At 42.0% G+C, this 60,948-nt stretch overlaps 1 protein-coding gene across 4 annotated transcripts; it reads right to left on the bottom strand.

The window, feature by feature from the left end:
• Positions 1–17,347: 17,347 nt before the first annotated feature.
• On the bottom strand, positions 17,348–49,388 carry LOC138623047 (tenascin-like). Of its 4 annotated transcripts, XM_069702314.1 has the most exons (29): positions 49,109–49,388; positions 42,527–43,083; positions 40,702–42,015; positions 40,145–40,408; positions 39,954–40,069; positions 39,183–39,336; positions 37,617–37,886; positions 36,785–36,970; positions 36,604–36,693; positions 36,038–36,301; positions 35,236–35,634; positions 33,630–34,058; positions 32,508–32,786; positions 30,927–31,199; positions 29,741–30,016; positions 29,377–29,649; positions 27,795–28,103; positions 26,591–26,863; positions 26,141–26,263; positions 24,853–24,996; positions 24,629–24,748; positions 24,329–24,472; positions 23,509–23,639; positions 22,420–22,552; positions 21,891–22,042; positions 21,642–21,738; positions 21,397–21,558; positions 20,064–20,227; positions 17,348–19,054 (listed from the first exon to the last, which is right to left on the bottom strand). In XM_069702314.1, the coding sequence occupies exons 2-29, from the start codon at positions 43,002–43,004 to the stop codon at positions 18,944–18,946; spliced, it is 7,128 nt and encodes a 2,375-aa protein (XP_069558415.1). In that variant the 5' UTR covers positions 43,005–43,083; positions 49,109–49,388; the 3' UTR covers positions 17,348–18,943. The 4 variants fall into 4 exon arrangements, with proteins under 4 accessions (XP_069558415.1, XP_069558424.1, XP_069558433.1 ...); XM_069702323.1 differs by lacking the exons at positions 27,795–28,103; positions 29,377–29,649; positions 29,741–30,016; positions 30,927–31,199 and having other exon boundaries at positions 49,109–49,386; XM_069702332.1 differs by lacking the exons at positions 27,795–28,103; positions 29,377–29,649; positions 29,741–30,016; ... (2 more) ...; positions 33,630–34,058; positions 35,236–35,634 and having other exon boundaries at positions 49,109–49,383.
• Positions 49,389–60,948: the final 11,560 nt, after the last annotated feature.

The following is a 60,948-nucleotide window of genomic DNA, read 5'->3' as shown; positions in this document are numbered from 1 at the left end:
ACACTAGCCAAGTTGAGGCCACTGGAAAGCATATTTTTATATTGTCCTCCAATATTATTAAAGTATTATCACACAAACATTTGTGAAGTAAGGTCAGGAAGGGGAGCTGATTTCATCATCCATTTTTTAGGCAGTACTCAAGTTTATGGAGGAAATTAGAAAAAAAAATATAAACTGGTTGTCACATGCATGCACAAACAATGCTGGGAATGGTTTGGAGACAGCTTTTACATTGTCCTTTTGGAAGCGAGAAAAAAATATAAGATAGTAAAGAGAGTATCTAACTGTCCCATTAAACTGCCAAAAAAAGTTGTCTTCAATCTTTTCAATTTCAGGTTAGGGCTTTGTTAAAGTGTTAAATGGCAGAAACACCTCTTCCAGACCTTCATGACATTATAGTTGGATTTTGCCTTCATTTTTCTGCCTTTTGCCCGACTGCCTGCGTCTAGAGGTTTTGTCAGACACTCCTCCATGAGCTCACCGTCCACAGGACTGCGAGTCTGCCTGCGTACGTCTGTGAAAGCATTTCCAAATGAAGAAAGGAACTGAAACCAACAAAAAAGAAAAGAAAGAAAAACACATGGAAAAGGTATATTAGGATTTATTTTAGGAGATCTGAGTGGAATAAGCTTCAGCTGACTGGCTGCTCTGTGGCTTTTTACAAAATGCCAGACCCCAGTTAATTTTTTCCCCCCTTTCTTTTGTGTTTGTCAGAGATAAAGAAAGACATTCTTACACAAAATGGAAGCAAATTGGCATGAATATGTTACAATACAAATATATTCAATTGTAACAGTATTGTTATAAAAACAATGAATAAGTTTACGTTGCTTATTGAATTATCCATTCACATTCCAGCTGTATGCTCATTTCCTACGGTGCCAGCCAGGAAAGCAGAGCAGCAAATTCCAAGCTTTCTGAGTATCCACACAACTAAAATTTCCACCCTGCTATTGAATGCCTCCATTAACCCCTCAAAGTGCAGTTTACATCCATGTCTGTCCAGACTTGTATAATATATGTATACTGAAGACTTATTTGGGCAACAAAGCAGATTTTGATAGAACAAAGTTGTTGCCATGTGTGGGAAATTTTGTCAGAGTATTCCAATCACATCACAGGAGCAGAAGGGACGTATTGTCTCAGTGACCTTTTACCACCAAAGTCTAACCAGTTCATCCTTGAGTTCATGTGAACATTTGTGCCAAATTTGGGAAAAAAAAATTCTGAAGACATTCTTGAGATATCACATTGACAAGAATGGGACAGACAGACAATCCGAGAACGCTGGTGTGGTCGGAGGCAAAAAAAACCTTCTTCTGAATCATGACACGAACAAAAGAGAACGACCTCTTTTTATCAATTTATTGCACATCATATTGGTATGAACAAATCCGATCACAGGACTCAATCTGTAACGGCTGTAGAATCAGCTGCACAGTGACTTTCCAGAGGTCACACATGTCCATGATATAAAACTCAAACAGTTACTCTGTAACTGATGTCTGTAATACTTGCTCCCTGACAGTTTTATTATTCATGTCTCTGATCTTTAACTTTATGACTTATTTCCATATTGATCATTTTTGATGGTCAAGATCATGAGAATGATTTACATTTGGTTATGCATTTTGAAATAATCCTATAAATAGCATTTAGTGGATGAGTCTAAAACACTAAAACGTGTATCAGTATTGTATAAACCTAAATTGTGTTAATGATTATTTGCTTTCTTTCCAAGAATGAAATAAGCTAGATACTACTACCAGGTCTGTACAGCAAAGCAATGGAAAGTAAGGGTTCATGGGGTGCTGCAGCACCTCCTGGCAGAAGGTAAAGGACCTGCACATTCACAACTATGAAATAAAAAAAATACATTTAAAAAGGGATTTCATAATAGTGGACCTTGAGTTAAAAATGTTCAGTCTGGCTAGAAATTATCTTTAAGGTCAGACAGACAGGTCAAAGGTCTCACCTGAGGGGACCACAAACTAAATTATGATGTTTCTGATTTCTCTCTGAAGCCACCAAAAATTGTCAGATCATAAGCAACTGACAAACACCTAGAGAACGCCATGTTTGACATACTCTTAGCCTGTAAGAGAGCACATAGCTAATGTTAATAAAAGGCTGTCGGGATGGCGGCTAAATAACTTGACAGTGTTGATCCTCATCTCAAATTAATCTTCAGGTTCCCAACTTTCAGATATTACACAACATCTATATGGCATGCAATTTTGACCTTAAAAGGCGCAGCTGTTAGTCAATTAAAATTGCATTTTAAAAACGGAAAAAAACCAAGACAGACTAAAACTGCATTCAATTTTGATTAAATTAATTTTTTATTAGCACCAAATCACAAATAATTCTCAGGGCACTTCTCATAGTAAAGTCCTTAAAAGAGAACTTTACTACATTAAAGAGAAACCCAACAATTCCCACGAGCAATAGCGGAAAGGAAAAACTACTAACGGGAAGAAACCTCGAGCAGAACCGGACTCAGAGGTGAGCAGCCATCTGCCACGACTTGTTGGGGAGAGAACAGTATACAACAAAAACAAGGTAGTTCAAAGTGCTTTACAGAGGCATAGAAACCACCAAATTTGGGTGGTGATGATCTTGACAGCCACAAAAATACAGTCAAAGAGGTCAATAGTTTAACAAAGCACAACTGTTGCTTTGGAGAAGTACTAAACGGTACTATGATGGCCTGGTATCCTGTTTACCAGTCTCTACTCAAATAAAATGACACATAGCTATGAAATATTACAATTAGTATAATAAGGTAGTCTTTAAGCCAGTGTCCACGCCCGTGCATAATGGATGTGCACATGTGAATATGTGGTTAGGTGGGTGTTGTTCCCAGAAAAGATTTATTTTCAGTCTTCAGTTGCAGCTATAAGCTGCTGCTGATGATATCATGATGAAATTAGGCAGACCAACCTCTCCTGAGTTGATTCTCAGCATGTTCTTCAGTGGATTGTCAGAGGGATGGGTGGCAAGTCTTCAGGGGTCCTCATGCTGGGTCAAAACAAAACATCCTCATCAAGCTCTGTATTTGGCAAACTAATATCTGCAACACCTTACTGACAGATTGCGGACAAACAAAAAAACAGACCTTGTTTTAGCCTCTTTTTACCGTTCCTTCGTTTTAACTGTATAATGCCAGTCACTAAATGTTAGTTATGCTTAGCTACTTTTTCAACAAGGCCTATTTAGCTGTATTGTTGAGAGAGTATTTACAATTACAGCCCTGTTTTTACAATATTGCTTAGTCTTAGTAATTTGACATTTTAATATAACAAACAGCCGACAGTGGTGGGAGTAAACTTAAAGCCATTTTGGATAATTGAATGTTTTTCCCCAAGCCAATTGGCTACCTACCCAAAATGCAAACCTGTTTTTTAACATGAGCTGACAGTAGAAAACAAAACACTACAATCACAACTATTAACTAATTCTGACATTGTTGCGATATAACTCAAGGGCAATGCTGGCAGTAAGCCAACAACCGATAGAGATATTTGTCTGAGCAAATTTATATCGGTAACAGCAAGTTAGTTGACATGATCACCTACTCTAGCCAATCACTAATGAAAACAGACATGTACTGTTGTGTACACAATGTTACTTACACATTAAGGAGGAGAAGCTGGTTCCTTTAGCAGCTCTTGATGCTCTCCATCTCAAATTCAGCGGCGGATATTCTGGAAGGTCATTTTCACAATGTGTTGTTGGTGGTCACCGTCTTGTCTCTAGAAACTTGGGGAGGGCCAGTAGTATCACAGGGAGGGACTCCTACATTCATGCACAACTGGACCGTCTATCAAAACAAAGAACAGGAACGCTTAGATTAAAACAGTTTGACTTCATCCTCTGCTAAGGATGTCATTATTTCTCTATACAAAGAAAATTGTACACAACCTTTAGGACATCACTGGGTCACCGATATGGTTATCAATGAGGGCATGGCCCAGCTTGGCCTCCTCTTCGTACGGGAAACGGCTGAAGCAACTGCAGACGCCATATTGATCCATGAGCTCACTCGAGACAAAGTCCTCTGACAATAACATGGATTGCATCCTGTAATGATTAAACTAAAAAGAACAACAACTACAAATATCAAAAACATTAAGCATTTACTATTGAAGGGGCTTCTCTGATTATACTTGAATGCTGATGCATTAAGGACTGCAATTCTGATTCAGCCCATAGTTGCAATTTTGAGAATGTCAATATAAATAAGTAGCAAGTTGTTTAATGGTTTCAACCCACTATCAATTACAATTCATTGTCACTGTTGTCATCCTCATCACCACTAGAAGGAAAATTGAGAACACACCCAAAACCGGATATCAAAATTTCTTCATTATTTAAGCCTTAAGTTGTCACTCTGCCAGGCTTACTCCCTACTAAGAACCACCCTCAGCCCCCTACCCTTCCCCAAACCATCCCATGTGGTAAGAAAATGGGCAAAACATTGTGACTAAATGTTGTCAGTAATTGACAACTGTATCCTAACGACAACGCTTTTCAGGGGCAAGATTAAATACCCCTGCTGGGAGGCCTCCCAACATGCTGGGCAAAATTCTTAAAGTGAAATGAAGAATTTGGATGCAATAGGCCTACTTTTGGAATTAAACTTGGCAAAGCGAGACCAGACAGCATTTACCACAATAAAGGAATGAATGCTGAGGCACAATATTAAAAAATTTGAGTGGTGATGATCTTGACAGCAGTACAAATACACTCATTGAGCACGCATGCTCAAAATGGCAGAATGAACCAGGCTTATTACCAAAGGAAATCCGCAATGATACATCATCCATGGGCTGAAAAACTACATGAAAGAGGCTAATTCAAATACAGTAACAACCAATTGATCTAATTTATCAAATCAAGATTAATGTTCTTTTGAAAAAAATTCATAAGGAAATGAAACCCTTTGCAAATGACAGTTCAAGTCAAAGTAAAAGAATCTGAAATTGCTGTCAGACAGACAATTTTTCTCAGCCTTGGTCAAAGAAGCCCCTTGACTAATATTTAAAATTGTTTGGGCCAACTAAAAAAGGTTATTGCACCAATAGTAACTGAAGCTGATTGGATGGAGACAAAGTCATAGCATGGTGGCCACATTGGATAGACAGAGGTATGTAGCATGCCATGCAAAAAGAGTAAAGAATGAATGAAATAAATAAAGAGTATTGGAAAAGCAGAAGCCATGATGTTTGAAAGTCAAGATTGATTAGCTATAGGGACAGAAATACTGACAATAGACTGGTAATAGATAGTGACAAAGGAAAAACACAAAATTAAAGAAAAGTGAGACTTACAGGTTTGTAGATCTACTTCAGTCCAACTGGGATGAGTCATCACAATGTCAGCATCAACTAGGTTAGTGAGCTGACATGGTACACTATTGAAGTGAGTGGGTGGTGTTTTGGCTGCTACCAGGGCCAAAATGTAGCTGTACCCTTAAGTCATGATCTACATTTTGAGTTCTTTAATTTTGTGCAGATATATTTTGCCGATTGTAGTAAAATGACAGCGCTTTAATTTACTTAAGGATAAGTTAAGGTGTCTGCGCTTTTCTGACAGCTGTGGAGGATGAAGCTGGCAGGGTTTGAACAGTAATGTGCTCAATTGCCAATGTGCATAGGAACAGATAAGAAAAGCTAGCGCTTAAAATGTATTATTGCAGCGCCAAGCTGCTTGGTGAAAAACATTCATCTAAATTAAGTTAGGCACATTGGTTCACCGTAGACACCGATATGTCAATTTGGGTGGGTGAATGAAGGACGGTGAAGTTTGTAGAGGCCGAGGGAAATAAATATAGGCACGGCGGCCGACAGTCATGGCACAGCGGCCATGTGGAGACCCAGCATTAAAGAATAAAATCGACACGTAACTTTTTGTAGATCATGCCTACAGTTTCAAAGTTGATGGATGACAAAAATAGACAATGGAGTTTGTGGAGGCTAAGGGAGAGAAATATCGGCACAGCAGCCGACAGTCATGGCACACGGGCCAAGCAAAAACCCAGTGTTAAATTAATAAAATTGACATGTACCTTTTGAAGACACTTCTTGCTTCAAACTTCATGGACAATGGTGTATATACACACACATGGTCAAAGTGGCCATGTTGAACAGAGACAGGGCAAGAGATCGGCATGGTGGTTGACACAAGGCAAAGTCATGGCACACAAAGAAAGAGAAAAAAAATAGAAAAAAAAGTTATTTTTGTAGATATTCCTGGTGAAAAAAAAAAGTTAGTGCACTAAAACTGATTCAAACGGTAGACATGACACCATAGCACAGTGATCAAAACCTATTAGATGCAAACACAAAAGCCTTATTGGATAAGCTTTGACAATCTCCCATCTGAATAATGACAGATTGGGGAGAAAGAAGAAAAACAAGTGAAAAGACAAAGCAAAAGATTGTAGGATAAGTTCAGGCCCCAATGGCCAAATCAAAGCACAACAGACAAGGTAATTAATCACGTGATGAGATAGAATGCAAAGTCATAGCATTGGCAAAGATAGACTGGCATCAAGGCATCAAAAAATAAATAGGAGACTTACAGTTCGAAGCGCTTACTGCTGCTGCCTAAGGGTGAAGAAAACAAGAGTGAGTGAAGCTTCCAGCCTATAAAGTTGCCAACTTAATGGGCCCTATTTTTGTGGTGGTGCAATGACAGCTTGGTAACTTCCTGACCAAATTTACCTTGTGCATTTGGGGAAATTTGATGAGCTGGTGGGAGGACTGATGCACACAGGTGAGGTGTTCTTTTAAAATACAGCAGTGCAAATTATATTTAACTCGTAAATGACTGGGATCAAAACCAAATCCGTTTCTGGAGCTGCTGCACCTTTTGTCAATTCAAACTAAATGCTTACAAATGAACACTAATACTCAGAAAAGTTTGTCTAAATGTAAATAAGCCATTTATTAAACAGTGAAACTCAGTGTTGTGCCAAAGCAGAGTTCACAACTATCTAATGTAAACAACATTAAATCATGTGTAAATGGCACTACAGCAGCTGCAGAAGAACCTCAACTTTGCATCAGACTGGTGCCTCATGAACATTTTTTGCAGGATATGTCAGATTATAGTGGCTCATTAGTAGTGCGTCATAGTTTCCTTTCCAAACACAATGGCCACATTTTACAGCGTTGCAGTCATTTATAAAAGATGCAGAGGAATTAAAACTGAAATGGTATTTGATTGAAACGGCAGGTTAACATAATTATGCCACCAACCTTTCACAGTTCAATATGGAAACTTAAAATCAGAAGTGGGGTTGTACCATGAACAGCCATTTAAAATAAATAAATAAATAAAAAATAGAAATATGTTAAAGCCACAAGTCAACACACCCAAAAGGATTTAGGCAGTATGAATACTGTTCCAGACACAGTTAATTGTAGACCATTAATGACCTTTGAGGGAGTTTATGAAGACGGACTGGTCCAGTCGACTTTCTCTACCTCCTTCCTGTTGTGCTCAAAGACTGTATGTGAAAATGCACCTGGTCTCTGTGTCTGAACAGTGCTGAGGGCCACTAGGATTTGGCTCCATTAGGCTCTCAAAGAGGGTCAACAAGTTCTTTCCACAAGAAGTTTGCTCTATTCACTCCTGATCAGTGGTGTGGTGGTCCTTGTGCCAGACTTGAGGCTTTGAACTGGCTGTTCACAAGCCAATGGATGTTCGCATGGTGGGTTGCCACATGGTCTTGCCGCACACACCTGTAATCAATGAAGCACATTGTGATGAGTTGAAGGATCAGAAAAGGTGAAAATAGCAAACATTTGTTTCTATAAAAACCTTTCAAAGCTGGCTGTAGCTCAATATTGATGCATAAAACCTCTCCAAATTAACTACAGGGAAACTTAAGTGACATTAAGCAACAGTTTAAAAAAAAAAAAAAAAAAGGAATATGTTAAAACTTTTTTTTTTTTTTTAAACGGTTGTAGTTTTATCCTGGCACATATCACAAATGCAACATTTTAGGCCTACAGTATAAAAACACAACTTCAAAAGTAAATCAACAGGCAAATATTGTGGAGAAACACCGTACAACAGACCCTGAGATAACCGTGGAGCCCAGAGGAGCTGGAGCACTAATGAACCTTCTGTCCAGCCGCTTATCAACATCTCAGCGCGGCTGGAATCAGCCACACCTGCGTTCAATTTAGTCAAATCAGCTAATCAGCAAGTCCATCCTAAATTACGTCACTGATTACGGCTCTCCCGCCCCTCACAGCCTGTAAAGTTAAGCAGAATTACGCCGATTGCTATGACTTTCTGTACAGATTTCAAATGAAAACCTCTTTATAGTCTGCCAAGACATGGCTGTCTCTCAATTCTAACTCGCATACTCACATTTGCTATTTTGCATGCATAAATACATGCATGCTGACAAGTTTAGTGACATGCAGTGGACTATAAGTACCAGAATAGTGCATTCAAAACTGTCAAAAAATATTTAGTTTGAAATTCTGGACACTTCCGTCCCTCAACAATCGTAAACTACTGGAAGAGGAGGGGCCACAGACATATGTTATTGTGTGCATAAAACAGAGGCAAACACCTTTATTTTTGACAAAAAATAAGTAACTGAAAGATCTTTTGGCTGATGCATTCAAATGATGTTTTAATTCTCAGTAAGTGTGAGATTTGAGACAACACTACCATGTGAGATAGAATGATTACTCTATTTAAGAGAAGAACAGTGTTCCAGCAGTAGTTCTCCTAAATGATAAAATGCATATATCAAGAATTTATCTAAAGAATGACACACACTTGGATTCAGCCTTTACAAGCCATGTAAAATGTATTCAGCCTTCTTTATTGTTTATATTGCTGCTGTCACACAGGCTGCTTCAACATTAAGAAAAAAGTGATTGGAGGTACCAAACAATTGTCAATAAAATATGAAAACGATGTGCTTCCAATAATAATAGTGTTGCAAAATGAAACAAACAAAAAAAACCCGCCATGACCATTTTTATTGAAAATAAAACCTTTCCTTATTATTAGTTATTTGATGATCAGCCCTTTTATTTCTGGTTATTACCCCTGTACCCTAACCCTAACTCTAAAGTCACTTCTGACACAATTCAAACAACAATCAGCCACCAATTTCTGCAATTTAAGGTCACCACGGGACCACTTCAAATAAACTAAATCAGAGTCATGCAACTCTAATTTAAAGGTCATCACAGGACCACCTCAAACCCAAACGGGGACCAAATAACTCCAATTTAAAGGTCCTCACAGGACCCCGTTTAAAGCCCTATTCAGGGACTACAAAAACTACAATTTAAGGTCACCATATGACCCCTTTAAAAACCTAACCTGGATTAAAGTTGCCACCTGACTCTTTCAAAATAAAAGCAACATTTCTTCAAAGTAACCTGGAGTCTGCAGTCATTATTAGACCTTTTTACAATCTAACCCGGACCAAGGACCCGCTTGTGATGATGTCACCACCAAGAAGACCTCATCCTAACACCTCAGAGTTGACAAACAAGTTAGGAGAGCTTGACTGGCATGGGGTGGCCTGTGCATTTACCTTTGACTCTCTTTACCAAACTGCTGGACTCAATGAGAGGCCACCAGGGGGAGTCATTGTGATTCAAAAAATACAAAAAAATCTAACCAGCCCGTGCCTCAGATAAGCGGCTCTCCCCTAAACTACAGGTGAATATACTCTGAGGTCCTTACTCAAAGAATCTTCCTCGTCAACCTCCTCCACTTCACTCCTTCTCTGCTTCTGGCCCTTGGGCCCCCTGTGGCTCTCTGGAGCTCTCAGAGGGCCCCTAGGGTACGAGTACGAGATGTTCCCACCTAGACGGGTGGGACCCTTCTGTGACTCATTTCTCCTTCCACCTCCTCTCTGCTTCTTCAAACCTTCTCATCCTCTCCCTCCTCCCCACCTTCCATCTCATCCTCTCCCTCCTCCCCACCCTCCATCTCATTCTCTCCCTCCTCCCCTATTTAAATACTGCGCCCCTCCTCTCTGGCTTCGATTGAGGCCTTTCAGATACATCTGTTGGGTTTAGCTGTTCATTCCAGTGTGGTGTGGAGAAGGGCAAAGCAGAACCAGCACCATTTGGGGGACTCTCTGGGGAGGGATACTGTGGGTGGGTTTGGGGTCCAGTGACAGAAATTTAAAAAAAAAAAAAAAAAGAAAGAAAGAAAGAAAAGGAAAGGAAAAAGCAGACTGTCATTCCAGTTCATGCAATATAAAGATTATGAACAAAACACACACAAAGGAAAAACACAAGATATATTAGTAGTATTTTAGTTTTATTTCCTCTGCATCTTTTATACTGCAACACACTGTAAAATATGGCTATTGTGTTTGGAAAGGAAGCCATGACACACACTACTAATGAGCCACTGTAATCTGACATATCCCACAAAAAAATATGTCATGAGGCACCAGTCTGAGGCAAAGATGAAGTTATTCTGTAGCTGCTGCAGTGCCACCTACACGATTTAATATTGTTCACAGTAGATAGTCGTGAACTCTTTGCTTTGGCACAAAATGAACAAAAAATGTAAAACAGATTATTATATTAGATTGAATTATATTATTACATTAGGGGCCACAATCCCAAAAATATGAAACTAATACTCTTTGTTAGAAAAAAAAAAGATCAAATTATCTTATTAAAAAAATTAATGAAATTTCGACCTAATAGTTATTATATTTGTCTGAATTTAAACAATTTATGATTTCTAAACACCTAAATTTCATGGTACACTCTGTGGCCTATCAATGTAAAGTTAATTACAACATTTTGCCACTAGATGGAGCCAAACACATCGCGTCTCTCCTCAATGGCGGACACGGATCAGTTGACCAGAGTAAATCAGGAAGTCAGTTTGTCGTGCTGTAAAGTTTAAAGGTCTGTGGACTTCTGCTCCCGTGCCAGACCTTTAGATTTGCACGTTGCTATAGTTCTCTGGACAGCATATTTTCTTTGTTAAGCATTTTGATTAGAACTGTTCTGTTGACACTTTTGTTCATTTTTGCTTAAATAAACACATTATTTTAGTTTAATCCTCCCTTGTGCCATTTGTTATGATCACTGAGAGCAGGGCCATAACACTTCAAACCACGTGTTCATCATATTTTTAACAATTGGATTTGTAGATTTTGTTTCTCCAAATTTGATATTGTATCTGAATATAAGTATAAGGGCAGAGTATAAGCATTCTGATTGCATTTCTTTGCACTGTTGCAAAATAGAACTTAATAGATCCAAGTTGTGCCGCCCAATAGTGCCAGACTATGAGAGGCACTTCAAACCTGCTCTGCTGTAAAGACAGATGGATTCTAGCACCTTTATCTTTCCAAATAAATTCAATGAATAGTTTTCTCACTTTTTGAAAAAGATCATCATTTCTGCATCGATTTCTGCATGTGCCCATACAGCTATTGCAAATGATTCAGTTGCTAAAGTAAATAATAGCGGGGATACGGCACAACCTTGATGGCATTCCTCTTTTAACTGCAGTCGGTTTTGATATAATTCTCTTTGTTAATATTTCTGCCATAGAATTTAAATCCAATAACTGAACCCGTTTTAGAAAAGTGTTACCACATCCAAATCGTTCCAGAGTATTAAGAAGATGAGGCCGTTCCACCTTATTGAAAGTCTTTTCAGCTTCTGAAAAGAGGAAGATTTTATCTGAGGTATATTCTAAGCTTTGAAAATGTTAAGGAGCCTTCTCACATTATGGAATCCTAATAATAAAACCGTTTTGATCTAATATGTACAACACTGACATTTAGTCAGGTCGACTACCGAAAACATTTGTAATGGTGGTTTCAGTGAATTTTATTTCCATTTTTTGGGAAAAAAAATCTATTGTTAGCCCATCTGGTCCTGCCATTTTACCAGATTTCTTGCCATCAACAGCTCTACCTATTTCCTCCTGTTTAATATCGGCCTGTGTTTTTTGAATTCCAACTGTAAAGCTGTTGTGGCCTTAATTCTGAAAGAAAATAAACAGCAGGGATGAATTAAGAGATTGTTTTTAATTCAAATTCACAGGTGACATGTCACATGTGGCATGTCACGTGACATTCCATGTAACTACCCATGTGACATCCCTTGTGATGTGATGTCACAAGGAATCAAAGGATTCTAGAAGACCACTCCCACTTGCCACACCCACTTTCCATGTACATTCAGTTGGAGAATTTCAGACCGTCAGAACACACCGATCGTCAGCACACACACACACACACACATCAGAGAGCATTTGAGACTCAAGAACAGTGGAAAGTGACTTCAACACGTAGCGAACAACCAATCAGGAGAGAACTGATTGTATTGGAAGCAGAAATGGAACAAAACCAGAATCAGATCCAAAGTAAATCAATTGTAACTGAGGAGCAGCTTCGCCTACACTTTGACCAGGTAATCGAGGCTATGACAAAGAAGCTGAGGGACCTTACAGATGCTATTCCTGAGGGCAGCAACAAAACCAATGAGATGGACACAGAGCCCTCCACTGGAGATCAAGGCGAGGTCCAGCCCCAGAACTCTACTGCTCCCGTTTCTGTTCAGCTAACTCTGCCTCCAAGCATTTCTGAGGTGGACTATCTGAAACAGAAGGTGGGGAACCATAAAAGAGTCCTGGAGAGGACCAATGACCGTCTACAGGAGGAGCACAGGATGAAAAAAATGTCAGAAAGCAAACGACACTACAACCGGAAAAGGCTCTGCATGGTGGAGAAACCACTGCAGGAGGAGCAACACCTGAGACTCCGCAGTGAGCAGGAGCTGAGGAGGCACAAAGACATCGTTGAAGGTTTGACTCGCTCCTCCAAAGCTGACAGTCCGGCTGAGTCCAGTGTCACAAGGAGAAGCAAAGAGGAGCTCGTGTGTGCACTTCAGATGGAAAAGGTTAGAGCTGACGTCCTCGAGAGGGAGATTAAGAGCGTCAAACGTCAGCAGGAGGAGGTCAGCAGGGAGAACGAGACACTGCATGAGCTGAAGATCCTGAAAAAGCAGTTGGACAACAAGACCAACTCCTGCCTTCAACTGTCCACCAAACTTAAAGCACAGGAGGTGGACAAGCAGTCTCTGGAGGAGAAGTGTTACCAGCTGACAGCCATCCTCCATGAAGCCAGCAGCAACAAGGACGAGGAACCCTCCACCCAGCCAGGAGAGGCGAGGGCCGTCCAGGGAGACGTCCAGCCCAAGCACCCTGCTACTTCTGTTCAGACAAGACCGCCACAAAACGATCCTAAACAGGTGGAGTATCTGAAACAGAAGGTGGACAATCATAAAAGGTCCCTGCAGAAGGTCAAACGCCATCTTCTAGAGGAGCAAAAGAGGAGACACAGGGCCGACAACAACAGGTACTGTGACTGGAAAAGAATTTGTGTGATGGAGAAGCAAATGCAAAAGGAACAGCACACAAGACTCTGCTATGAAAAGGAGGTGAGATGGTACAAAGATGTCATCGAATACTTGAGCCGGTTCTCCAGACATGAGCATCTGGTTGAGTCCAGTGACATGAAGAAAAGCAAAGGGGAGCTTGTGTCTGCGATCCTGAAGGAAGAGCAGAGGGCTGAACGACTCCGGACACAACTGGAGAACATCAGACTCCAGCAGGAAAAGGCCAGCAGGGAGAACGTCACTCATGACAAGCTGAAGGAGCTGATAAACCAACTGGAGGACAAGAACAACTTCCACATTGAACTGTCCACCACGCATAAAGCCCAGATGGTGGACAATCAGAATCTGACAAGGAAGGTGGAGGAGCTAACGAAGCAGCTGAAGTACCCCGTCAACCACCAACCCGAGGTCATCTCACAAGGGTCCACGTCAGAGGACAACGTAACAACGGTCTCTACACCTGGAAAGACCTCCACGCTAGAAACCATGTCAGAGGACTCTGAACCGGAGGAGGACAGCAACCGCAATTCTGTCCTCGTCCTACAGGAGTCTACACCTGAGGACAACTTTACAACGGTTTCTACTCTGGAAAAGATCTCGAAACCACAAGAGGGCTCACCTCCAGAAGAGATCTCAACTCCAAAAGAGATCTCAACTCCAGAAGAGATTTCAACTCCAGAAGAGATTTCAACTCCAAAAGAGATCTTAACTCCAGAAGAGATTTCAACACCACCAGAAGTTTCTGAAATAGTCAAAGTCTCTCTTTGGAGACGGTTTAAGAAATCCGTGACACCAGCACATCACCGCAAGTACAAACATCTTAAGCAAAGTATTTAGTATTTAGTTAGTATTTACTTAGTGTTTAGTCAGTGTTTAGTTAGTGTTTACTTAGTGTTTAGTCAGTGTTTAGTTAGTGTTTACTTAGTATTTAGTTGGTGTTTACTTAGTATTTAGTTAGTGTTTACTTTGTGTTTAGTTAGTATTTAGTTAGTGTTGAATTAGTGTTGAGTTAATGTTTAGTTAGTGTTTAGTTAGTATTTAGTTAGTGTTTAGTTAGTATTTAGTTAGTGTTTACTTCGTGTTTAGTTAGTATTTAGTTAGTGTTTAGTTAGTTTACTTAGTCTTTAGTCAGTGTTTACTTAGTGTTTAGTTAGTATTTACTTAGTGTTGAGTTAATGTTTAGTTAGTGTTTAGTTAGTATTTAGTTAGTGTTTACTTAGTATTTAGTTAGTTTTTAGTTAGTATTTAGTTAGTGTTTACTTAGTATTTAGTTCGTTTTTAGTTAGTGTTTACTTAGGGGTTAGAGGTCAGGGGTCAGGGTTTAGGGTTAGGGCGTTTTCATGGGTTTTCTCCAGGTGCTCCGGTTTCCCCAAATGGACGCTGAATAACCTATAACAACTTAAATAAATTCTGTAGTCCTCCATAAGTGGTGTAGTTGTGTCTCTGTAGAGAAGTATGTATTCTTCCTAGTCAAGTGTGTCGGTGGCTCAGTGGTTACAGTGCAGGTCGACCAACTATAACGTCTCTCTGTTACAGCCACAACACTGTTACATGTAACAGTTGCTCTGTCACCGAATGTTTCTTTTCTGTACAGGTCCTGTTCACACCAGCAGAGAATATGCTGCTGTGTATTTGAGGGGAAAAAAGTTCCTCTAAAGTCCCATGAAACAATAACAGAGCCACTTTAAATAAATCATGAATCTTCAGCTCAAATCGGCTGTCTGTCTGACTAATTACATCTTTTCATTGGGTTATTTATGATTTTCTAAGCACTGACAATTCTGTCCTTGTGCATGATAATTTAACGAACCACAACAACTCACGGTAGCCCACCAAAATGGTGGTTGAACGGCGAGATGCTCCTCAGGAGAAAGTGAGAACCTTCTCATATATTATTTTATTTTATTAATAGGGTTTTCTTCTGGTAATTTGGGTGAAGCGACCCTTTAATACATCTCAATGAAGCGCTTTGAAGTCTCAGAGAAGAAGAATACAATCAGTATAGTTTGAATTTTTTTCCATAATTTGGACGACATGCTATAGTATGACACAGTGGTGCAGTGGTTAGAGCAGTTGCCTCAGATAGATGTAACTGGGTTCAATCCCCACCTGTGGCATGCATGTCAGTTCAGAAAAAGTCATACTGCTTCATAATCCTATCATAAAATCACAATGCCACTTAAAAAAGTTAGATTAGAGTTAGTTAGATAAACCAGTTACTGCTAATACTTTTTTTTTTTTATCATGGAAACAGTAATGGGGAGGTTGCGTGGCTGACGTGGAGAGATTTTACAGTAGGACTAAAGGATACCGTGTAATAATTTAATTTAATAATTTTTTTATTTAATCTCGTCCATACTCCAGAGCAGAAGGTGGCGGTAATGCACCAATAAACTGGATGCCAAACGCTGTCAACAGGAAGAAGAAGCAGCAGCAGCAGAAGAAATGACATCATATTATCTGTGTTGGGTAAATACAGGTCCTGAATGTTTTTTTTCTAATCCTTTCAGCGCCCATACTCTAAATACAGTTGGCACCTGCACAGTGCGCGCTCACTCACTCTATCCTCGTGCCTCATTGGTTCCCACGGTCATGTGACACGGAGCAACAACTTTTAGCATAAATATGACAAACTTATAAAAAATAGAAACATTTGGAAGTGATGCAGCCATCCACATTTTGTATTTATCGATATTTAAAAAAAAAAAATTCAATACCAAATGAGTAGCTTGTAAGTATCGAAGTATCGATCCCGCAGAATGGATGCGCCCACCCCTAGTTTAAACGTCGCTACCACGACCCTATCTGTGGTAAAACTAAAACCAACTCTACATTAACAGCAACCTAGCCCGACGCGCTAACCATAACCAAATCACTGAACCGCGCTTAATTTAACATCCTAACCAGCTGGTTTCTATCCAACCTTAACCGTTTCCCACTCTGATGCCCAAACCTAACCCAAATCTTAACCGTCTCCCCCTCCGACATCTAAACCTAAACCTAACCTCTGCGTATAAACCCAGGCTCAGGGTCACTGCAGGGCCCCTCTCAGCCAAATCACAAGCAAATAACTCTAAAGTCACTTCTGACACAATTCAAATAACAATCAGCCTCCAATTTCTGTGATTTAAGGTCACCACGGGATCACCTCAAACAAACTAAATCAGAGTGAAACAATTCTAATTTAAAGGTCCTCACAGGACCCCCTCTAAAGCCCTATTCAGGGACTACAAAAACTACAATTTAAGGTCACCATATGACCCATTTAAAAACCTAACCTGGATTAAAGTCGCCACCTGACTCTTTCAAAATAAAAGCAGTATTTCTTCTAAATAATCTGGAGTCTGCAGTCATTATTAGATTACTGAAGAAGATCCACTGTCGGTCGAAACGTTGCGATTTGGGACAGAATATCGTTGCTAAGAATTTTAACAATCTGATCATGAGCTCTGCTTATAACCAGGATTCGAACTGGACGGTGGTACGATCCAGGAGAAAACGGGACCGTTTTCCAAGCCGCACCAAAGAAACTACCAAAACCCAACTGACTTCAACACAACAATATCTCTTTATAACCAGACTGGAGGCCTGACCCACCTGGACTAACAGGCGGAAGAGGAGGAGGAGGAAGAGGAGAAGGTGGAAGGAGGAGGGAGGAAGGAGAGACTCTGGATTGAGGCTGAACACATACACCCTTTAATGAGAGCTAGAAAGACTCTCATGGTTCATTAAAAAGCACAAAAACACAGAAACCTATTGGAGGGAGTGTGACTCTATGGTGGGTTAGATGGGAATTAGTTTGGTTTATATAGGTTGCAATTTATAGGTTCACATCTTTTTTGTATTTAACTATATTTTTGGTAATAAGTATTACATATTCAGCAATAGGACTCAAAATGCATGACCAGAAACATAAGTACGGAAAGAAAACTGTTTTAATGATATCGGGCAAAACAAAAGCAAAATCCAAGAAAGGGAAAATTCAAAAGCTCAGTCAAACACAGGGTCCAAAAGCCAGGAAAGTTAGCGCTCACGCAGTGGTACAAAAGGGAAAAGGCAAAAACAGAGTCCACAAGACAAATCGGGGGAAAACACCAAAACGTACCGATAACTGATTGAAAAAGCGTCTGGATGAGTTTGAGACAGCGGTGACAGGATGACGATGATCTGACAGAGGAATGGAGCGGTTGGAGTTACTACACAGGAGGGCAGGGAGATCATTAGACACAGGTGGAAACAATCAGGGCTGGGAACACACAGGAAGTAAATACAACAAGGTGAGTTACCAAAATAAAACAGGTAATGAACATGAAAACATTAAAGGAAAGAGAATCTCAGACTTCTCAGCACTTAACCCTCAGACCAGCAGGCCTCCTGTAACATATTTTATTAATATTATCCTCTGAGCAACGTTTTCTGATGTCAAACATGTAATAACCTAAAATTAAGATCTTATAAACACTACACAAAATGTATATTTCAACCTTTTTTTTATGTCTACAGAAGTTACCAAATATCAGAAACCCAATAGAGGCAGAAAGACCGACACATTTATTAAGAACATGAATTAAAGTACATTTACTTGACATTAATCCAACTATAGCCAAAGAATTGATGGAACCTGGAGCCTGACAGGGTGAACAATTTTAAATAAAACGGACACTTGCTCATTAATAGCCAGCAAGTTTCCTGGCTACGTTAGCTGATGGTAAATTAAAGCTATTCGAGCTTTTTAACCCTTTAAGACCTCCATATAACCTGAATAACTAATATGTTTTAGGCTGCTGTGTAAAACTCCAGTAAATAGCAGTCAGTCCAAATACACGCTGCCATCTCCTGGAGACGGTGTGGAAATGGTTCAGTTGTGGACTTACAAGCGCGCACGCACACACGCACGCACACACGCACACACGCACGCACACACACACACACACACACACACACACACACACACACACACACACACACACATCTATTAAAGTCACATTTTTATTTGTGTTGGAGTTTATGAAGCATCACATGTTTTTTCTATCAAAATAATAGAAATCCTACCAAAAATTCTATCGTGTTTTCAATAGCGGCTGGTAAACACATGACAACACTTAATTTATTTTCATTTTATGAATCTATCCTTGTCAATAACTGGATTAAAGATGGATGAAGTTTCCCTCGTGACTATGTGCCCTTGACATGTTGCCGATTCAGTGAATCCTTTTCCAAATTTTTTACAGATCAAAACAGATGTTTGGTCCCAATAACACACAAATGTTCACTCACACAAATCACTGCTTTTTTTGTGAACACAGAAACACAATCACACACACAACAGCGACACAAAAGAAAGCGTTTAATTTTCCACTGATTCTTTGATGTCATGTCACCGGGTTGATCTCCCATCCAGAACCGGGGCCTGGTTTTGTGTGTATCACTTTAAAAGACGAGGGGACTGGAGGTGAGGTGCTGAAGAGGAAGAGGAGGAGGAGGAGGAGGAGGAGGAAGAGGCGCTCACGAGTCTACGATCGCTTTTTTCGGCTCTCAAAGTTTCTGAAGTTGGCCGGCCTGATCTTCATCTCTGCAAACTGGATTGAGTGTTCATGGCCCTTCCAGTGGAACCAGTTGATCCCCTGCGGAAAGAACCAGAGCAAGACATTGGAAATAATTAGTCCGCGTTCTCCAGATCCGAGTCATTTCATGTGAAGTATGTGCCATGTCAAATTTGCATCGGATACTTTAAAACAACGTTATCTCCCACAAATCCATCCAAGTGTGCGTCCTGGTAGCCAAGTCGTTGTGGTGCTGACCACATAGCACACATCAGAGACATCTAAGCAGGAAGCTGTCGGTTTGAGTCCTGGCCAGAAAGACCTTGTGCAGCACATCATTCCCTCCATTTCCTGTCTCAACATCAAAGTATTTATCCAATAAAGATTTCCACTTTTCCTCCAAATGTACATCTGTTCTCCGTCTCTTTGATGACCTATAATCACTATTGTACGAGTCGACCCTCAGTTTTTATTTCTTGCATGAATTAATCAGTAGAACCAGCAACTCATGAAATACTCGTACTGCAGGCATTAAAAGTGTGCGTTAAACTCTTTTCATTTTAATTTGGAAAATATGTCCACTCTGCAGACGTTTTATCTATGAACAAAGTCACCCGACCGACGAGCTCTGCGTCCGGCCACAACAAAACTATTTGGTTCAATTCAGCTAAATTCAGTACAATAGTGATCCGTTACAAAACGGCTACCACTGAACGGGGAGCGAGCCAACTGTTCCTAATAAAGCGCTCGTCAGTGTGTTGCATGATGATTGATCTGTCATTTCTGTTAAGGGAAGGAACAGATGTCTTTTTGAATACTGTTAACAGAGCTGAGGAGAAAAAAAACAAACAAAGGCTGACAATGTCTGAGCAAAAATGGGCAAATTTTAAGAGAACAAAACGCGGTAATGTGGAAGAAAAACAACAAAAATAGAACAGAACTGCCAATGAAGCCTTCAGCAGGATTGTGTTAATATGAATGAACATTATGTCGCCTTTGGTTCGTTTCATTTTTCTGATGAAGATTCCAGCTGAAAAAAATTATTTGTAATAATTTGGGTTTTTCTGAACATTGTGCGAACGTTACATACCTTACTGTGACTGATGTCGCCATATTTCCCCATGAGGTTGACACGATGACAGTTTTTATACCAGAAGGCACCTTTGTAGGACAGAGCGCAGTTGGTCACAGCGATGTCGTTGTCGTTGTCGTAGGTGGAGAACGGTCGACCCTGGTGGTACGTCATGGAGTCGCCTGGAGAACATGTTAAAGGGCAGAAAGCTTCACAAACATGCAGGCTTCATCAGTCTGCTTAGTTTAACTCATGGGGGCTTTTCTTAAAGGAACAGTTCAACATTTTGGGAAATATGTTTATGAATTCTCTTGACCAGGGTTGGAAGATGAAATTACATCTTTTCTCAAAACCTAGGAGATCTTTCCACTGTTCACAATGATAAATGGAAAACCAAAGACTTCAGGCCATAAAACTACTTTTCAACTATTTATAAAGTCTTCATAAACTTCAAAAACTGTTTTACATACGGGAGGACTTTTTATTGAAAGTCAAATAAACAAAAGAGAAAATCTTCACAAATGTTTGTTTTTAACACAACACAGATCTGAAACAAGAGTCTGAACAACCTCGTGTTTTCAAGAAGGAGGACAATTAGCTTAGCTTAGCATAAAGACTGGAAACCGCCAGAAATACATGTTGATGTTAGGTGAAAGTACATTTCATGGAAATATATTTTATAGGAAATTACCATTGTTAATCTAAAAAATTTCATTTGAGAACAATTGAAAATCTACTCTGTAATCTACAGGTTTGAAATTGTATTATTCTGCAGAAATTAGTCAGAAACAGTCGTCTTTTTTTCTAAATGTTGTGTTGTCAGTGTGCTGCTGCCTCCATCTCTCATGTTGATTGGCAGGATAAAGTCAGTGATGAAGGACACCATCATTCAAAGTAGATACGATTTAGTAAAAGGGAATCTAATAGGTGAGTTTACGTACTTTTTAGCTGGAATAAATTTTCAATTCGTTGTCATTAGGGTTGAGATTTTATTGTCGTTAAGGAGAAGAAGAAGGAGAAGAAGGAGAAGAAGGAGAAGAAGAAGAAGAAGAAGAAGAAGAAGAAGAAGAAGAAGAAGAAGAAGAAGAAGAAGAAGAAGAAGAAGAAGAAGAAGAAGAACGATCTTGTCAAATGCTGTGGTGGGCCAAAACAAAGAAGGTGCTGGCCAAACTTGGCCCACACGCCCAAAATTGGGCTCCTCTGGGATAGGGATCAAATGGTCATTTTTACACTTTGGTTTTGGTAGAGATATAAGGTGTTATTTAGTGAGCTTTAGACAGAGACCGGTTTGATTTTCTGTCTTTAGGCTTCCTGGATCAAATGTCAGACATTCCTTCAGAGTCACACCCACCTGCCGTTCCACTGTACGCTCCGATGTAGATTTTATATCGCGTTCTTGGCTCTGCTATTGTGAACTTGTCGTACTGAGCGTAGGCCGACTCCCCGTTGTCCCTCAAGTCCACTCGCAGCTCATAATGGCCCAAAGACGTGATTTTATGGAGGTTGGAAAGACCTGTAACCCAGGTTTGTTTATTATGACAGAGTCCAGAGGAGACTCAGCGAGGGAAGGAAAGTTAGAAAGTTGTGAAGTCTTACCGAGCCAGAACTCATCGTTCATGTTCCCGAAGCCAGCGGTGTAGTTCTTCCAGTTCCTGAAGAATTCCAGCTTTCCATTCTGCCGTCTGAGGAAAACCTGAGGAGGACTGACTTTGGTGAGCGTCACAACAGCTTCACAAACAACCACAAGCAGCACGGCTCCGGGGTTCTGTTCTGCTGTATGTCATCTATCAGCAGCATGCCAGCTGAATTATGATGTGAAAGATTCCAACAGGTTGATCTCCTCACCATCCATCCTCCGCCATCTGTGCTCATGTCGCAGTAGACCTGGACGGGCTGGCTCTCATCCCCTCCGATGTAGATGGTGTACAGACCAGAGGTCGTCTCTCCGTTCAATAAAATCTGAGCACAGTCCCTGGGGCGCCGGTACAACTGGCCAACTGAAAAGCACATTAAAAAGACATCATCTGGGAGAGCTCGGAGGACGCAGCTGCTTCATCTTCATCCCTGGGACATAAAAAAAATGCACCCGACGGCACACAGAACTGTTTGAGAGAGAGAGGACCTTGGAAAGGAAAAGGACTGAAAGAGGAAAAATGGAAGGTTTTTCCATCGTGAGCATCGGAGGCAGACTGAAACATAAGCGCAGGTGATCCGGCTGGAATATCGGATTCCATGAAAAGAATGTGCGTTAGAAGGAGTAATATCTTTCTGACGTTCATCTGGAGCGATTCCCGGACCCTTCAGGTCCTCTGTAGCTCTGCCACTTTTCAGTCATACATCAAAATGAGGTGGAGGTTTGCATTTTCATCCTTACTGGTGGTGAAGACGGTGGTTACGTGGCGACTCCTCTGGGCTCCAATGATGGCCTGTAGTCTGATGTTGTACTCCGTGGAGCCGCTCAGCTGAGACATGCTGTAAGAGGACGCTGTCGGGCTGAGCACCACCTCCTGCATCCACGCACACATGGAAACGTTAATTATTTACAATAGTCATACTGGAATGAATTCAACACTGTTTTTTAGACATTTCACTGCCGCACAACAAAACAAACAATCCATCACAGTCAAAATATTGCTGCTTGTATTTTGCCATTTAGAAATAACGAGTAAGATATGCAGTTGCTGGAAGTTATTTTGCATTTTAAAGTTTCAAAAGCAGATTTTTGAATTTAACTTTTTTAATTTTTCCAAACTTTTCCGAAACTCAAAGTAGTGGCTGCCAATGGATTGGGAAATCAATCCAGAACTTTATGGCAGGACAATTCAACTTCAAGAGCAAGTGTGCCAAAAAGGAAAATGACTGAGGGCTAACGTGCCACACAGAATACAAATAACTCTAACAGGATAATATTAATAGATATAATACAGCATGGAATAATCAATAACAGGCAATATAAATAGTCATGCGCATTTTATTCCCTTTAATGGAATCATTATGATCAATTCCAGACACTGCTGATTGTTCACTATGCTGTTGTCAAGGTTACCCACAGTGATCGTCTGTGACTCTCTCCTACTTGCTTACATCCTCGTCTTCAATTCACTTATTTTTATAGAGCGCCAAATCCCAACAAGTTATTCCAAGGCACTTCACATAGGACAGGCCTTACAACAGAACTGTACAACATAGAAAGGAACCAAACAATTCCAAAGTGAGCACCAGCTGAGGAAAAAAACTCTCCTTTTACAGGAAGAGAAACTTCTGACAGAACCAGGCTGAGACAGCAGCCAGTGCACTGCTGATTGTTCCTCGACAACATCTATAGTTCATCCTGATTTGGAAGCAGCTTCTTATGTGCCATAGAAAAAAACTTAAAAGGGCTGTATCTGGCCCGCAGGCCACGAGTTGAATACACCTGTCGCCTCTGGTGTCAGTGAGTGAAGTGATGTGGTCGTGTACGTACCCTGATTATACCGTCAGGAGAGGAGAAGGTGAGTGTGTAACCAGTGACGGCTGCCTGAGGAGGTTTCCACGTCAGAGTGGCACTGTCAGTTTGAATGTTAATAGCCGTCAGATCGCGAGGAGGGTCCACATCTGCAAATACAGCGTCACACTGAGGATTTACCATCCAGTCACGTAACAAAGTCTACGTATGTGTAGCTTCAAGGTCATTCCCATGTGGACAGATCTACTCTCTGCACCGACTGTCGCTGGAAAACATTAAGAAGTCTAAAGGTTCCTCGAAATGTAGTTTTCTCAACATTCAGTAAATTTAATTGTCTGCACTCTTGTTCATTACTAAATAATCAAATCATCATAGACACACCAAAACTGTCAGACTTGAGGCCAGGATTTTTATTTAATTGCTTATCAAAGGTCTGTGGAGAGTGCACCAGAGTCTCAGAGGAGCTTTAACACCCAGCTGACCCGTCGCTGACTCCTCCTGTTTCTGGACTCAGTTTTTGTTTCAACACTGCAAATTTTCTACCGTTAGCTGCAGACCTTCTTTATAACTGATTCTGGTCTTGAAAACCTTGCACCCGCTTGGATCTGCATCATCTCACAGCTAGCACATTCTGAGCCGCCAATGTTTCTGGACTTCCCTTGAAGTGGAGATCAAAAGACACATTAAATACTTAGAGTTCCTAATTAAGGGATAATGATGACTCTCTGACCCACCTTTGTTTTCTGGAACGTATCTGACGTATTAAAAACAAATGACTCTTTGGAACCTAAAAGATTCTCTGTCTCAGTATTGGGATTATTCATTAACACAACAGTACCTGTGGTGAATTCAGTCACTGAAGAAGCACTCTTCTGAGCCTCTTTCACAGCATGAACTCCGGCTGTGTAGTGGGTTCCTGGAACCAATGAGCTCATCTCAAACTCCACTATGTTCCCAGAAACATGCTTCACCACCGGGGACACTGCAAGGCAGGAATCAAACCATCCAATCAGACCAAAGCAACCTTATGTCGCTGATTCACGCTGCACTACCGAACCTGCTGATTTTATTAGGCGATGATGAAGATAAAACTCATGACTGTTGACAGACAAAGTAAAAAGTAAGAACAGAAACGCACCGGATTCAGCGCTGTAGGTGATGACGTAGCCTTCGACAGTGGCTACAGATGGTTGCCATAACAACAGGGCTGAAGTGTCAGTGACATTCACTGCAGTGAGGCCCTGCGGTTTGTCCAAAGCTGGAGAACACAAACAGGAATACAGAAAAAAGGTTTGAAATAAGAGTCCTTCGATCTGACTCGTCTGGAGTGTCGGTGTTTTTAAAGGACAGGAGGAAGCCCACCTGTGGTTATTGTGTCCGTGTTGGGGTCACTTTCCTCCAGACCCTTCACAGCACTGACTGTTACTTGGTACAATTTTCCAGGAACCATGTTGGGCAGCACCGCCTCGAACACGCCGCCGTCCACAGTCAGGGTCATTGGGCTTCCTGTGGAGGACAGAGAACAAAACGAACGGTGTACTTAGGAACACGAGTTCGGTCCAGTGGTGAAACAATTTATCCGGCAGTGCAGCTCCTCGCCTACTGCGGTGGTAAAAAATTAAAAGCGATCACGGCTAAGAACAGCGCAGTGAAGCTGCCCTACACACTAGATATAAAAATGGATGTCGCCTCCTGCCTTTTTTCTGAAAAGTGAAGCCAATTCTGAAGTGCCTTAAAGTGTAATACAACTGAGGACCACTAGGGGCTGGCTCCAAAACAAGTCACCCATTTGTGAATTTGGAATTTTGGCCGTCGTCATCTTGCTTTTTTGGAGCCAGAGGTGACCATATTTGGACAAGCTAGGGACAAAACGAGCAGAAACCTCACTTCACCACAGCCCTGTCAATCAAACATGCGTCTTTTTGAGCATAATATCTAACTGATGATAAATGTATTTTCAATGGAATGCCAGAAAAACTGATAAGGAGTGACATTAGTGAAAGACACCGTAGTGACTTGTGAAAAACATTTATTGACTTTATATTTGATGAGAGAAATTGAATGGGCGTATATGGAGCCGGAGGCTTTTTGGAGCCAACCTGTAGTGGCCCTCGGTGGTATTGCAGCTCAAGGCACTTCTGTATCGGCCTCATTTTTCAGACCCCAAAGCTTCGAACACTTTTGTGTACAGTCAATGGCTTAAAACCACAATGCTGACGGTGGGTTAGCATGCTCACATCTGTACAGCTGAGGGAGAGGGGACTGACATTAGTTTAAGCTGATGATGATGCTGAATGTAAAGTCTGAGGATTACCAAAGTCATAACAATCTAATCTTGAGGTGAACATGGATGTCTGCACTAAATGTCATTGATATCCGTCCAGAAGTTGTCAAGACATTTGACTGACAATCCAAATTGTCAGCATCATGTTAACGCCCCAAGAAAATTCAGAGAAATCACCACAGCCGTTGCAAATGTATTGTCTGAAGATCATAAAGGTCTGCACTGAATTTCACTGCAATCCATTGAATAGTTGGAGATATTTCATTCTGAACCAAAGTGGTGGAGAACCTTTAGAGAACAAAACTACACACGTTCAAATGTAAATTTAACCTGCAAATACAATTCAAACCCTGACTGATCTCTTACCTCCTTCAAAAGGCAAATAGGTGATGCGGTAGTTATCCACCGGAGAGCGAGGCGTGGACCAGTGAACTATGGCTGAAGAATCTGTCACCTCAGAAAAGTGAAGTCCTCTTGGAGTGCTCAGGCCTAGCAAAGTGCAAATGGATATACGCAGACAGGAAATCAATATAAAGAGGTTAATTACAGTGAAGGAAATGTCAAATAACACTGTAAAAACAGAACAAAAAAAAAAGAAACCTTCAGCTCAGGGAATCCAAATAAAACTCAAGACATAGCATTTCCCAAAAGACAGTTTTACAATAGAGACAGAGATAGAGTTTAGCCCAAACCAGAGGAGTAAAGAAGATTAGTGGGACTCTGGGTTCAGTTCTCTGAAAAGTGATGTCACACCAGAAGCTCAGAAAGTTTAGTAATTAGTACGAAACTGCACACTCGGCAGCGTTTTTCATATACCTGTCTGAGCAACCCCTGTAATAGGTTGGGAGCGTCGGTCCAGTGTGACACCATAAAGCTCGATATCATACTCAGTGCCACTCATGAGTCCTGTTAGAACCTTGGTCCGCTCATCGCCACGGACGCTGTACTCCTGAGGGTGGGCTAACTTTTTGCTGTCTCTTATTTTGATCACAAATCTGTCAAACAAGTCTTCATCAGCCGTCCACGACAGACGGAAACTGTCCGCCGTGACGTCCGAGAAAAAGAGGTGCTCCACTTCCGGCTCGGCCTCTGGTTAGACAAGAAGACATTAACGTTGCAGAAGGAGTTTTCCCAGCTAACGTCATCAACCTCAAGAGACGAAGGAAGAGGTCAGCAACCAGGCAAGAAGGTTTCCGAGAGGCGGACAGGGATTAGATTCCAGCCTGGAGACCTTTAGTCCACCACCACTGATCTGCCATGCTCGGGCATCCGTTAGTGTAAATAAGTCATACGTTTGGGAGAATTCAAAGATAGGATGCACTTTGTAGATGTTTGTGTCAGTTAATGAATCCGTTGGAAGGATTTCAGTAGACACTAGTTGCGTCCTGAAGGCCAGCCTCGACGCATTCAGTGCATTCAAAGGTAAAGAAATAAGATCAGAAGTTAAATCAGCAGACATTTCATGCTCAGAATCTGTTGATTTATCAGTGTTTTCCTGCGTACAATTTTTTTTTAATAATTTTAAGTTTTAATCAGTGGCTCGTGTCCATTCACTGGAGTTTTAACTTTCTTCCAGAGTTATCTGTGTATCACAAATCAAAAAAGTGGAGGAAAACACATTTAAATATGAAAACAAACAAATATGCTTGCTCATATTTTGGAGGTGAGAGGAAACAATCCTCCCGATGACGCAGCTGCATTCCAAGAAACTGCTTTACATATTCTGGAAAAAATTGTGTTATGAACAGCAATTAGGGTTAGATTAGAGTACGGAGCTGAAGTCTCACCATCAAAACACGGCCTTAACCAACATGTATCAATACTTAATGCCAAATAACATAACTAATCCTAATGTTTACTAGAAATAATGCATGAACATGAAGGAACTGAGCCAGTTGCGACAGTGAAACTTCAGAACTGTATTGACAAGTTTATATATATACACACACAGCAGATGCAAAAAAATAAGGAATTGGACTTCTTAGTAAGACGAGGGGCCTTGCAGTGCACTGAGTGGTACCTGTCACAGCCACTGTAGTCAGAGGCCGAGAGAGGAGCCCTGACAGGGACACCCCAGTCAGCCGGACCTCATAGCCTATGCCGGTGATGAGGCCCCACATGTCCAGGTGGGTCTGGTTTCCTGGCACAGTGAACTCCTGCGGCTCCAGCAGCCAGCCAGAGTCTGTCACCACTATGTGAAAATGGCTGAAACCGCCACTAGAGGGGGATATTTCCTCCTGCTGCTGCGGCCGCTTCACCTCCCACGACACGTGGAAACCGTAGGGGGTTATGTTGGAAATGGTCAAGTTTTCCACTTTAGGCAATGGAGCTGGGAGGGGGGTAAGGGATTGGGGGGGATTGCGTTAGGAGGATAATGTGTGCAATGGTTGCAAAAGACAGAACCAGTTCTTCCAGTGCGCTATTATTTTAAAGTTGTTACCAGGTAAAAACTACTTTATCTTCAAAATTTTAAAACACATTAAAGGCAAATCTGGCATGCATCATAGCACTTCGCACTTCCTTACCCAAAGCTGCTAAAGCGACATTTTGAGGTTTGGCTTCAGGCTAACAGTCTAGAAACATAAAACCAAAACACGGAACCAAACGCTATCTGAGATAATTGCAAGACATATCACAAGGTCTGATAACAAAAGCTCCTTGAAAAGAAATTGTGTAGAACCTAGACATCTTGTGGTGACTACTGGTACTGCATCTTAACAGAATTCTGCTCTGGCTATAGCTTTTAGCCAAGCTGCAATCCACCATGATGCCACCCACTGGTTTGTGAACTGCCATTTTGACGGTCATTTTAATAATTTGGAGCAGGAAGTGACCATATTTGGATGAGCTGGGGAGGAGCCTGTGGTAAATCTGACTCACTTTGATTGAAAACTCGAACACTACACCCGCCCATCTATAGGAAAAATCTGACTGCACCACAGGCCTGTCAATCAAACCAGACATGCGCCAAAACATTCCACTTTTTGAGGCCTAATTTCTTATAAATGATGGAATTATTTTCCTGAAGACCACCAGAATACCAACTGGAAGGAATGAATTTAGTGAATGACACCATAATCACTCGACCATTTATTTCATGAGACATTGATGCTTTTTGAATTGGAGTCTATGGGAGCCCAAGGGTTTTTGGAGCCAGCACCTTGTGGCCATTAGTGGTATTGCACTTTAAGACACGTGCAGTGCATTGGCTACTCTTTTCAGATCCGGAGACTACTTTTTATTGTCATTTTCTGTCAATAATTAAGATTTTTAAAAATGGTTTCCTCTCTTAAAAGCATTTGTGCATGCTCACTTCAACATCCACGTGACCTCTTTGAATCAAATAAATAATTTTGTGCACCAAAAAAAGACTACTGCTCATGATGCATGCCGTTTTTGCTCCTAAAGCTCCTTTCAGGCTTTAAACCTGCAGAAAACAAAATTATTTTCATTTGCAATAATTTTTGAGTTACTATGCTACATTAAGCTCCAGGAGACAAACATCCCAAAAAGGTGACTTAGTCCATTAAAAGTTTTGATACAAAACCAAAATTTTAACTGCAAATTATTAAAGTACAAGATATTAGTAAAATACATAGTACCTGTGACAGCGTGGGCAAACACAGAGGGAGTGTGGCGCCCATGAGAAATACCGTACAGTTCAATATCATAGCCTGTGGCATCCATCAGGTTAGAGATCGTAATATCACGGGTTTCACCCGGCAGTTTGAACTCCAGCGTATCAGACTGCTGCTCAGGGTCACTGACCCGGATAACAAAGCCATCAAAATGGCCTGACACAGTGCTCCAGGACAAGCTGAGGTTATGTGGACTGGCAGATGAAGCAGCTATGGGCCCCAACTGTGGGACATCCTCTGAATAAAAGAAGAACAAGGCTTTTTAGTTATGTTGTCCCAAGTACACGTACGTAACAATGTGGTTGGTACAGGTAGTGTCGAGAAATACCTGTTGTAGCTACAGCGAATAGGGGCTGTGTGTTCTCACCACCACCACCACTGACGTACAGCTTTATGTTGTAGCTTGTGCTTGCTTTGAGCCCGGCCATTACCGTGGAGCGCAGGTCTCCTGGCAGAGCTCGCCCCATCGCCTGCGAGGGCAAAGCAGACTCTCTGACTTCTACTATAAACTTATCAAAAGCCTTCCCTCCTGTCCGCCACGACAGAGAGAATCTGTCTGAGGTAACGTTAGAAACAACTAGCTTGGACAAATCAGGCTCTTCAACTACAGGGGAGAGAGAAAAAAATGTAGAAAGAAAGAAATAAAAAGCATGTATTTGTCTCCAGTGTATGAATACAGGCCCAAGCCAACTTTACAGTACAGGTAACGATAGAAGAATATTTCCAAAAATACAAGGGGTGATCAAAAAGTTTCAAGACAAAACCATCACCATGATTATATCGGTTGATCAACATTATCACAGAGTTCAACGTTAACGTGACCACTGGTACGTGAACATTAGTGATGTCACCATGGACCTGAAACTGGAGCAGAGAAACATCAGATTCTGGGTCGAATTCACAGGGAGGAGGCAGCGAGTGTGTCGTTATGATCAAGAGACTTGGATGTTTTTAACATGCTGTGAGCAGGTGTGACGTCATCATGGAGAACCAAAGAGCCACAGTTCAGGTGGTTCACAGTGAATGTTTCCCCTCAGAAGGTCCCAGTAGAACTCGGTGCTGACTCACAGTGACACAAAGAAAACCCACCTGGTGTCTCCTGACCTGACGCGCCTTCTTCGGTCTTGGACAGTGAAGCTCTGCCCCTCTTGAAATGTGAATTTCACTCAGAACACCTCGCTTCATCGCCGTAGACTTTCTGAAGCATTTCAAGGGTCTCTGTTGACCATTTACAGAGTTTGATATAAATCTGATATTTTTCTGCTCCAGTTTTAGGTCCAGGGTGACATCACAGATGTTCACGATCCAGTGGTCACGTTAACATGTTGAGCTCAGTGATGATGTTGTTCAAGAGGCGACACTTGGAACAGACTCAATAACGTTATTGCTTCCTCCTCCGTGCATGTTACTGTGCGTATCACTCTTCATGCACAACAGGAACTTTTGGATCGCCCCTCGTAAATAACCCAATTCTCTGTAAAACTAATAATTGAATACACATAAAATCCAAATACCTGTTGATGCAACAATACTGACAGCACTTGTTCGAGATCCTTTGTATGTCCCATAGAGGTAGGCTATGTAATCAGTGCTGGGCCTGAGCCCTGTGACATCGTGGGACTTTACATTGTGGGATATGTTATATTCCTTTGGCTCCATCAGCCAATCAGAATCAATTATCTCCACGATAAAACCATCAAAGTTTCCTTCAGTGCCGTTCCAGAAGATTGAAAAGCTCTCTGACGTTAAGTTTGAGATATACAGTTTTCCAACCACCGGTTGATTCACTAAAGATAGAAACCATGGTTAGATTTTCATCAAAGCCATTTTGCAGAACTATCTAGTCTAAATAGTGTAGAGATTATCGGTAGCTCGTTGGATTCTTTTATAGTCAAAGAAATATGTAGCATTACAGGACACTCACCACAACCAACAGCAATTCTTGATTAGCTTAATAAAAGATTAAATACATGCAAATATTTTTGCAAAAAAAAAAAAAAAATGCAAATAGAAAATCCTCCACCACAATTTAAATGGCAGATTTAATTTAAACCAATTAACCCTATTCTATTCTTTAAAAATAATGTAAAGCAAGGAGAGAAACTCAAAAAGCCTTTGTGGTGAATAGCTGAAAATACTGGCCTGTAAGTTTAAAGGAATTCAAAATTGATTTAAAAGTGAAAACGTAATTAAGGAGGAAGATTTCATGCATATGGAGCTCGATGAGATCATGCAGCCGATCTGCTCATTTTGATGACGGAAAATCCGGCAAAATGTCACACACGAGCAATTCAAAGCGAGAGGTTGAGCTAAAAAGGTAAATTTACATGCCATTAGAAATACAGTCATGCATTCAAACAAGCAGCAGACAGTTAAATTATGATGTAAAACACGGTGGTGTTACTGTTAACCTCAGATTATATCTTCATCTTTTTACCTTGAAAATGACAAGAAGCTTTAATCATTTGCCACCTAGTAGTTCAAAAGGAAATGAGGATATTTACTATGATGCTCTTTGAAAATAAAACTCAGTCACCCACACAAACTAGAAGAACTGGAATGACATGATACACATAGTATCACATAGATGACACATAGTGTGAGCACTTACACACCCAAAGGACAGCTCAAGGTTAATCAATTACACGCTGAGTGAGAAGCTGATGGGATGAAATGAGATGGTCACACTGTCGCTGTATGATGGGGGTGGGGTGGGGTAGTTATTGGTTTTGCTTTTGCAATCATTGCAGCACATCAGCATCAGACCTGACCACAATGCAAGGATGGCAGGGGGAGGGGCTTCATGCACGTTGCTGACTGGGATGGTGAGAGTGAACGTTTGAGGGGCGTTCGCTCGGCCTAGTGATGTGATGTCATCACCCGACGCCTCTCTCAGAGACAGACAGTGGCTGGAGGGTGAGGAATGGTGGTTAACATGAAGCAGTACAGTGCACTGTGACCACGGTGGGTTATTATGTTCTGGTTTCATGCAGTAAGGTCTGTGACAACAGAGGTGGACTGAAACAGAAGAGTTATTAATGGAGAGAAATAAAGTTTAGAGGACAAAATGCTGCACCGCCGCAGGCTGCAGGTACCTGTGGTGGCTTGACTGTACACGGGGTCAAGGAAGGAGCCCTGATACATCCCATACAGCCCAACCATGTAGCTGGTGTTGGGATTAAGCCCGGAGAAGCCCAGGCTCACAGCGTCTCCGGACAGACTGAGGTTCTGGCTCTCTGACAAATTCTCCAAGTTTGTTACCTCAATGACAAAGCTGTCAAAGTCCCCCCCACCCAAGGGGCTCCAGGACGCAGTGAAGCCGTCCCATGTATTGTCAGAGATGGTGAGGTTCACCACCGTGGGCTGCAGCTCCTCTGGTAGATAGACAGATCAGACTGGGGTCAACTCGATCGTTCACTTTAAGACAAGCAACAAGTACAACCGAGCATCAGGGCCGAGACACGGGTGTTCAAATCTCTCTCTTTTTGGGACTATTACAAAAGTCAACAAAAGAAATTATATGATCATTTTATTTATTTGTTTAAATCTGGATATTTTGAGAATTTAGAGGAATAAAGTCATAATATTTTGAGAAAAAAAGAAGTATTCCCTTTTTTAGGACAGATCTTTCTTTAAAAATATTGACATTTTTTTTGCAAAATCCCCAAATTCTCAAAATATTGTGACCCAAATGTTGAAATATCACTTTATTCACAATTAAGATGACTTTTTCTAAATTGTATTGACTAATCATGAATTTAATAATATTGAGTTACATCACTTCAAATATTAAAACTTTTTTCTCAAAATATTCAGATTTTGATCTCTATTAGGACAAAATCTTACAATTTATTCATAAAATATAACTGACCCTGATATATCATATCATAATCATGATAAATCTATATTATGAGTTTAATCTTGAAATAGTAAAAAATTCTTGAAATTGACTTTAATCTTAAAATATAAAAACTTCTTGCAAAAGTCTTGTAGCATTTCAACATTAATTTTGAGATATACTTTCATGAATTACATTTCTCAGATTTTTTTGGGGGGGCCCTAATACTTCGTTGTAAAGATTGAACAAAAGAGGAAATGAGACGAGGATTATTTTTTTACAGTAAAATATGAACCATTTGTTGACAAAAAGCCACCTTAGTTATTTGGACGATGGGTTGTGATGAGTACCTACAATAAGAAGTATTTGCTCCATGTACCTGTAGTAGTAAAAACTGTCAGAGGTACAGACTGCTTGCCCTCCACCAGCCCTTGCAATGTAATATCATAGAGAGTGGAGGGGGACAACCCGTGTATCTCAGCCTTCCTCACACTTCCTGGCAGAGTAGTCACACGAGGCTTTGCCGACGGAGCACTGAGCTCCACCACAAAGCCGTCAAACGCCCCGTCGGCCGCCGACCAGGCCAGGCTTACACTGCTGGCGGTAACATTGACCGTGAGGGGCCCCAGTGGGTTGGGCCCTGAGCTGTCAGGCTCCGCCCCTGAGCTCATCACACCAGCATCAGGAGTGTTTAGAGGATGTAGGGGTTCTGGGTTTTGAACTACTTGGTTATCCAGAGCGGACTGTGGGCTTGTTGGGGCGTCTTTGATGCCCAGCGCTAGTACGTCTGCAGAGGTAGGCTGCGGAGCTACAGTGAATAAAAGCAGGTAAAAGAATCAATGTCTTACTGCCTCTGGTCAGGACTGTAAAAGATCCTGCAAGAAAAAAACTGGATTAAAATAAAAACACAGATTAAATTAATGTGCACAAAGTTCTGTCCTTGACCTGAAGTTTTCTCAGAGGGATTATTATTACTTTTCCATGACATTTAAAATCGCCAAGCAGCTGATGAGACATTAATGCCACTTGAGTCAGTGCCATTAAGTGTTTGAAGGCTCTGAGTAGTCCACCGCAGTGGAAGTACACAGTCATCTTCAAAATGATGATGAAGCCATGCACAGCCGCTCTGAAGAAAGACCGTCGAGTTGCTTCATGACATGCGAGTGACGTTCGGAGGAATTTTGTCTGACTGCTACAGAATCATTTAAATCCAGGGTTCCCACTCCAAGTCAAAGGTATAACTCACTAATGTCACCGTTTGTTATCAACTCTCAAAGACTCTCTGACTGTCATTAACTTTCACTGAAAAACAGGCTGTTGTGAATTCTTCATTTTGTGGCCAACCTTCTTGAAATCTACATTTTCCTGCATGTTTGCATTCGTAAGCAGCTCCAAGAGAAAGAGCATCTTTACTGAAGAGCAGAGGATAAAACCACTCAGACAACATGTTAAATAACGTGTTAAAAAAGCTACATGGAAAATATTATGTTTTGAGAAATAGCAACTAAAATTTAGACATGCAAAACAAAATTCTCTGATATTCCAGGACTTGGCCCAAAACAAATTATGAAATTCCCCTGTCTGGAAAAGAGTTTTTAAAATTCCCTGAAACTTTCTGATATTCCCTGAAACTCCCTGATATTCCCTGACCCGTGGGAACCCTGTAAATCTTTTTATGGGATTGAAGAAGATGAAAAATGTGGATGGAGTTAGTGGACAGGGCTTTCATGGAGTAAACCTGGTGTTCCTGCAGGTTTACATGGCTCTGGATTTCTTATTGTAATTGGGAATCCACATGCTGCCAGTACTGAAGTTGTGGCAGAGGATGAGTGGGAGGAGATCAAATGAGTTCTTTGTGAGTCATGCAGGTGATATTTTGATGGGAAATCTACGACCTGCATGCACGTCTGACCTCCTAGCAGCCGTCTGAGAAATGAACACGCAGCGCTTCTGATTTCCATCCACACTAGAAGAGAAACTTGTACCTGTGACTGCGACAGCCTCGAGCAGGGCAGATCGCTGGCTGCTCGTTACTCCATAAAGTTTGATCTGATATTCTGTCAATGCCTTCAGGCCGTTGACTCTAGAGCCACCGGCATCTCCAGGAAGTTGGACCTCTTTCACATCCCATAATCGCTGAGTGTCTCTATATTCTACTGTAAAACTATCATAGACACGGCGAGTCTCGAGTTTCCAGGACAGGTCAAATCCATCAGGCGTGATGCCTGACACGGTCAGCGCTCCGACCTCATCCTCAGGCTCCGTCCCAGAAAACTGGGACTCCGAGGGCTCTAAATACACAAAGCTAAGGACATCGTCCTCGGAGCCTGCGGGAGTCGAGAGCTCACGGTCGTCTGAAGTGGCTGAATAAAAAGTGAAAGAGGCTACGAGAAAAACAAACAGGCACAAGATTTATTTCCTGCCTACAAACCCACCAAAACATGTAGTCATAATTCTTAAAATCGACTGCTTGATTGACTGACACAGCTGTGGTTACCGTGGCAACAGCAAGTGCAGTTTAGTACTACAGCTGACTGTAAATAGAACAGCTGGAGTATCTCGTTACTGTAAACGTCAGTTAGACAGAATTGAAGCTGACCAACAAACACAGAAATGAGATTGGATTACAACTTAAATGTTGGTGTGAACTATAAAAACTGAAAGAAAAGAAACAGCTGAAGGTCTTCTTTCCACCTGCATTAAAAACTTTTAAAACCTTGTAATCATTCTGAAGGACATGACATCATGTTTCACTTCTTATTCATTGTAATCTTTGTTTCTACCCACCTGTGGACGCAGCCAGGGAGACAGGAGAGCTCCTCTTCAGTCCCCTCTCTGCAGTCAAAGTGAGGCTGTAGCTCATTCCAGGAATCAGGTTGAGCAGGACGTAGCTGGTCGCTGTGGGCGGGACCTCCACCTCCTCCACCTGTCCGTCTCTGGAGGCGTACAGCAGCCTGTATCCGCCCACTTTGGCTTGAGGTTTGTTCCACCTGACGGTCAGAGAGGTCTCCGTGGACTCGACCTCCTGGAAATCTCTGGGAGGATCGATGTCTGCCAGCAGAAACGTGGATCAGCAAAGACATGGTTTAATTTCATACCAACAATCTAGACTGTCTGTCTGTCTGTGTGTATTAATTAAGGACGACTGTCTGTGTCTGTGTGTGTGTGTGTGTGTGTGTGTGTGTGTGTGTGTGTGTGTGTGTGTGTGTGTGTGTGTGTGTGTGTGTGTGTGTGTGTGTGTGTGTGTGTTAACTGTCTGTCTGTCTGTCTGTCTGTCTGTCTGTCTGTCTGTCTGTGTATTAATGAAGGACAACTGTCTGTCTGCCTGTGTATTAATGAAGGACGTGTCTCACCGGTGGCAGCGTTGGTCGTCGCGGGGAGACTCTCCCTCTCGTTCTTCACAGCAGTCACTCCGACTCCGTACTCGGTCCCCGGCTTCAGACCTGCGACACCACCAGATAAACTGAATTCAAATCGAATATGATCATGTTGTGTGTGGTGCTACTTCATGAATGTGGTCTGTTTGACCCTCACCGCTGACTGTAGCCTGTGTGGTGTCTCCCGGTCGTCGTGGGAACACCTCCTCGCCGTGAGTCGCTCCAGAGATGGGGCTATATTTCACCCGGTAGCTGCTGACGTCAGCTCGGCTGTTGATCCACTCCAGAGTGATGCTGCTGTCAGTCTGGGCCACCGGCTGCAGGGCCGCGGGGGCATCCAGGGCTGCCGGAACACGTTTTTATCATTAATTATACTTAATAATGATTAACTTCAGATCTACAAACATACACTGAGCTTTAGTGTCACTATTCTGGCAATCATTGGAGCTCAAGCTGCTCCAGTCTGCAAATGAACAGTGCCGTCCCTCAAATAACAGAAAATAAATATAAATGTGGTCAAATATATCCACACAACAGCATGTGGTTTCACTGGTGGTATTTTACATTTTGTGTAAAACAAACTGTCAGCAGCTGTTAACCCAATACAAAAAAACACGTCGCGTCTGTGAAAACTGAAAACTTTACAGAAAACTGTCTTTATTTTATGGCAGTTTGATGACTCATAACATCTAACGAACATCCTGCACAGATTACTTGTGTGCTCAATAAATGGACACAAACAAACGTCACTGAAATAGCAGTAAATGGTGTCCAACTGTGTGAATGTTGAATATTAATAAGGTTATAAAAGGGTTTCAATAAATTGTCAGTTGTTCCAAGGATCAGCACACTTCATTCATTTCACTTCAAGACATTTAATCTTTAGTGTTTTTTACCACAATATTTCATCCAGAACATGCACACATGCAGCTGTTAACTGAAGGAAAGCATCATGTGACATTTCCTGGTTATTGTTATCACAAGCTGACCTGTGGTGAAGGTGGCGGTGACTGGCTCGCTGCTGACGTATCCACTCCTGGAAACCAGCGACACCGTGTACTCCGTGTCTGGCTTCAGACCTGCGATGCTGTGCTGCTTGTCTGGCGGGAAAACATCCACCGAGGTTTGGTCCGAGGGGTCGGAGCTGGGCCTGTAAAACATGGAGACTGTGTCCATGGGAACCAGCGGCTGAGACCAGCCGATCAGAGCCGAGGAGTCCGTCACGTCCTTCACCTCCACCTGCCGCGGCCCGTCAATCTCTGGATGAGTTGGACACGAGGGACGGAGACACATCAGAAATCATGTCAAACGCAGCGTGTTGAATTACTGCGGTGGAAGACTCACACAAATGTCAAAAAGATGTGAATATGTTTGAAAATTGAGCATTGAGACTACATTGAGGAAGACAAACAGAGGGACCGTTTCCTGTCCGTCTCAACGGCCTCTGATGCTCTATTTGAGAACTAATCATCATTTTCAGTGCAGATTGTTCAACATTTATTCCCCCTTAACATTCAAAATTAACAACTTTCTCTTCAGTGCAAGTTATACTTTGTGATTAACTAATATTAGCATGCTAAAGTAAAAATGATAATAATGTGCCAGCCCAGCATGTGATAATCATTAGCAAATGAAAAAAAAGTGCATTTCCCAAAATATTGCACTAAATGTACAATATTTAAGATTTTTAAGAAGAGTCTCGATCAAAAATGTAATCTATCCATGTAGGAATAATTTAGTGTCTTACAGTAAAAAAAATAGTTCAAGGAAAATTCAAGTAGAGCCTAAACTTTCTCATAAAATGAAGCAATAACTTGGATCGACACAGGAAAGACCAGTGAGAAATATATTGTGACCATTTAGTGTTTGCTACCTGACAAACCTCCCGTGTTTACACAAGGATGAGATGTCTGTCATCCATGTTTTGGAGCTAAAATGAGCTCTGGGGGTAGAAAAGGATGTGAAAGATTTCATCTCGCTTCTATCCTTCATGTGTGGGAGCTTCAGCCTGAGCAAATAAATGACATCAGCAGTGAAATAGTGTGAAACTCAGAGAGTCCGTCGACACTGCCCTGCAAACTAAATTACTTTTCCATGCACAAAGAAAGCGGTTTGTCCTGGCGTGGCTGTGCCAGGAGCTGGAAGCACGTCACAGTGTAATGTATGGAGTCACGCTGCAATAAAAAGTCTCGGAGCACTGAGAGCCAGATTTAGTGAAAGTAAAAAAACGACTGAGACAGAGTCCCACTGGGCTGAGATTCAATGTGTTTGAGTTATTACTCTTTATCTAAAATCTGTTAGTACGGAGAACCATCAGGGATGTCTGCTCCAAGTCTTCATTGTGGAGTTTCACTCTGTGACATTCATGTGTTTTTATTCTGTGTCAGTTGCATGAAGGTTATTTGAACCTGAACAACGTGACAGAGCAGATAAATGACAGAAATCTTCATCATGAACTTCTCTGGAGGATTTTAAACTACCTCACTGGTAGTAAATAATCTGAGAGTTAAAGACTCACTGGTAGTGACTGTAAATAATCTGAGTTAAAGACTCACTGGTAGTGACTGTTTGGGATGTTGGAGGTCCTCTGGTGTTGTTCTTGATGATGTTGATGGAGACTTCGTACTCCTGTCCCGGTCCAAGTCCCGACTGGAGGAACTGGTTTTGAGAGGATGGAAGGGTGCTCACCACTTTTCCATTTTCTTCTTTCTGCCAAGACAACATGGAAAATAAACCAATGTAGAAATATGCTGTAAAAAAAAAAAAACAGGCAGGAGGCCAGATTACTGTGAGAAGCAGGTGAAGGCAGGAAATCAGCACATTTACATTCAGTCACTTCATCACTCTGTTTACATTCAGCAGGTCAGCATTCAGATTTCTGAACCACTTTGACACCTGCCTGTTAAATATTAAACTAGAATCCAGGACACAGCTATTTTAGCATTAAGATAGCTGGTTAACCAAGATAACCATTTAAACTGTATTTGAGTTTACAGATACCCATAATCATCGCGGGGCAGCTTTGACTGACATTTGGGTCCATGGGCACATATTTCAGGAAGAAGTCCAACATATTTATCAGCCAACACTCATTTCTCTACAACGACTTTCTGCCTTGGATTTTAAGCAGCAGATTTTGCTGCAGTTCTACGACATCCAGATTGAACCTCACTGAGGTTTTCCGTATGTCAAAGCAAATTTAATGGTGAGCACTGAAGTAAATCCATGTTGTGCTGAGACTTCCAGTAAGCTGCCACATCTTATCACCTCACTCCCTGATGGGTATTTTAATCCAGAGCCAGAGTTCAGAGGAGAGGCAGACTGACCATGTTGCGGAAATAGATCTCCCAGCCATCGAAGGAGATGTCCAACTGGTCCCACACCACCTCCACTGACGTTTCTCTCACAGACTTGAACCTTAAACCCTCTGGCTGCGGGAGATCTGAGGAGAAAGAGACAGAAATGTTCAGCATGTGTTTTCTGAAGATTAACTAATGCAGGAATGATGAGGATCTACCTGTGGCCACCCTCGCACTGACAGGGATGCTCCTCTTGTTGCTCAAAACAGCGTAGACACTGATAAGGTACTCGATGCCGGGTTCCAGCTCTTTCACGGTGGCAGCAGTTTTGTCTCCAGGCATGGTGAACTCCTGGTGGAGACCTCCAGGACTGGTGGGCACGTAGGTGATGAGGTACTCCGTGACCAGCATGTTGTTGTTCCAGGACAGGTCCACGGTGTCAGTAGTGACCTCACCCACGGTCAGGTCCTTCGGAGGAGACACTGGAAACATGAAAGGAACAGGAATGATGTGGGAGTGGTGTCAAATGGTTTCTTAAGGCCACAGTCAGCAAGTATCCACCACAGAGAGTTAATGTGAACTCCAGAAACGCATCTGGCTGCAGAGTGAAGAAGTGCCAAGAGAACAAACTGAGAACACACAAACCAGAACCTTTTAGAAATGGTGTCTGTTAGGAGGAGTGGTGGGGGACTTTTCAGAACGGAAGGAAATGACGTCACTGCGGATTTTATAGTAGATCGAGTTAACACATGGAGTTGAGCAGAGAGCTTCTTACCTCCTGAGCAGTCGTCTCCGATGTGTCCCTCATCGCAGACACACTGACCGTTCACGCAGCGCCCTTTGTCCTGGCAGTTGTTGATGCAGCTGCGCTCTGCACAGCTTTCCCCTTCATATCCATTCTCACACGTGCACCTTCCTTTGATGCAGCGCCCCCTGTTGTTGCAGTTCTCTGGACAGGCGAGCACCGAGCAGTCGTCTCCCGAGTAGCCCTCCTGACAGACGCACTTGCCGTCAAGACAGTAACCTCGGGCCAGGCAGTCATTGGGACAAGCCTTCTGACCGCAGTCTTCTCCGGAGAAGCCTTCGTCACAAACACACTGCCCGTCGATGCACCGGCCGCGGTCCCGGCAGTTGTTCGGGCAGCTCAGTTCACCGCAGTCCTCACCGGTGAAGCCCACATGGCACACACAACGTCCCTCGATACACTCCCCGCGGCCGTAGCAATTGGAGGGGCAGGTGTGGATGCTGCAGTCCTCGCCGGCGAAGCCTTCCTCGCACACACACTGGCCGTTGACACAGCGCCCCCTGTCCCGGCAGTTGCCGGGACACGACAGCTCGGAGCAATCGTCTCCCTGGAAGCCCACGTCACAGGCACACTGTCCGTTGATGCACTGGCCCCGGTTGTTGCAGTTGTTCAGACAGGCCAACTGGCTGCAGTCCTCACCTTGATAGCCTGAGTCGCAGATGCACATCCCGTTGAAGCACGTGCCTCTTCCGTTACAGTCGTTCAGGCAGGTGAGCTGAGAGCAGTCATCACCGGCGTAGCCGGCGGTGCAGACGCACTGGCCATCCACGCAGAAACCGTTCCCACGACAGGTGTTGGGACAGGTGCGTTCTCCGCAGTCGTCCCCGGCGAATCCCTCATCACAGAAGCAGGTGCCGTTCAGGCAGCGTCCGCGGTCATAGCAATCTTTAGGGCAGATCAGTTCAGAGCAGTCGAGGCCGGTCCACGGTTCATCACACATGCAGTACCCGTCGTCACAGTAGCCGCGGCCTCTGCAGTTGTTGGGGCACTTGCTTTGAGAGCAGTCTTCCCCGGAGAAACCATCTGAACAGACGCAGACTCCGCCCACACAGCGGCCGTGTGCGCCGCAGTCGGTGGGGCAGACCTCCAGCGTGCAGTCTTCTCCCGTGAAGCCCTTCGAGCACTCACACTTTCCGTCCACGCAGCGGCCTCGGTCCTGGCAGTCACCGGGGCACTCGGGCTCGGTGCAGTTGGGACCCGTCCAGCCAGGCTCACATGTGCAGCCGCAGGTTTCAGTGCTGTAGTTTCCATGACCGCTGCAGAAAGGCTTCATTCCCAGCGCACCTTTATAAAAAGAAATGTTTGACTGTTTAATCAGGTCGTTGTGGTCAAAATCTGATCCTCCAAAGTAAGATTTTTTTTAGCTCCAAACTTTGTGTCTTTGCAGCAATAGTTTGACCTTCAGAAAATCAGCTGCTTTTCCTGTCTTCGATATGAAGATGCCACTTTTCTGTCAGTATGAACTCATAACCAGCAGACAGATAGTGAAAATGTGTGTATATATATATATATATATATACAAAATATTAAACTTCTCCTTCATGGTGTTTTATTCACTAATAGGTCTGAGGCTTATTTCAGCAGCTTCTGCTCTTCTTACTTTCAGTGATGTCATGCTTCTGGGAGCCAAAATTCAGAGTTACTAGATGAGTATGAAAATGAAAAACCCACTTTAAATTCCACAGATGTGACTTATGAAGCGGACTCGGTTGACGTGTAGTTTTCTTGGTGAAGCACGTCTCAGATAAACAGGGGATTATTTCTATGTGCTGGCTGACTGAGACGTCCCACCTACCTGCAGCCTGCGCGCCGCAGCATCCTCCATCACTGCTGCACTGGTCCCTCAGAGCTGAAACTTCTCCCTCCAACATGTCCAGCCGGCTCATGAGCTCCTTCAGGCCGGGCAGGTCGTCGCTACACCCGCAGGCCTGCCGGGGGATGTTGATGCGGTGCGTGAAGACGATCTGGTCCTCTCCGTTTATCTTGTGTTCAGTGATACGATGGCCCGACGAGACGGCTGCATCTTTGGGGTAGAACTGTGAGCTCTCAGGGGCGTCCAGGTCCACCGAGCACCGAGGACTGGCAGGAACGTGGATGTTGTAGACGTGGTTGAAAACCACAGGATGCGCCGCGCTGGGGAGGCTCATGTTATGTTCTGTACTGGGTGCCAGAGTCTGTCGGCGATGCCGCAAGATTTTCTTCACCAGCCCAGCATGTGATAAACTGATCAGAGCGATGAGGAGGAGGCAGCCCACAAGGCTTGGTGGAGCCATTCTGGAGGTGGGACCAGGATTCAGTAAAATAAATATCCTTTGGGACCTCTGACTGAAGGCCAATCTGGTTAATAACGTTCTGGAAAGACAGACAGACAGACAGAAAATCAAACAAATGCAGAGTCAACTCAATGCTGTAAAATACAACTAATGTATAAGACAACAGCTTGAAGGTGTTGTTCGATGTGCGCACACATTAGATCTGAGAACTAAATGAATATGAGGGATCCACTTTTTAAACTCTTTGAAGGCTGAAACAGTCGATCTGTGTTCGTCTGAGCGTGTGTGCCATGTTAGAAATAAAAAAGCTTGCAATGATCCATAAACCACGACACACACCAACGACTTCCATTAACCTCTGAGGGTACACGAGTCTTCCTATTATTTTGCACTACAACTTTGGACCATCCGTAGAAGTTAGTAGCAAAAACAAAGAAAAGGATCAAAAGATTTGCTGATGAATCGGTGAGCTAATCATCAGACAACTAAACTAGGAAATGATCGTTTCCTTGTTTTGGTAATATTGCCAAACATTTACCGTTTCCAGCTCTTTAAATGTGCAGATTTAATGCCGTTCTTCCTCCATATATCATTACAGACTGAGGGTCTCTGTGTTTCTAAAGATGTTATATGCCCTTACAGGTAAATCGTGTCAGGCCTTTTCACCATTTTATTGATTTTTTTTTAGACCAAACAACTAATGTCGATTAGGCCAGAAAATAGTCTGCAGATTAATTGACGATGTAAATAATCATTCATCACCGTATTAAATGTCCTGTGAATGTTCTGCTGAAAAAAAAAAAAGAAAGAAAGAAAGAAAAAAGAGTTTACAGCTGTGCTGGCTGTCAACTCTGGAAAATCTCAGCTGTTTTGCATGTTGCAGCACATTAGTGGGATTTTCTGGTTCCTATACATATAAAGGGTTGAAAAAAAATAGTGAAAAGGAATAATTGTTGCCATACACATCACCCCAGCTAACCCCATACCCCTCACCCCACCGCCCACACGTCTCTGGGATGACTTCATCAGCTGGAAACCAGGAACACTATAATTTGTGGGAAGCTTCTTCCTCAGCGTGGGAAAGTCTGCTTGGATCATGATGAGTCTCCAAAGGAGCTGAAAACTAACAGGAAGGTCCAAATATAGTATTATTATAATATATAATACAGTCCTGACCTCTGAACAGGTCCAAATAGTCATGACCTCTGTACAGGTCAAAATACAGTCATGACCTGTGTACAGGTCAAAATACAGTCATGACCTCTGAACCGAAGGTCCAAATATATTATTACTATTATTATATATAATACAGTCCTGACCTCTGAACCGAAGGTCCAAATATATTATTATTATTATTATTATTATTATTATTATATATATATACAGTCCTGACCTCTGAACCGAAGGTCCAAATACAGTCCTGACCTCTTACGCACATCTTCCCTGAGATGTATAAAAGCTCTGATATGGTTGTTAATACAGAACAAGATTGGCTTCAGATGAGTCGTTCAGGATGTCATGTTAAACATTTCATCATCAACGGTTCACCAGCCAACACGCGTGCTTGTCTGCTGCTGTGTCTGGAAAACTACATGTCTATAAAAGAGCTGCATCTCTGAAGGTGCAGCAGGATTTTGTCCCAATTGATTGGTAGCCGTCTGCACGTGCAAACCAATCAAAGAAGACTTCCAGAAGGGAATCTATGCTCTTCTAGACATGAGAGGACATGCGGTGGATTTATGGTACGTTCTCACGACAGCGTCTGGAAACTATGAGTGAAGTCAGCCATGACTTCACCCTCTCTTCTCTCATATGTTTACTGAGTAGGACATATTTCATCCTCCAGAGATATCAAAACACCTGCACATGAATCAAGTCTGATCCGCACTATAACACCAGAGAGCCACACCACCACCACTAGCCATACTATAACATAAACAAATATTGGGTTTGACCCATTCAATATCTCCCTCGCAATTCAGCACCCCATCTGGATTTTGACAGATTTACATTACTTGATTTTTTTTTTTTTTTTTTTCTAATTTGAATGAAAACTGGCCAAAAATACAGTTTTGTTTCTCCCACTGCATCTTCAAACAACAAAAAGCCATCTCTCAACCTTATTTCTACCTCTGACTCTCAACCACAGCATGTCTTCTGACTCTGGATGTCTTTCAAGACTTTGTGAAATTAATCTGAGAAGAGACAAACTGTAGTAACTTGTTGTTCCACCTTCTGGTGGTCCTGACAGAACCAATGGTTGGATTGTCTGTGAAACATGAATATATTTCAGTGTTTCCCACTTGTGCTGGGTGGGTGCATGCTGGGCCTCATGTGCATGCTGGGCCTCAGAAAAACAAACACATTCCATCAAACACAAGATAAGCAATTAAACACAAAGACATAAATAAAAAGCAATGATAAGCCATGACAACGAACAAAGATAAACATGACGCATGTCCCGTAAATGCCTCACTCTGCATCTGTAAATGTTAAGAAGCATCGAGTCCTCTCAGTTACTGTAGTGAACTCAACTCTTTTAGTTTAAAAAGAGTCAGAAGTTCTAATAAAAGATCTCCTCAGTTCAAACCCAGTGTTTCCTGCTACCATCGGGACCACCGTCCCCCTCGAAGAAATACTTTGTCAAAACTTCCGATGTGGTTGAGGGCTTTTAATTTGAAACGGAGACAGCAAGTTGTTTTGCGGTCAGTGATGGTTACGCTAGTTTCTCTCCTCTACTTTCTTTGTTTGATGAAGGAAGAAGCTCTGGCCGCCTTACACATAAAGCGGAGTAAAACGGTAGACAGTTGAAGTGAAGGCAACGTTACTCAAACAGGCGACAACTACACATTGTCAGAGCAATAAAAGCCAACAAGATTACGCAGTAATAGTCGGACGGTGAACTGAAGCAAAAATCAACGTGTGGGAAACACGAGGTGGGCTCCAAAATATGAAGACGGTCCAGGTGTGCTGAAAAGATTTATATTAGTGGAAAATCAATAAAACAAAAGAAGAAGGAACGAAGAGTTCAGAGCCAACACTGAATGCAGCATGCCCGATGACTCTGAGGGTTCCCTGCTGTTTATGGTTATATTTGGATGAAGAATGTCCTCCCTGAATGATGAGGACGATAAATATGTTCCATCACCGTCAGCGCGGTGCTTTGACATACAGGTATGCAGGTAGACCTCCTTTCAACACTCGCGACCTTTGACCTAACCTCTCTTTCATCTTCTCCCCTTCATCTGATTGGTTAAGGTGCAGATATAAAACTGAGCTTGAGTTTCACGACTTCTCACACATCTGGTGAGAGGCAGGATGAAGGTGGGTTTGGACTGCAGCTGTAAATCTGAAAACAGTGTCTGGCAGTATGTTTCAGATTCTTCTCTAGAAAACTTTATAAGACTTACAATCTGCAGTCTTGGAGGAGAAGACAGAATCTGACTGCATGTGTTCGTGTTCACGGTAGAGGTCTTATATTTAAAAAACAGAAAGAATGCAACCTAATACCTTTATGAAGTCAAACACATGGAAAATTACAAAGTAAAAAAGAAACAACGTACTGATATTTATTTTATTAGTACTTTCACGTTGTGTTTCACAATAACTTGCAATTATTAATTGACATTATTAATCGAGTAATTTGGGCTGCAACGCAGTCGTTTATGTGTCAGGAAACTGATGGATGGAGGAACTAATTAAGAAGTAATCAAATAAATATCTGTATTTATTATTTTAATTTGTTAAGAACATTGAGTCATTGACATATGTATCACAATTTTGTCTATTTAGTTCCTAAATGGTCGTCTACCAATAATTCCTCCAATACAAACGCAGTGAATCCCTTTGCGTCCTTTAGCTTCCAGCTGCTGTGAACTAGCTAGCAGCAGCATTAGCTGGAGATCTGAACATTAGATGTTTAATGTCGTCCAAAACCCTGCGACCAAACTTTTTAAAAAGTTACAGCAGGTAGAAACATATTTAAGCTGTGAAATTGAAGACGTTTAATACACTCAGAGGCTTTTTTTGAGGTAACTACCAGAGCATTTATAGTGTTCAACCCCTGCTGCAGACACCCTGTTTATAAAGAGCCGATTAAACTACAGCCGAGGTTACAGTCAGAAGAAAACGTAATTCGGAGTCGGGCTGGGGTGGACCGAGGACACCTCGTGACTGCGGGACATGGGAAGACGATTTGGGGAGAAAATTGAAATAAATATAACCTGTTCACTAAGCTATAATCCAGTTGCTGTAGTTTTAGCACTCTTCCCCCACGCTGGCAGCGAGAAAGGAACTTTCCCAATGGAGAAATGTTGGCCGTGGACGGACCACATCTGCTCTGCCGCGTCAAAGAAAGTAAAGGCACCAAGATGCTTGTCTAGTGTCCACATCATAGATCTACCCTGAGGAAAAGTGAAAGTGCTGCTGCAGGCAGTTTGTCGTCTGTGATGGCGTCTTTCTGTGCAGCCAGCTGAAACATTGTCATTATCAACATTTGAATTGTCCATGACTTGCTAAGCCTGAATGTCATTGCAGCTGGAAATCATCAGGAAAGTTAACTGGAGCAGTAACTGTAGAAACAGAAATCACCTCATTAACAGCTTACAAACTCTCCCGCTGCTGCATTCACATATCCACAGGAGGACTTTTGGAGCCATAAACCGGACTTTTATTGTGGCGACCCTGAACAGGAAGCAGGCTTCAGTACGACGGTAACTATCGAGTCTCTCCACATTTAAAGATGTGTATGAAGGGACATGTTTTTATAGAGCTGATTGATCACTAGTTGGATCCAGTTCAAACAAAAATGTACTTTTCCAGGATTAGCTGCTGTTTGTAATCATGTATCTTCTTCACGTCTCCTTTTATTATTTTGTAATCAACTAATCTGCTCCAGAAACCAGATAAACTGAAGGGTGTGACTATCACTACTGTTGAAGATCTTCCTCCACTGATGTGAACAGACAGACATCTGTGCTCAGAACAACACACCTGCTTCCAGACAGATTTACAGAGTTAAAGGTCAAACACGCTGACAGCCACCGAATCTTCGATAATGATATACATCCATTAATTAAAGTCTCTTCTACTGTAAACTCAGGACATCAGCTGGTACATTCAGGCTTTGAAGACAGTCAGATTACTGTTATTACACAAGCACGACGCCTTCACGGGCCGTCGGCAACTTCAGCCTTCACCTCTTTCGGAAACTGGGCCATTAGAAGAAGAGTCCAGCCACTTTAACATGAAATAAAGAGGTGTGTGATGCTGAGTTATGATGACCACTGGCTCTGACTGAAAGTCACACAGAGGGAAGTTTTGTCTGACGAGCCCCAGGGAGCTGCAGCTCCTGAACCAGCTGTCCCTCCGACAGACACCTTGATGACTGCTGCAGAGACACATCCAGGACAGCAGCACATAGCAAGAGAGGCAGTAAAACACAGTCGCCTGAAGAACTGCAGACAGCACATGATGTGGATTTTAGATACGAGTGGAAGAATTCTAAAGGAACTGAATGATTTGGATCTTCCTCAGCTTTTATTTCTGCTGAATGTGGAAGCGGTGACTCCAACCCAGCACACAATGAAACAGTTAAAACTCCTGTCAGACACACTCACACTTCAATTAGACTGAAAGGATGAAGCTCTTATTTTCCTTTTTGCCCACGTTTGTAAATCCTCAACCATCGCCCACTTCTTTAATCTCCATCATGGAAAATGATGCACAACGAAAGATGCGCAATGAATCATCAGGCTGCAGAACCTCCGAGCATAAATGCACACAGATGGACAGTTTTTATTTATATTTTTCAGAGTATTGATCTACAACCTGACAACATTTGCGAGCATTTTGTTTGTGTGCGCTGCCTGCTGGCCCTTCTTCTACTGAGGATCACTCTCCCACATGTTCATCCTGTCCTCTGATCGCTGCACTGGCTGCTACCACTGATGAAGAAGGTGCAGCATACACCAAGAATGAACCTCCATAATAAGTCAACTAGAATCACTGTTGTAGAAACAAGTCTCAGAACTTCCATCTCAAAGACAGAAACAATTCAGAAATTACATTTAAATCAGGAGAAATACACGAATACATCTTCTCACCTGTACACATGTGATCACACGTTCCTGCAGGTAACATGAGCCTCTCCCCCGAGTCTTCACGAGCACAGTGATTGTTGTGTCACACTAAAGCGCCGACTCTCAGCAGCTCCTCGTCTCCCTCAGCTCTGACAGCTGGGACGCAGTTCAGCTCCTTCCCTCACAGAGAGACGAGTCCACAGCAGAAGGGAGAGAAAGTGGAGTAAATGTCTTTTAAAAGTGTGACGAGTGTTTAGGTCAGACCCCCGCTGCCTTTAATAGCCCCGTCCTCCCTCCCTCTGCTGTAGCTAATGGATGCAGAGCTGCTGCCTTCAGATGAGTTGCCACCGTCCTGGAGTCATGACAGACGGAGCAGCGCTTGTGGTTGTGCAGGGAAATTAGAGGGGAAGGCGGGTGATGAGAGGCAGGCAGGCAGACAGATGCCTTCAACTAGATTCACTTCGTAAAAAAGACTTAGGATATTTTACTGCATCAATACAGCAGCAAAAATAAAGCTTAAATTAACTCCAATTGTCATGTCATATTTAAATGAATTGCCCATCCATCATCCATTCCCATGTTTCCCATTAATCCCTCCAAGAACTCTTTCCTGGTTGAATAATAATCTAATAAAAGTGACAAATAAATATGAAACAGGGAAGTCGATCTGCAGTTCCTGAAGGAAATTACGTTTTCTTTGCTCAGTTATATTTAGTTATATTTTCGCACCTTTAACAGACGGACGAGCAGGAAACAAACAGCTTCTTCTTCTCTAACCGCTGACAGGGAAGCGAATCTGTGATATCAGTTGAAGCTAACACAAAGCGTGAATGTGAAACAGAGTCAGAAACGGGCAACATGCCACCATACGGACGCAGCCGCCACAGTTTAATCTTAATGTGATTAGATGAGGATCAGAGGGGTCACTTTAAATCTCTGGAGACATTGCTTAAGACACACTTACGGTTGGTTTTTGGAAAAGAGGATCATTTTGGGAGGTTGTGTGTGTGTGTGTGTGTGTGTGTGTGTGTGTGTGTGTGTGTGTGTGTGTGTGTGTGTGTGTGTGTGTGTGTGTGTGTGTGTGTGTGTGTGTGTGTGTGTGTGGGAGAGAGCTACGTCAGTGGATAGAAACACAGTCAGTGTCAGTCAGTCGGACACTTTGATGAAACGTCTCAACAACCAGTGGATGGGCTGCTGGGATTTTTTTTCTTGCAGCGTGGTCCTCAGAGGATTCATCCAAAACACATTTTGTCTGCCGCTGTCATCAGGACAAAGATACGACTTCAAAGATGCAAATGCAATAGTATTATGGATGTGTGGATTAATGTGGTTATTTGTGATTTGAGATGCACATCCTTTAAGCAAACAAAACAAGCCAATCAACAAAGTCTGTTGCAGACTGAAAAGAACGGCGAACCTGAAAGGGTTAAATTAATGGACTGAACCAATAAATCCTGATTACCCTAAAGACACAACACTAAGTAGATTTGTCACGTTTCATTGCTGGATGGCCGAGTCTGGAAAACAACACAAGTGTGTGCAGCGCAGGCTGAAGTGATGCAAAGCAGGAAATGTGTCTGGAATGGCTTTCAAGTACATGATGAAGAGTCCGCTCACATGCACAGGATAAATCCTAAAATCTGTAACCCTTCATCAGATCAAATCCGCCGAGCCCGAGAAGACCCCAGGGATCCGGTTTGAAGGGGGCCACAAAGAACGAGAGAATGTGTGTGGAACAAAGTGCACACTGTGACCCCTTTAATGGCTGCACATGTTTCACATGTACGAAACGCTGCAGAGAAGTTCAGCTGGTTCAGACTCGAACCATTTAACATTTTCAAGATGCTGCTACTGAAACTATAAACAAATGGCAGTTATGATTAAACAAGACAATCTGAAGAATGTCTGCCAACAGTGGAACAAAACACTTGCGCAACCATGTCTCCCACTTAACATGACTGAGAGCCAACGTACAGATGGTGTGCCAACAAACGACCCCACAGTCTCTGGGACGAGCAGCTCGTTACGACCACAGTCTGTATAGAAAAGTGTTCGAAGCTTCCTGGTCTAAAAAATTAGGGTGATGCAGAAGTACCTAAAGCTGCAATACCATCGTGTGCCACTAGAGGTCGGCTCCAAAAAGCCTCCGGCTCCATAGACTCCCATTCAACTTCTCTCATCAAATACAAAGTCAATAAAATGTCTCCACCAGTTATCTCGGTGTTTTTAGCTTAAGTCATTCCTTATTACTTTTCTGGAGGTCCATCTGAAAATAATCCATCATTAATTAGAAAATAAGCTTCAAAAAGTTGTGTTTTTTGGGGCGTGTCTGTTTGATTGACAGGTATGTGGTGCAGTCAGGTTACAGCTATCGGTGGGCGGGACGTAGTATTGTCAGGTTTCCAATCAGATCAGTCTGATCCACCGCTCACCCAAATATGGTCACCTCCTGCTCCAAAACAACAAGATGGCGATGGCTGAAAAACCGAACTCAAGGCTTCATGAGTCCATACGTTTACTTGCCAAAACTCTGGGAGTTAACTTGATCCTTTCCTTTTCTTTTCCTTTGGATGAGACAGAATAAAAACCCTCAACAGTCCATGTCACCAGGTACCGAAGATGCTGTATGATGGATGACTGACACCCCCGTCTGATTCTCCTCAGAACTCTGAACTTCTTGTGTCAGTTCGGTCTGTTGGGATTCTTTTTTACACTTCGGCCGTCCGTTTTACTCAACCAGGTTCTGGTACGGCCTTCTCCGTTTTCAGGCCCTATAAGGCATCAAAGTCCGCTTTCCTGGTTTCTTTGACATCAGTGTAAAAACTTTGATCCAGTGTTGTAAAAGAACCAGAGACCATCGAAGGAGGGTGAGAACTTTTTTATAGAATCTGTAGTTGAGGTTGTTGACGATTTCAAAACATATCTAATGATAAGCTCAATAATGGAGTGCCTATCTAATATTCTGTTTATGTAGTCTTTTAATTTGGCGGTTTTTCCACAGGGGGTGTTTTACCAACAAACTGTCAGTAAATCGTAAACACAGCAACACAGAGAAGCTTTGCCTTAGACGACCTCAAGTTTAATGCCCCACTATGTAACTCTTGCAAAACTATGACACTTGTAGGACTCATAAGAAGCTCCATCTGCTAGCAGTTTTTTTCTAGATTACAGCTGGCGAATATCAAAAATGTATTCTAGCAGTCTGGCGATAGAAACCTACTGCTTAGAATTGAACTGCAGGATAAACAAAATGCTCTCGGATGACAAAATATTAGCTGCAAGAGGTCTGCTGCCGTACAACTTCAAAATACTGTTTGACATCCCATCATGTTGAAAATGTTAACACTTGTTTGCTGAGTGACAAAGGGTTGGAGCCGGAGGGCCTGAATGTGGCATGAAGTCCTTCCAGTCCAACTGTGACTCAGACACTGAGCAGACCAGAGCAGTGCACACTAACATGAACTAATATGGCTCTGAAGGCATCACCAACCCTTCTCAGGTCTGGTGACCAGCTCATCTGCTGTTACAGCCGAGAGCGGCTTCGACCAAAACCATTGCCTTTGTTGCCTCAGAGTGGGAGCTCTGATGAGATCAGAGGATCCGTGTGTCCAGGCTTTAGTTTGAGGACTACAGTGACACAGGTGAATGGTCTGTGCTCACCGTGACCCTGTGTTAGCACTGAATCAACCACAGGGCCTGCCGTCCTTAAAAAGATCAGCTAATATCATTCTGATTACGGAGCCACTGTCTCCTTTCATTTTCATCATGATTTAATTTATGATCTCTGAATTATGAACAAAAACAAAACATGTAAAAAAAAATCAAACAAAACAAAAAACTATTAATATTTACACTGATATACATTATTTATCTCCAAAGATGGATCATGATGGTCATTAAATCATGATAAATCAAACAATTCATATTGTCTTAAATATATATTTTACCGGCACCTGGTAATAACCAACAACAACAACAACAACACACCCACCAACCCAACCAACCAAACAAACAAACCACCAACCCACCCAACAAACCAACCGTGACATCACCAGTTGGTTTGTGAACCGAGTTTAGATTATGGTCGTCGCCACCATTGTATTTTGGAGCGGGAAGTGACCATATTTGGACAAGCTGGGGAGGAGCGTGCAGTGGATCCAATGCAATCTGATTAGGAACCTGAGGACAATATGCCCCGCCCACTTATAGCGGCAAACTAACTGCACCACAGGCCTGTCAATGAAACAGACACGCCCCCAAACATACTGCTTTTTGAGAACTAATATTTAATTCATGACGGGATTATTTTCAGAAGGACCAGAAAACTAATAAGAAGGAGTGACTTTAGCCAATAACACCGACATAACTGGTGGAGAAATGGGAGTCTATGGATCCAGAGGCTTTTTGGAGACCACCTCTAGTGGCACTCGGTGGTATTGCAGCTTAAGGCACTTCCTGTCAGAGCTGTAAATTATGTCCACTTTAATATCCAGTCTATGGTGGTAACACATTACAACCTAGTAGGTGGTGTACCTCTGTATATTTCAAGTAATGTACTTCTGCACAGCGGTGGTTTGACCTAAATGGCAGCATGTTAACATGTTTACAGTGACATATCTACACTCCACGTGTGGCTTTAGCGACGGCATGTCAAGCAGTCACATGTTATACTTGACAAATATTAGCAGGTATTCTTTGGGGTCTATGAATGTTTGTACATTTCATGGGATTCATGCAAGATATTTCAGTCTGCACCAAAGTGGTGAACTCGCTGACCGACAACTTCAACCCCAGAGCCTCCAGAACAGTGGTGTGACCAATAAAACCAATGTGTAACCGTATTAGATAAAAGGTTTTACTTTAAACCTGAACAGTGATTTAAAAAAAACACACAAAAAACAGGAGTGTCGTCGAATAACCCAATTTAATCTAAAGGCTTCATTCTCTCCTTCTGATCAGTTCATTTCCAGAGTTAATGGTTTTTTGGAGTCTGGAGAAAAATTATCAGTGTCAATTAAACCCGACAAAGAAATAGAAGGCATGCACTGACTGCATTGGGAGCGTCTTTTGTCTCTGCTGCTCTGAGATCACTGAGGCGTGCAGTGAAGTCAAGATGTTTGAAGGTTATTAACCACACAGAGAAACTTCAGAAGGAGACATTAGAATTATAAAATAAAGTCATTACCTTCGGCTGTATTCACAATGATTACTTTATTATAGAAAACCTTATAATCTACACTAAAAAAGACACATAGGGTCCCAGAAGATAAAAACTCTACCAGAGTGAATGCATGAATGTGTCATACAGATGTGATTTTGAGCAGAGAGCATCTAATGTTTTTTTACATCACTGCATTAGACTGTAATCCTCTTGGGTGTTGATGACATTCATGCCAACTGCACTCCGTCTGATTCTCTGCCCTGTTTGGAATATTTCTATGGCACAACGGAGCTTCTAACTCTTAAATAAGAGTCCGTTTTAACATTTGAGCATCTATATCAAATATCAACCATGCTGAGAGAAATGCAGCACACCTGTCTGTCCACTGGAGGATAACGTGTCAGTGTCACATTTCAACTCCGCTAGGCGTGAAAAGTACACGCACAATTGACCTGGGTCATGTGACGAAGTATAACGAGTGATTTAATTATATAATTTTTATTGATCCACTGTTTTACCTGTGGAGTATTTTTAGTGTTATTACTCCAGGTTTTAAAAGTATGGATTGGATTGAAGGGTCGGTTCTACTAAATAGTTCGGAGGAAGAATACTTTGTAACCAGCTCCCGAGTGTCAAACTTCAAATGAGTTCAGCTTGTGTTGTTTTTGAGACACTCATCTCACATTTCTATTTTAAAGACAAGCAGTATGGTTTTGTGTGGTGAATGGTCAAATTTCAATCTACAGCTGCTTTCACGCATTGGACTGTGACTTTACAACAGTAGTATGATACGAGTCGACCAGCATGTGCTGCAACATTTAAACGTGCAGTCGTTAAAGCACAGTGTTAAAAAAAAAGTCCACAACTCTCTATGTTGTCCTGGCTGAAGTCGTCACTCTGTACAAGCGTGACGAAAAGCCATCTGCTTATATGACTTCTGATGAAGGAGGATCCTGTCTGGATCGTATTTAGCATCCGGTTCTGTTTGAACTGACATCAATCACCATCAGAATGTGACTCCCGCCTCCAAAACCATGGTGAGGGAAACACAAACACACAAGACGATGAGGGAAAGATCAGCGAAGCAGGGAGCCTGAACGCTGGACGTCATCGGACTGAACCAGATGTGCTGATAAATCAGCTTTTCCTAAACAAGTTATGATGCTCATTGCTCAAATATAGCCTCTGTTTTCTATAATGCTACTTCCTAAAAACAACAGATTCATTTCTGTTTACAACAATAAATAAAACTAAATATTTATGCATAGCCGAGGAATTAAAATGTACTTCAAGGGAGCCCTTTGAAATACAATGGTGAGTATTAGCAGCATCACTGGCGATCAGTATCACAGTTAATCCTGAAAGTCCAACCGCTGCGAGGCTTACACGCAGTGGTCAAGGCTACCACATATTGATTATACCTCATTAAATTAGCATAAATACAATTAAAAGGTTACTTTTTATTCCCATCCTATTCAGAAACGGAAGCAACAGATTTTAAACTCGATTTACCCGAAACAAGTGTAGAAGTTGAGCTTTGGCACTTACAACGCAGGACGTTTCAGCCACATCAGCTCAGATCCAACTTCAGCGGATGAAATCAAGTCCTGTAGGAGAAGCTTCAATCAGCAAAGGGGACCACAGAAAGCCAGAAACATGGCGTCTCGGAGCATCGCACATGATCCCGCATCCCAACAGGAGATATTTAATCCAGCTCTGCCTTCAGCTCATCCTCTAATACGTCAGAAAACAGGGAATTTATCCTGAGCAGGACTAATTGTTTGTTGGTGTTCTCAACAGTAGCTGATATGTGCACGGCTCATCTGCCTCCCAGCAGGAAGTCAGTAAAATAAAGGAGCCAAAATCAATAGTGGTAATAAGCATCAAGTGAGCAGAAAGAGGTCAGTGGTTCCAGACAGAGAGATTAGAGCTGGCAGCCTCGTCTCTATGTGTACTAGATGGACTCCATGATCTACCGTCTCCAAGGGTTTATTAGGACCGTTAGGGTGTCTATTCATTTAGTCACCTTATTTCAGGACATTGTTTTAGCATGGAGGGATATTTTATTGACGTACAAGAACATTTAAAACTGATTTTAGTACATCTGCTATTGTTATTATAATATAAACTGTAGTGTGAAAAGAATATGGTTAAAAAAGAAAAAAATTATAATATCAACAAACTACAACAACATACTGGAGATTCTATGACATGAATAATAAAACAGATATGAATTATTTGGAAATAAATACATCTGTGCCAGAAATGTGGTGAAACTTAAAATGAAAAAGTTAAGATGTCATCTGATTATACCCGCATTTACAGAAAAAAGTTGAAATTAATTTCTTTAAACTTCAGAAACGGATGAATGCAGATTGCAGATAGGTTGGCCACATCACAAGATTTATGCTGTCAGAAAAGAAGATCGGGCCCTACAAATATCTTCACAACACCAGTCGACCTTTTCAGTAAAGTTAAACCTGCCATAAATTCAGATTCAGTTTCATGATTTACAGACAAACACGAAGCACCGGAGAGTCCTCCATGTTTGGTTCTCACTTTTATCACTTATAAAAGGATAAATAATAAGAACTTTCGCTTTAGATGCTGGATGTTATTCCTCCACAGAGATTATCGGAGTCCAGAGATGTTAAATGTTACCTCAGAGTCCAATCCATTTTCAATCTTCTTTCCATCCAGCAGTCAACAGAGACGCAACAGCTAAAAAGCTTAAAGAAACGAACTTGCTAAAGAAGTCTGCTGGGAACAAATACAACCAATAAAAATGTGGGTAAAGTTACGTAGTTAACTTAAAGCTTTCCACAGACTGTAATGCTAAAACTTTAGACTCAACACAAGACTTTTACTTTGAAAGGCAAAGAGCTGAGTCGAAGATACAAACAAGGTTTTCAACAAGACATCCACCACCAATAAAAAACACTCCGCCTGGAAGCTGCATGAACCTTCATGCTGTTTAGAAAATAACGACATAGCTGATTAATATGATTCCCAAGAAAGCTAGTGTTTCTCCTATAATTATCTATAGAAACAAAATACGAACGTACTCATAGAACTGCAGTTACGTCCAGTAACTACTATTTCTTTATTCACTTCCTGTGCACCAGTTTCCTTTCAGCTCAGTGAGTCGCTCATGCATTGCTGTCACAGAAGGTCGTGTCTGTTTCTCTGCTCTGTTGTGTGTCCGTGTTTCATGAGGGGCGGAGCCTCGCAGACCTGCAGCACAGCAGAAGGTGGACACTGGTGAACGTAACTAGAGTTGATGACAGCTACACTCATTACGTAAAAAGAGGGCAATAAAATCCTAAAGTTCAGCAATCAGTGAACAAACCTCGACCTCAAACTGCTGAAAACCTCACCAGCGTGCTTTAAATAATACCCCCCCACCATATTCATGCAGTGAATATTTCATCACATTTTTCTACTTTTATTTCATAGACCTTTTTGTGATCAGCTGTGTATCAAATTTTCTTCATCTATTTTGCAGCGAGAGCAACACACAGGCCCAAAGAAAGAGTGTTTCATGAAGGAGCTGCTGCTGTCCAGGTGGAGGATGAATCAGCTGCACATGAGCGACACACTGTGGTCAGCAGTGGAGACGGTGACATCATACTGTCTCACAGGCAGGCCTTTCATCTTGTCGAGGAATTACGTGGCTGATTTTTTAACGATGAATGTCCTCTCTGGGTCCAACGGAGAATACGTGCAGTTAATAATAGTCACATATAGTCTACTCCGTACTGTTAAACTCCAGACACAACAGCGTGGCTCACCGTCCGTTTCCTGCCTTTTTAATTATGTATTGACGAGACCCCGGGGAGTGACCTCATTTCAGTCTTAACAAGCATTTAGTCAAAGAATGTGGGACACGCTAAAACACTGTGTTGCACGGCACATGTAAATGGTCTTTAACTTGTATAGTGCTTTATCACCTTGGTGGTCTCAATGCACTTTCACATTGTTTCCCATTCACCCACTAATGAGGGTGAGCTACTGATGCTCACCATCAGGAGTACATACAGAGCCATCGGGAGCAACTTGGGCTTCGGTGTCTTGCCCAAGGACACTTAGGCATGTGCAGAGGAGGAACCGGGGATTGAGCCACCAACCTTTCAATTAGTAGGTAACCCCCTCTTCCATCTGAGCCACAGCCTCCCCAACATGTGTTGCACAGCATGATTACATCACTTTGACTATATCACTGCAACCACTAAAAAGCAACTAACATTTCTGTTAATCACGTAATTATTTGTGTGATGAATCAATGACTCATCAGCCTCTGAAATGACTAAATCCGGTTTGTCAGTGTCCAAACTGACATCCACAAACTGCTTCATCCAAACCAAACTTTTTCAGTGCAATGACAGGAAACAGAGAAAAATAATTTGGGGGAAAAAAAACATTTAATTAATAATGTCATATAAATATCTGCTAGATGAGTCAGACTAATGTCCTGTCAAGGAAAAACCAATGCAGTGGAGAACACTTAACTGCTTATATCACCATCCCCACCCAGAAAAAGTGATTTAAAAAAAACGTAGGACAACTTTAGACATCTTAAAAATAAACCGGAGGTTGTCCTAGAGGACGGAGATCCAGCTTGGAGACAGTGAGGACGCAGAGTGTCTCACAGGAGGAATCACACCAAACATCTTCAAGAATCCCTCCACAGATCAAAGTCTGTCCCGTTTATAACTTTAACGATGAACAAAAAACATGCGTGTTCAAACATCAATCATAAAATGATCTATTGAAATAATAAGTACAGACAGCTGCTGACTCAGCTGAACACACTTATTAAATCATCATTTAGAGTTTACTTCAAACCAGGGAACTGATAATAACAACAATAATAAACACTGTATAATACAGCCATATGTTCTGAGACGGTTATCATAACATGAAAAGCTCATTCTGCTGCAATAAGGAACACATAGTGTCAACGATACTTTTTAAAAACTGTTTGTGAATAGTACTTTTAGAAAACACCTCTACAGACACGTTAGCACAGCTTGAAACTGAACTTACAGTCAACACACTGGTGCTGCATGCTAACATTTGCATCTAATCGCAGCCTGACTTCAGCTAAGTTGCTCTCAAATTTAACAAAGGTTTTAAACTAATTTCCAAACATGCTGCTGTCCATTTCCATATTTCACCAGAGACTTCGATGAATGTCCCATCTGTTGACATCCTGAGAAGAACACAAGGACAACTAACGCCACAGGTTCAAGAGCACTGAAGGGAACTTCCCATTCGGTCTTCTTGTTAGTGGAGTCATCGTCTCGACAGGAGCAGCAACCCAACGATCCACCACGCAGACGTCATGCAATCTGAGAAAAAACATGTGGTCCAAGTGCTCCGACAGCTACAGTAAGCAAGTAAAGTTTATGTTTATTCCCAGATATAAAACCGCTCAATGTTTTCCATCATTAAAGGAACGCAAGTCTGAGAAGTTAAAATCACAGCAAGCAACAAACCAACAGGAAACAAGAAAAACACGTCGAAAAGTTCCAAGCAAAGGAGAATCAAGTCCAATATCTCCCTCTGAAATGTCACAGATTGAAAGATTAAAGTAGCATCACATGGAAATACTCAAGAAATATTTCAAACTTATATTCAAGTACAGTATTTTACTAAATGTACTTAATACTTTCCACCACTACCGAAAAGAACAGAGCCATCATTCATGTTATGAACAGAAGCACAACAATGACCCACAAAAGGTTTAGAACTCAAATCAAATAAAAACTGTTCCAAATTATTCAAACGTTTGAAAGAAACCAGTGTTTACCTGATCACATTACTAATGAAAGCAGGATTAATTACAGTCAGGTGTACAGAAATAAACTTCTTAACAGAACTAAAACAGTAAAATGAACTAAAAACTAAAAGAAAAACCTGTGCATGAGGCCAGCGAGGCCAGCAGCAGCATGTCGGAGCATAAATAAATAAACACAGCAGGTGACGTCATAACATTAAAAAAGACAGAAATCTTCCTCATGCTGACAGGTCAGCACAAACACAGCTTCAATGTTCGCCATGTCAACGGCAAATAAGATACTTAGCTTGGCAGGTGAAGAAGTGGTGATGATCTCAAGTGAAGAATAAACCCCTGAAGGGTTGAACCGAGGCACGGGGGAGGAGGGAAAACCGGAGTTAAGGCTTTCAGAGCCGTAATTCAAAGATGTCCGAAGACGGACAGTTAGGTGGAGTTTTTTTTTTTATTATTATTATTAAAAGACGTGAAATCAGTGGTAGGTGCACACAGTTTGAGGTGATTTAATGAATTATTCCAGATGCAGCTGGAGGCAACGCAAATTGAAAAGGGTGCGTTTGATTTAAGTTCCAGCTCGTGGAGTGTGTCACCTGTGAGAGGGCGTGGTCACAGCCGGTAGCACCGCACTGGATTTGTCTGACCCCTTCTTTTGAATCAGGGAGCACAATTATACTATGAGGAAGTAGCAGCATCGTGACTTTTTGATAGGCACTTAGGCTCCACTATAAAGTGTTAAAAACAGCACTGGTCCATTTATCTTCCATCTATGAAATGACTGATTACAGATAAAACTCAACGGTTACACAGAGGACATAATTTCCCCATCAATAAATAATAGTTTCCATTATTAAATCATTAGCGTGTAAGACGGATTTCTATAGTATTTATTTAGCCTGCATTTGTTCA

Source organism: Brachyistius frenatus, unplaced genomic scaffold, assembly GCF_029030835.1.
Source record: "Brachyistius frenatus isolate BFR_SWC_R1_liver_20210118 unplaced genomic scaffold, ASM2903083v1 Contig_3, whole genome shotgun sequence".
Taxonomy (NCBI): domain Eukaryota; kingdom Metazoa; phylum Chordata; class Actinopteri; family Embiotocidae; genus Brachyistius; species Brachyistius frenatus.
Note: the sequence above shows the minus strand (reverse complement) of the source record. Positions and strands in the feature narration are given on the sequence as shown.

Excerpts from the sequence above, each read along its gene's own strand:
- LOC138623047 (XM_069702314.1), bottom strand. The coding sequence starts at position 43,004 with ATGGCTCCACCAAGCCTTGTGGGCTGCCTCCTCCTCATCGCTCTGATC. Across the intron at positions 35,635-36,037 it reads CTCCCTGGCTGCGTCCACAG|CCTCTTTCACTTTTTATTCA; the intron begins GTGGGTAGAAAC and ends TTTTTCTCGTAG. Across the intron at positions 19,055-20,063 it reads GCGACATCAGTCACAGTAAG|GGGATCAACTGGTTCCACTG; the intron begins GTATGTAACGTT and ends TTCTTTCCGCAG.